At 34.5% G+C, this 72,089-nt stretch overlaps 6 protein-coding genes, 1 long non-coding RNA gene and 1 pseudogene across 9 annotated transcripts in view; 6 read left to right on the top strand and 2 right to left on the bottom strand.

Annotated features, from left to right (window-relative positions):
* The window catches only part of LOC130712204 (uncharacterized), a 20,084-nt gene extending 6,134 nt beyond the window's left edge, over window positions 1-13,950 (top strand). Inside the window, exons 9-12 of the mRNA XM_057562042.1 lie at window positions 110-163; window positions 1,846-2,245; window positions 13,286-13,619; window positions 13,769-13,950. Coding sequence (XP_057418025.1) covers window positions 110-163; window positions 1,846-2,245; window positions 13,286-13,619; window positions 13,769-13,950 — 970 coding nt within the window. The remainder of the gene's footprint in view (window positions 1-109; window positions 164-1,845; window positions 2,246-13,285; window positions 13,620-13,768) is intronic.
* A 73-nt stretch (window positions 13,951-14,023) lies between these two features.
* Window positions 14,024-14,479, top strand: LOC130712203 (uncharacterized). The gene has a single exon (XM_057562041.1). The coding sequence runs from the start codon at window positions 14,024-14,026 to the stop codon at window positions 14,477-14,479; it is 456 nt and encodes a 151-aa protein (XP_057418024.1).
* A 5,908-nt stretch (window positions 14,480-20,387) lies between these two features.
* Window positions 20,388-23,719, top strand: LOC130716210 (cytochrome P450 CYP82D47-like; annotated as a pseudogene).
* An 18,651-nt stretch (window positions 23,720-42,370) lies between these two features.
* LOC130714625 (probable trehalose-phosphate phosphatase D) lies at window positions 42,371-43,410 on the bottom strand. Of its 3 annotated transcripts, none has more exons than XM_057564536.1 (3): window positions 43,074-43,410; window positions 42,847-42,987; window positions 42,371-42,699 (listed from the first exon to the last, which is right to left on the bottom strand). In XM_057564536.1, the coding sequence occupies exons 2-3, from the start codon at window positions 42,982-42,984 to the stop codon at window positions 42,544-42,546; spliced, it is 294 nt and encodes a 97-aa protein (XP_057420519.1). In that variant the 5' UTR covers window positions 42,985-42,987; window positions 43,074-43,410; the 3' UTR covers window positions 42,371-42,543. The 3 variants fall into 3 exon arrangements, with proteins under 3 accessions (XP_057420519.1, XP_057420520.1, XP_057420518.1); XM_057564537.1 differs by having other exon boundaries at window positions 43,114-43,410; XM_057564535.1 differs by having other exon boundaries at window positions 42,374-42,699; window positions 43,089-43,406.
* Window positions 43,411-45,291: 1,881 nt separating this feature from the next.
* LOC130714003 (uncharacterized) lies at window positions 45,292-48,375 on the top strand. Its single transcript, XR_009011102.1, has 3 exons — window positions 45,292-46,843; window positions 47,187-47,234; window positions 48,072-48,375. It is a non-coding gene; the product is annotated as an uncharacterized LOC130714003 (long non-coding RNA).
* Window positions 48,376-53,598: 5,223 nt separating this feature from the next.
* Window positions 53,599-58,809, top strand: LOC130714424 (cytochrome P450 CYP82D47-like). The gene is made up of 2 exons (XM_057564321.1): window positions 53,599-54,665; window positions 57,756-58,809. The coding sequence occupies exons 1-2, from the start codon at window positions 53,691-53,693 to the stop codon at window positions 58,383-58,385; spliced, it is 1,605 nt and encodes a 534-aa protein (XP_057420304.1). The 5' UTR covers window positions 53,599-53,690; the 3' UTR covers window positions 58,386-58,809.
* Window positions 58,810-61,403: 2,594 nt separating this feature from the next.
* LOC130716292 (uncharacterized protein At4g28440-like) lies at window positions 61,404-63,818 on the bottom strand. The gene is made up of 2 exons (XM_057566499.1): window positions 63,436-63,818; window positions 61,404-61,878 (listed from the first exon to the last, which is right to left on the bottom strand). Exons 1-2 carry the CDS (start codon window positions 63,707-63,709, stop codon window positions 61,688-61,690), a joined length of 465 nt encoding a protein of 154 aa, XP_057422482.1. The 5' UTR covers window positions 63,710-63,818; the 3' UTR covers window positions 61,404-61,687.
* A 6,243-nt stretch (window positions 63,819-70,061) lies between these two features.
* The window catches only part of LOC130716293 (protein DEHYDRATION-INDUCED 19-like), a 4,059-nt gene continuing 2,031 nt past the window's right edge, over window positions 70,062-72,089 (top strand). The window contains exons 1-2 of the mRNA XM_057566500.1: window positions 70,062-70,409; window positions 70,571-70,710. Coding sequence (XP_057422483.1) covers window positions 70,325-70,409; window positions 70,571-70,710 — 225 coding nt within the window. The 5' untranslated portion in view covers window positions 70,062-70,324. The remainder of the gene's footprint in view (window positions 70,410-70,570; window positions 70,711-72,089) is intronic.

Genomic DNA, 72,089 nt, shown 5'->3' with positions numbered 1-72,089 from the left:
GGTTTAGATAGTGACAATTTTTAAGCAAATACTATGATAAATAGTAATTTTATGATTTATGTTAACTCAATATTTATGGTAGTTAGTTTATTTTCAAATGAATCTCCAGATGGGGAAGGTCTCCTATGTACCATTTAATGGAAGGCATGGATTCTCATAAATGGTAAGTGATTTTAGGTGTACATTGCTTGAATGGATCTTGTAGCCGTGCTCTTGTATTGCTCAGTTAAATAACAGATTTGTTCAACTAAAATGAAGTATGGATGGCCGTTTTTTGTACTCTAAGTGATGGTGTTGCAACACTCTCTTTTGGTGGAGGATATTGGTTTTTTTGATTGATGCAAACTCGTGAGCTCCCATTAGAATGGCTTTTGCTTCCTGGTTCCTTTTTCACAAGTCTACCTCTGCTGGTTATTTCCTGGAGGTACAGATTCTGTATTAAGAATTTGGTGGAATGTTTGGTCTTGATTTTGGAAGGCTTACGAATTGGGTTTGGGTTGAGTATTAGTTTTCTTTGTAAACACCCTTGAAAATTCTTCTTAACTTTTCAAAATAGGTACTCTTTTTCCTTGCTAGGTTTTCCCAAGGGGGTTTTATCCTAGAAAGGTTTTAATGAGGCATGTTTTGTTAAGTCTATTTTCAAGGGGGTATTAGGTGGGGTAGTTTTCTTCTTTTATAGGGTTTTGGTATTTGTACATGTAAGTATCTGATTATTTAATTTATTATATGTAAAATGTTAAAGATGAACTTATTATGTATTCATTGGTTTCGTTGTTAACTTAAAGAAGCAACTTCATTTAATAAAAAAATAGGTACGTCTAACCTGTTGAAGGGATAGGCCATTTGTGCAATGGAAGTTTACACACAAAACCATTTTAAGCATAAATATAATCAGTACTACGTCAGTAGTTAACTTTCATACTAAAAGTTCAATTATCATAAACTGCAATATAGTAACTATAGCCATATATAAAAGCCAACATTGATATGTATGTCTTGGAGCAAAAAGTATGACATATAAGGTTAAAAACAAAGTCGCTAAAATAAAAGTTTATCCAGTTAAAATTCAACTATTTAGCACTAAGTTTGTTGAACATTTTTCTTCAAACTTCTCTCATTGGATTTGGTATCTTGTTATCTTCATCTTATTAGCAGAAGATAGGTTTTTATTCATTCTTGAAAACCTGAACATGGAATTTTGTCCAGAGTAAGGTTTTCTTCAGAACTTCTGACCCTGGTACCTCTGAAGTCATCAGATGTTACCTCCTTCAGAAGTTACTCGATCAGAAGCACTTAACCCACCGGTTAAACTTCTGTGGTAGGCAACAATACACGTGTCACTTCATTTGTGACATAGTTCCTTGAGTCGCGTGGTATATCTGCTATAATGATGATGTCTACTCTTCTCTACTATGCTATTTTCAGACTATCTATTTTATAACCGTTGATTTTGCCTTTAATTTCTTATAACTGTCAACGGTTACCATTAAACCCACTATATGCACTGTCACACACGATCTCCCACTCACTTACACTTACGGTTTTGAAACTATCCGTGTGCATTGCATTCATTCATACTCCTTCCTCCAACATTTCCCCCTTCTCTCTGAACCCTAAACCTCATTCTCTGAGAATCATGGGCAAATCGAGGAAACCTAAGGTAAATGTTTCTGCTTCTTCCAAACAAACTGTCGAAGATCAAGAGAATCAAAGATTCGAAGAAGCACAGAAGATTCTGAATGCACCAAATGTAGTCACTTGTGCCAAGAAAGTAGAAGAACTGAATGTGTGTTGTGAAGCAAGAGTTGACTTCGACAATCTAGCTGAACATGGGTTCGACATCAGGGATCAGGTCAACTTACAAGGGTGGTCTGGCTACTACTTCAATAGACTTGATGGTCCGATTTACAACAAATTGGTTGTTGAGTTCTGGAAGAACGCTGTCTGCAACGACTACTACGTTGTTTCTCACGTGCTGGACAAGAAGATTGTAATCTCAGAAGAGTCCATTGAAAAGTTGCTGGGTATGGAATTCCAGCAAGGAAAAAGGATTAAGAACGTTGATGCAAATGTTCCTGGGATGAGGAGCGTGGTCAACAAGGCGATTTATGACCACTGGGAAATGGAGAAAACCAAGTACAACATAAAGGACTTGAAGCCTCATATGAAGATTTGGCAGAAGATATTCCTTACCTGCATTCACCCCAGAACTGGTGGAACTGATTATCTTAATGCAACTCAAAAGGTAATCATGTACTACATTTCTAAGGGCGAACTAGGGATGGCAATGGGTCGGGTAGGGTGCGGGTTTTGCCAAACCCAAACCCAAACCCGAAATCAAAAACCCACACTCGCACCCGCACCCGAACCCGAAATGGGTGGTGAACTTAAACCCACACCCGAACCCATTGGGTTTCGGGTTCACCCGACCCGTACCCACACCTGCACACAACCTCAAACAAACAGTTGAACTCGGAAACCCGACCTGAAAAAGACTGTGAAGAGAGCTATATTATGTAATGTAACATTGTAATTGCCATGTTACTGTTAAATTAATATGCAAGATGCTGCATATATTGTACTGCACAAGCAGAATACTTAGGTTTCACTTATACAGATCCGGGTTCGGGTAGGGTTCGGGTGCGGGTTTGGTCAAACCCAAACCCGAACCCGAAAGTGATCGGGTAAAACCCGAACCCGAACCCGAACCCGAACCCATTTAACTCGGGTTTTCACCCAAGAAATCGAGTCGGGTCGGGTCGGATGCCCATGGGTTCGGGCTTCTCTGCCATCCCTAGGGCGAACCTATCTGTCTTCCATTCCTTCTCTTCAATTATCTGAAGGAATGTGTTGAGAAATCAAGGACTACAACTGGTTCTGAGAACAAGAGGTTCATATTTTACATTCCGTATGGAAGGCTGCTGTCAGATATCTTCGTCCAGAATAAGCTTGTCAAGACCCTATCAGACCTTGGACTTCACGAAGATCTGGCCATGTCTATTGGCGATGCTCTCAATGGCACAAAGTTGAAGAAAATGCAAATCATTGAGAAAGTTCAAGTTGCTCCCAGAGAAGACACTTCTGATGAGGTTCGTAAGAGAAACTACCCCATTGATGATTTTCCTATTTGGTCCAAGAAGGACAATCCAGCATGTATTCTGGAGTATGTGCGGATGCTCAGAAGACAAGGAGATCCTATCACTCTTGAGGAGTTTGTCAAGACACTTCCTGAAAGTCCTCCTAAGTTGGCAACAAGGAAATCAAGGAGGGCAACAAGCAGCAAGCCTTCAGATCCTAAGGGCAAAGGGATTCTGACAGAGGAACCTGCAAAGAAGAAAGCTGCATCCAAGACTGTGATCATCAGAGAACCCTCTACTGTAAAACCTTCCAAGAGAACCTTAGTTCAACCACGTCAAGTGTCTGAATCTGAAAGCTCTGAAGACACATGGGAAGATTCCTCAAGCGAGGAAACTGAAGATGATGATATTCATGTGGCTAAGAGAAGAAAAGTTACTCTTGAGGAAGAAGAAGATGAGCAGGATGACCATGAGATCATCCAGAATGTGATTCAGGTTATGAGGGAAGCTTCAGACGCTGAAGAATCCACTGATTCTGATGTTGTTCCCTTAGTGAAGAGAAGGAAGCTTCCTCTGAGGGGTCCCCTTCAGCAGAAAGAGGCAGTTGCAGAGCAAGCATCTGAACCTGCTTCAGAAGTTCAACGTGAAAGGAGATCTAAAAGAACTTCTGATCCAGCAAGGGCTGCAAATCTTACCACAACCACATCCATCAGAAGTCCAAGTAAGGTAATTACTGAAAGCATTAACTCTGATTCTGCTTTAGTAGTTATTCCTGAACAACCCCTGCCTATATCTACCTCCATGCCTACCTCAATCCAAACAACACCCACTCAACCTGAAACACAAGCTGAAACACAAGCTGAACCTCAAGCTCCTAAATTCACCATCCAAACAGCTACCACAGTCATCCCTTCCACTCCAATTTACACCTCTTCCACATCCATCCCAACTGAACCAGTACCTCCTTTCAATTCCTTCATTCAAGGTATTTCTCAAAGTGAGGCCACTTTGAGAACCTTGGTTGAACAATTCAACCCCAAGCCTTCATCCACTTCACACACCTTCCTCATAACCCAGACTGGTGAGATCCATGCTGAGAAAGAAAAGGATGATGATGATGTTCAGATTCTTGTACCGCCTTTCAATGTGAAGCCCCTTCAACAAATTGCTTCCAACTTTGAAGATCAGCTTCCAGATGCTGCTGAGACCTCCTATGTGTCCTTGTCCAACTACTCAGCAGTCAACTCACAGGATCTGAGTTTCACTTCACCTGAGAAGACTGTCACCTCAAGGCAAAGGCCAAATATTATCTCTGAAGCTGAGCACATGGATGAATCAGATCACTCAGGCGTAGAGAAGGACCACGAGATTGATTCCACACCTTCAGAGCACCTGGATGAATCAAATGCTTCAAGCTCCAATGCTGCCAGAACTCCTCAGCTTGTTCTGACCTTGGCCACCTCCTTTCCTCCTCAGAATCTTACTCAACTCATTCGGGAGTTTTCTGAAGAGGCCTCCAGAAGACTGAAATGGCTGTATCAGGTAACTGATAATCAGTTTGATGCCTCTCTTGTTGATGGTCTATGGTCTGCCTTTGAGAGATGGTCAGAAGGCAAAGTTCATGAACTTCAGAAGCAACTTAGCAGGGAGAAACGACTAAGAGTTCATGATGCATCTGAGAGGGCCTATGAGCAAAGGCAGAGAGTGCTGGACAGGGTTTGTGAACCCTTGAGAAGAGCCATGGCTCAACGACCATGTGTTGTCTCTGAATGTACCTCAGAAGATGCTGTGATGCTTTCAGCAGAGGTTGAAGAAGAAAGCTCTGATGGTATAGTCATTCTGGAAGATGCAGTTGATCATGAAGTTGAGAAGCAAGGGCCAACTCAAGTTGATACTGTCATGTCTTCAGAAGCTGCAGCTGCTACTCCTACACAAGCACCAGAAGTTCCTACTTCTGCTCCAGCTCCAGAAGTTGCCATTCTTGCTGCTCGGATTGACAGGATTCAGGATGATCAGCAGAGGTTATTTCAGATGGTTGAGCAACAAGGACATGTTCAGAATGAGCAAAGCAAGCGAATTCAAGAGTCCTCAAGCAAAATGGAAGCAATCATGAAGTATTTAATGGACAACCTTCCTTCATCTTCCAAGCCTTGAATCCCCCACATCTATCATGCATGCATTTATTTGTCATGACTAAATTTAATTCATGTTGACTGTGTTAATTTTTCATTCTCTGATTCAATGCACCATCCATTTAGTAACTCACATGCTTTTATGATTGATAAGTTTTATGCATGTTTTTCTGTTACTTTTTCTTCTTATAATCTCTCCAATACTTCTTCTTCATCACACCACAATTCACCTCATCCTTCGTTCACTTCAAATCTTCCATAACTTCCAATTCAAGAATGACTACTGTCGATTTGATTTCTGGACTCAAGACTTTGGTATTCGACCAAGTCTTTCCATGGAGCGTCAATGTATCTTCTTCTCTCTCGCTCTTGAGCGGATTGAGACTCTTCTGAAATGCTGGCTCACTTCTCATCAAACTCACTGTCTTCAGAACCTTCAAGAAGTTCTGACTGACCTCCTCCGTTTGACCACTCGCCGGAAGGACGTTGAAGATCAGCTCCAGGGCATTTGCATGCTTCTAGAATATGAAGAAGATCACGATGAAGCGGATCAAGCAGCTGTGCAGGAGAATGTTGCCTTGAAGGAAGAACTGGCTACTCAGTTAGCCTCAATTGATCAGGACATTCGTCCCCTCCACCTTCAACTTCTCTCCATGAAGAATTCTCGAGCTTTCCTATTTATCTAGGATTAGTCTTCTTCGTTCCTCTCGATCCTTTGTACTTCTTCTCCGTTCAGTAATAATAACATATCTTATTTGCATCACCTTCTTGTTATCGTTATTGTTGGTTTTGTTTTTCACCCTTTTTGCTTATGACAAAAAGGGGGAGTACATAAAAATGGTTTTGATAATTTTTTTTTTCTTATATATATATAAAACCAGTAGAGGAGAATAAGTATAATTACTTATAGCACATAGATATTGTCAAGCGTCTCAAATAAGGAATACATTTTGTTCATATACTGAACTAATCTTGCTTCTGACGCCTTATTCCAATTATATATGGACAAGAATCTATGTTATTATGTGATATACGCTAAGTTCTGAACCATCACTTCTGATGAGTATACATCTCTTCAAGCGTCGTAAATTCTGATCACATAACCAGACTCCGAATCTAGACTATTCATCATCTCATCAAGTCATAGATTCAGGGGGAGACCCTAGCTCAGAATCAGATGTCATCCCAGATTCAGAAAGAGCAATGCAAACCGTTACACAAGGATAAGTTTAATCTCTGATCCTTTCTTTCCTATGTATTCAGTTTATTGTGTAAAAATTGTTCATCAAAATACTTGTTTTGTCATCATCAAAAAGGGGGAGATTGTAAGATCAAGGTTTGATCAGTGGTTGCATCTCTATGTTTTGATGATTACAATTAAGGTTTGTGATGATGAACAATTGTGGTACCCTAACGTTTGTCTTTTTAAGTTGTGACAAACAGGTTCTGAATCTGACCCAAGCCTATTCGTTCAGAAGAAGAAGAACCAAGGGTTACTAAAAAGAGAGCTCTTTAAGCCACCATGTTCGTTCTGAACAGTGGCAAATACTTCAGAAGCTCTGAAGATGGAAGCTCTCAAGAAGTTCTGAAGAACTCAAGTCTGAAGTTCTGAAGACCAGATGTTTAAGAGGATCGGTAGATCAGCTTCTTAAGAGGATACTAGTGAGAAAATCAGTGTATTGTTAGTCACTTAGCAGGTTGCAAAGTGCAGTTGTAACACTCATTGATTTTAGTGGATTGCCTTCATCAGAAGAAGGAAGAAATCACCTTCACAGGTGGACTGGATTAGCTTGAGCTTTTATCTCAAGTGAACCAGGATAAAATACTTGTGTGCTTTACTTCCTATCATTTAGCACTTAGTTTTTATCTTTGAGTTTTGAAAAAGCTTAAAAAGTATACCCGTGATTCAAAAACTCTATTCAAACCCCCCCCCCTTTCTAGTGTTTTTCGCACCTTCAGGATGGTATCCCCTGAAAATGGTAACTTGTATAATTTATGATATACAATGATTTGGTATGAAGAAAATGATGAAATGTAGTAAGTGAAATACCCTTTCAGATTTTCCCTTCATTTCTTCTGGACTTAAGATTGCCTTCCACATGAGCAGACCATGTTTACCTGAAGCAACCATCTCATTCCAGTATCTAATTGTATCGTAATTCACTGGAACACCTGGTTTGTCAGCATGCTTGCCTTTGTGATGCTGGGGAGTTTCTTCTAAGTTGTTGGTGATCTTAGCAGGATATTCTACCTCATGGTTGTTGCTGTCATAGACTCCAATTTCAAATTTAGCTGCTTGAATATATGAAAATTTGATCCATGCTGTAGTGTGAAGTTTATATATAGTTCTGAGGATAGTTATAGATTTTCCGAACCAATATCTGTTTCTATGCCTATGTGTTTTCATAACCAGGACGTTTCCTGCTGGATCTTCTAATAGGGCATGGTGTTGCAGTTCTTGTCCATATATTTTGGTTAACCACCGTGGAATCAGCAGACTATTCTGCAATTTAAGTAGAAGAATGAAAAGTTGAGGATTTAGATGAAATAAAATATAAGAAAGGTAACAAACAGAAAGTACTGTTGGTAAGAACAAGTGTTTACTCTTTGTTTTCAAAAGAGGATTAAATCAATATAGAAGGGGAGGCAAACAGGTAATCAAGAGGCTCTTCTAAGTTTGAAAGGTAGTAAAGTGAAAAGAAAGCAAAGTAAAAAGCAACATAACAGATAGTGAAATTGCAAAATATAAATTCAATAAGTGTCTTTGATCATTACCCTGTGTAGGTGGAGGGGCTTGTAGAATAGCTTTGAGTCCTTTTGTCCATTGTGTCTTCTTTGGAGATCCATCTTTGACATGGTAAAACAGTCCAACTGAAGTTAGGCAATTAAGATATGCAGATTGATTTGTGAGATTTTATTTCAATATTGCTTTAGTTCTATAAATGGTTAAAAATTGGAAATGAAAATTGTAAAAGTAATGTAAGTGGGATTACACATGGTATAATGTATGGTACTGGTTAATTTGTTGTCAAGGTAGGTTTTTAAAAATTAAAAGAACCGAAATTCAATGAAAATAGAGTATATGATATAAGTCTTTCTATAGGAAATTTGTGTTAAAGTGAATTAGAAGGGTTGAAATTGAATAACAGAAAACAAGTATTGACAAGTGGAAGATTGTTTTTGGTGGATGTGACAAGTTTCTTTTAATTAAGCACAAATACGAATGGTGGTGTAAAACTTATTTACACCGTTGGTGCATAGAAATTAATCTCATAATTTATTTGGTATGATTGTTATATATTAAATTCTGGTAGGATGAGTATTCTATTTATATTTATGAAAAACCAAAATTCAAAATATGGACACTTAGTTTTATTTTATTGTTAACTTAATATCTCATTGTAAAATATTTGGAAAAAAAATAATATAACATGGTATTTTATAGATATTGTTTTGATACATTGTTATTTGTTTTTCTTTATATTTTCGTATGAAATTATAATTAAATTAAATTAGAAAAAAAAAATAGGAAAAAATAAGATGTGAGGTACAATTTAATTTATTATATTTTAATTGGATTAAGACATTTGAATCACATCATATTATGTTATAATAAAATATTTTGGAAAAAAAATGGCACCGTGCATAGCACGGGTTACTACCTAGTGAATATACAGAGAGAGATGTAGGAGTGATTGAAGCAGCTCAAAGGTTTTATTCGCAGAAGTTGCTTTCATTGTTGGAAAATGTTTTGTAGGTCATTAAGGACTAAGATACTAAAAGAAAGAAAATAAATAATATATGTGATATATATATATATATATATATATATTGTGATGTGATAAGAAATGAAATATAAAGAGAAAAATAAGGTGTTTAAGGCATGTCTTTAATGTTATAAGGCATTTTTTAATATTTTTTACTCAGTCATTAGTACACGGGACAATTCTAGACGGCTATAAGTGTCAACATGTAATTTACAGGTCAGTCATTTCAAACCCGTTGGATCTTTGAATTTAAGAATATTCTTTAGATGGACAACTTTGATTAATTAGAGATAAAAGGGTAAACATGTAATATCTCTTCTTTTATTATTTAAAAATAAAACTAAAATTTATTATATCTCCTCATTTTATACTCATTCATCTTTATCTTCTTATGGTTCATCTTCATATTCTTCCCCACTTTCCATTGACTAAATCTAATTTATACTTAATTAACAGCAAGAGGAGGGAGAAGACATATGACAATTCTACTTGTTCATCCTCATGTTTTTATCTCGTTTTTTGTTTCTTGTTTTCTTTAATTTGTGACTCTTGTGTATTGGGTTGAAGTACCTCTTGTACTTCCTTTCAATATATTTTTGGCTTATAAAAAAAACTTGATTAACAACAAATCAATTTGATTTCATTAAAATTTCAGAAACCTAATTTCATTAAAATATTTGAATTCATCTCATCTTCTTGTTAGTTTCAGAAACCATCCATTTCTCTCTTCATGTTTTCTTCTTCTTCTTCCTCTCTCATAAAAACCACCATTCACAGAACCACCCCATGCTTATGTTCATCCTCTCCCAATTGCCTAGACCATGAGCTCCATGGCCGAACCACCGCCATAGAAGCACGAGGATATTGCCACTACTGCGAGCTCCTTCATCTCCCTCCGGTTCCGGCGAGATCTCCACCAATAACCACTACCTTGGTTCGCACTACACCCGACCCCAAACTACTTCCTCCTAGACGAAGAAGGAGTGCTTAGAAACCTTAAAGCACGAAGATAAAATCCTTTGATCAAGGATAAATAATTCCATAGAGGCAACGTCATTCTTGCGCTGCCTTTGAACTGAAACGTCAACTCTAGGAACGTTAACGTATCCGCGCCAGAAAAATTGAGCAGAGGCTCAACCTCCTTTGCTCTCAAGAAATTGGAAAGTTGTTTCTCAAACACTTTAGCTACCAAATCAAAGACCGGAAACTCCATGAAGGTGAAGGTGGGCGAAGGGGAAGCTCCTAGGAAGCCTTAGAACGAGGCTCCACTGCGAATTGAAGGTTTTCTAGTGAGCTACCACCGCCTATAACTGTATTTTCCGCTCAAACCCGAGGGTTTTTGGGAAAGAAAACACCACCTTGAAGATCCTCGTCATGAGGAGAAGATTCGTTGCTCAGCTCTGCTCCGACCAAACTGCCGTCGTGAACCGTTGTTGGAGATGATTTCTGGCGACCACTCCGACGAGCCCTATTATGGAAAAGGAATATACTTTCTAAACAATTTCCACTCCCTCGAACTTAGATCAAGGAAAGTAGGAGCCTTTCCCCCTTACATGTCAATTTTAGGTTATCTATTTCCCAACCCTAACTTTCTTCTCCATTCCTTAGTTCTCATGTTTCTGAGTTCTATTCCCTAGTTTCAGTAAAGGATGGTCACAAGAGGAGAAGAAAACTGCAGCAAGAGAAGATGAAAAGATGTTAGGTTAATATTTTGGTAATGTGTTCTTTAAAGATATTTTCTAAAATATGATTAAAACAAAATACAAAACAAACAGTTTTCATTTTTGATGAAAATGAAAAACGAGTGAAAGCACTGAGATGGAAATGCGATAGTGGTGGTGGTGGCGGTGTAGGTGGCAACGAAGTTGCAACAGTGTTGGTGGTGTGGTAGTTGCGACAGTGACAATGGTAGTGGCGGTGGTAGAAATGGTAGTGTTTTAGGGTGGTGGTAGCAATAGTAATAGTAGAGAATGATGATGGTGGCGGTGGTGATTAAATCAATTTAAAATTGATTTCAATTATTTAAAATATATTTATATTTTTATGGAAAACATTTTAAAAGTCAAAACACATGTTTTCTAATTTTTTAAAAATTTGAATATGAAAATTATTTTCAAATGAAAAATGAAAAATGAAAAACAAAACCTATTTTCTCAAACGATCTTTTAAATTACACTCATATCTTTCCTTTGATTTTTAAACTTACAGTTCTCTCCCTGAGAGATGAGTAAATTATATTTATGTCACCTCTTATTTCAAAACTTACACTTTCCAAAAGAAATGTATAACATTATAGTATATTTTATTTTAAATGAATGTTTTTTATGGTTTAAACTTTAAATCAAAAGAATGAGTCTCCTAACAAAAATTTACACTATCTGTAATCACAGTAGTTTTTTTTTTAATGTCAAAGCAAATACAAACAAGTTACTTTAACAACCTGATTGGGCCATTGCAGAATAACTTCATCCCAGGCCGTGGTACTACAGATAATGCCTTCCTGGCGCAAGAAATCATACACCATATGCACCATTCGAAGGCAAAAAAAAGGTACTCTAGCCTTTAAAATTGACCTGGAGAAAGCATATGATAGCGTCTCGTGGGCCTTTCTTGAGGAAACTCTAATGTTTTATGGTTTCCCATAAAGAACTATTCATCTTATTATGAGTTGTGTCACCTCCGCCCAAATCTCTATCCTCTGGAATGGGTCTAGGCTTCCTAAGTTCAAGCCGGGGAGAGGGCTCAGGCAATGAGATCCCTTATCACCATATATGTTTGTGCTTTGCATGAAGCGTTTTTCTGTTTCTATACAGTGTAGTGTAGATGATGGAGCTTGGAAGCCAGTTCGGATTTCGCGGGAGGGCCACCAATATCCCATTTATTTTTTTGCTGATGACGTGCTTTTGTGTTGCCAGGCAAATACAAACCAGGTTCATCTTCTTGCTGCCCTTATGAAGTCTTTTTGTGATAGCTCCAGTCTCAAGATTAACCTCCAAAAATCTAAGGCCATCACCTCAAAGGGAGTTAGCGCGGAGATTCGGGCGGAGATTTCAAGCATCGCTCCCATCCCTTTCGTGAGAGACTTGGGTAAATACTTGGGCTTCCCACTTAAAGGGGGGCGTATGACTAGACAGAATTTTGATTTTCTTATTGAGAATATTCAGCGGAAGCTTGGCACTTGGAGAAGGAATATGTTGAATTAGCAGGACGAGTATGCTTAGCAATATCTGTGATTGCCTCCATCCTTAGGGGTGGGAATAGGCTGGGCCTAGATAGGATTTGCTTAAATAGGCCTAACCTGTTTAAAAATCTTAAGGCCTGAGCCTGGCCTATGGCCTATCAAAGGCTTTTTTTCGAGCCTGGCCTGGGCCTTCCGAAAGTCTGGCTTGGCCTGGTAGCCTGTTTAAAGGCATGTTTCACAACAAGAGTTTTACGTTTGTTAACAAATTTATCTGTAAAGAAGCTATCAAACTTATGAGCTAACAGGCTAAATTATACTAAAATAATCTTTTCAACAATCAGACTTAAAATATTATTAGCTAATAGGTAGTGATGAAACTAAGCGAGATTATGTTGGTTTCTTAGAGTTGGAGAGCCAATTTAAAATCACACGTCATATTAAGATATTTAAATACGTTATATATTTATTGTTAAATAGACTTATAACTTTGAATCGTTATATAAGTCAATTTGCTTAAATATATAAAAATCTCAATAAGTATATAATATCAAGATATTATTATAAATTTCTAATATATAGACATCATCAAGGGTAAAATATATTTATACTTATCATATTTACAATTTACCAAAAAAATACTAATCATATTTACTTAAATAGGCTAGCCTGTAAGGCTTACAAGGCTTGTTGAATGGCCTGAGCCTGGCCTTTTTAACTGAATAGACTTTTCAAAAAGCCTAAACCTTGCCTATTTACCAATTTGGCCTGGCCTGTGCCTGTGGTAGGCTAGGCCATAGGCCCCTACGAACGGCCTGGCCTATTCCCACCCCTATCCATCCTGACATATCCTATGCAAGTGTTTAACCTCCCTCGGAGCGTGACAAATCGCATTGATAAAATGCTGAGATCCTTCATTTGGGCTAGTAACGGGGTCTCGAGAGGATGGCATCTTGTTGGCTGGGACAAAATTGTTGAAACAAAGGAGCAAGGTGGCTTGGCGGTGAGAGATTCCAGTTTGGCGAATACGACACTTCTGGGCAAAGCTATTTGGAGTATTTTACATAAACCACAAAAATTGTGGGTGGAGACAATGAAACATAAATACACTTGTAACTCTTCTGTTTGCAGGTGAAACCTAAGGGGACTGACTCGCCAGTGTGGCGGGGAATTTTCAAGGCCCGTGACCGCTTGAGGGAGGGTTTCAAGTTCAGGTTGGGAACCGGAGACACGTCTTTGTGTTTTGGTGACTGGTGTGGTGATGGAGCGCTAGCAATAAAGGTGTTGTACGTGGACATTCATGACCTTGAGTTATCCTTGAGAGATGTTATTTCAAATGGGAGCTGGAACCTGGGCAACGTCTACACAACTATCCCAGATGAATATCAGCAGCGTCTCCAACTCATTGAACCTCACATAAAGCCCAATCAGCGTGATGTTTGGATATGGGACGGAAGCAGTACAGGTTGCTACACGGTCAAGGAGGCATACGCTTGGCTCCATCGACGGCAATATCCGCTGGCTGTGTAGGGCAATTGGAAGTGGGTATGGCGTTTGAAGGTTCCGGAGCGGGTGCGTATGTTTGTCTGGTTAATACTCCATAATTCTATCCAGACAAATGCGTACCATTATCGATGCAATATGGCAGAGAACGCAAACTATGCCCGGTGCTCGGCGGTGGAAGAGGATGTCCTTCATTGTTTAAGGGATTGTCCTCATTCACGGGAGATTTAGCTGAGACGTGGAGCACTGTCTTGGCAAGGTTTCTTGGTGAACGATTGTGGAGATTGGGTTAGTCAGCATGCATAAGGCAAGTATGGGATCCAATTTCTGGGGTGCTTATGGGGCATATGGAAGTGGAGGTGCAATATGGTTTTTGAGAAGTCTCCCAGGTCGGCTAATGAGGCCTGGCGTCGCATCTGTCACGAACATGATGACATGGTCAAATTCATGGAGGGTGGTGACGGGATAGAAGATGATCAACGGATGCTCAAGAGTTGGAAACCGCCGCCAGAGGGGTGTGTGAGCCTTTGTGTCGACGGCAGCTTCAAAAGTGAAACAGAATGTATGGGATGGGGTGGCATCTTTCGCGATTCACAGGGCCAGTGGTTGCTTCGATTTCATGGGTACCAAAGCGGTGGAAACACACTGCAGCCTGAGGCTTTTGCTCTAGAACATGGGCTGCAAGTGGCGTGGGAAAAAGGCTACAGAGATGTTATTTGTAGCGTGGATTGCAGAGACCTTCTTCTGGCTTTGCAGGATGGGGATCGCTGTCAATTTATGCCAACTTTGAGGACCATTCAACAGCTCTTGCAAAGGAGTTGAAGGGTCATTTTGGATAATATTCCTAGAGAATGTAATGAACCGGCGGATTGGTTGGCGAAGAGAGGAGCGTCTTCTCCTTTGAATCCTTGGTGCGTGATGGAGGCTCCCCTTGGGACTTAGAGACCCTAATATTGAGGGATCGCTTGAGCTCGTTGTAGTTGTTTCTTTGTTGTTAGTTTTCCGATGGAATAAAAAAAAATCATTTGCTCTTTCTTTATTCTTTTCTTCTCATGTGAAAAATGCTACCCATACGCGGGGCACCATATTTAATCAGACGGCATAGCAAAAATATTAAAATAGAAAAAAGTATTGAAGGTTGTTCATTTTCTTTAGGCGGTGCCTTGCTCATGAGGATAACATAGAAAATTTTCTTGTGTGAAATATTATTGGATGGTTTAGAAATCGATCCCTATTGACTTTGTGGATTGTGATAATGTCGGTACCTCTTTTTTATTGCGCGTGCACATCTAAACTAAAGTTGTTGAAAATTGGTTGATATTAACCTCTCCCTATTAAGCGCGTTGTGTTTTATGAAGTGTCATAATATGTTGCGTACGAATTAGCGTTTTTGCAGCTTGTTTTTCGTTATTTTTCTTGATAGAATTGTTATGATTCTGACGTAGGTCGTTTTTCATGTTGTTGCCATTGTACTTTGTCCATTATTGAAATGAATTATTTCTCAACACTTGTTTCATTTAATAAAGCTTTTAAAAGCCTAATTTAGTTACACATGCTATTAAAATAAACCTAGTTATTACCATAAGTAGTAAAGTAACTCATGATGAGATTTTCAAATCTCTAGCACTGTTCATCAATGCTTTAGTTGTAAAGGACTAAAAGGGCTAACTTGGCTGCTATAAGAGCATCTCCAATGCATGGTTGCTAGTTGGGTTGCTTAAATGCTATTCTGGTGGGCCCAGATTGCCACATAGGATTTAACCAACTCATAAGAAACCCATGCAAAATTCACTCCAATGCATGGTTGCTTATTTTACTTTTAGTTGGGCCCTACTATATCTCATATATTTATATTTTTAAGTCTACCTAAGCATGATTTAAATTTAAATATTTATAACAATATAATTGATTATATTATCTGATTTTTCAGTTAACCTTATATTAAATCATGTTTCTTTAAAAAAAAATTAATCATGCTCAAATTTTCGATGACAACCGTAAAACAAATTTTGTCAAATATAACAAATTTAATATATCAATTGATCTGATTTATTTTTAATCTGGGCCAAAATCCATTTAGCCATTAACCAAAAATAGCCCATTTAGCCGTTTCACCCAATAAAAGTCCATTCCTTTATCCCAAATTAAACCTAAAACCAAATAACTACTAATCCTCACCATTCATTCATTCACTCAGCCGTTTCTGTCTCTCTCATTCACGCTCCTCTATTCCTTTCACTCCAACCTCAACCTTTCTTCACTCAGATCAACAACTTTCTCATGCTCACGCCCCCTTGCCTTTCTCTCTCTCACTCTCAATCAAAGGTTCTCTCTTTCTCAGACCCAAGTCCCAAATTCTTCACTCAGATCAGAGGGGTTTTGATACTCATGTCACTTCCTGGTCTCTCAGACTCACATCTCTTTCCTTCACCTTCGTTTCACCCAGATCGGTGGTTTGGAACACACATCAGAACACGAATTTGGTGTCATGCACAACTTTAATGGCCAAATCGGTGACATGCACAACTTCAATGGTCCAAAATCAGATGTTTCCTCTGCCGTTGGAGGTTTCAGGGCCAAATTGGTGACATGCACAGCTTCAATGACCTCTGTGCAGTGCCGCCATGTCTTCCTTCACTCATATCAGAGATTCAGAAGACCGATCAGAGGTTCCAACTTCCAAATGTGTAATTTCATCTTTCAATTTTTTTGGGTTTTTAAAATTTTTCTGTTGAAGATTTACTTCAGAAGTGTAAAAAAGTTAGATGTTAATTTCGTTTCTGTTTCTCTCTTCTCAGTGATTATTCCCTCTTTTTTTTTTTTTTTTAACTACAATCAGTTGTTGAATGAAAGAGAAAATATGATATTTATAATAAAAAGGAAGAAGGAAGGATTAAGCAACGTTGCTTAACTTTGAGGGCTAAGCAACGCCAGCTCAGTCAGCTCCAACGCTTCGAAAAAATAAGCAACGCATCTTATTTTCTCCAACCAGGTTAAGCAACCTGCGTTGGAGTTGCTCTAAGTATCTTACCCGACCAGCCCAAAAAATTCAAGCACGGTACTGGAGATTCATATTGTTTACAAGTCAATAATACTTTGCGGACTTGCAAGTATTTTTATTATAGAAAGGCTTAATTGCACATTTGCTTCCTCATCTTTCACCGTTGTGCGAAATCTCTCTCCATGTTTAAATTGAGCAGATTCCCTCTCTTATGTTTCAATTTGTGTTGCCGTTAACTTTCCATCTAATTTCTAACGGAATTGTTATTTTCACCTCTTCATTTTACTAACCACACCCTTCAATTAGAAAAAAAAAATAAAGGAAAAAATAAATAAATAAAGTTAAAAACAAAAAAACAAAATTTTTACAAATTAAAAAAACTATATTCATCTTCATCTCCTCCCCATGATCTTCATCTTCTTCTTCATGTAAAAAATAAAAATAAAAAACCCAGAAAAATAAAACTTAAAAGTAAAACCCCACTTTTCCATCAAAATCTCATGGAGCTTTATTTCACACAAACCCAAGCTCTTCTTTTTTTCCACACAAACCCCAGCATTTTTTCACACAAACACGTGGGTTCCAGGATCTTCTGGATCGAAAGAGAGAGAAGTGCAGATTGAAGAAGAGGATGAATGAAGATGGTGAAAGCTCTGCAACCAGGGGCGAGACCTCTGCTCAACCTCCGTCGTGGACCTCCTCCTCATCTGCTACCACTGCGTTTTGCCGCAACACACCACTGTTAAAAAACCCCAAATTAAAAAAAAAAACCCTAACCCACAATCCCAAATTCCAGATCTGACAAGCCATCATGTTGCTCAGATTTTCATCTTCATCCATGAAGCAAGAAAAGGGAAGCAAGGAGAGGAAAAAGATCTCACCAGCCACTAAGATCTCTCACAACATTTCACATGTGTGTGTGTTGAAGTTTTAGGTGAGTTTAATTAGTATCTGGATGCGTGGGCTAGTGCAGATCGAGGTTGTGGGTGTGCGGTGACGGGTTTGTGTTGGGGTGCTACTATCGGGTTGCTGGGTGATGTTTCCTTTTTCTTGTGTTCTTTTCTTCTGGTTTATGTTTGCTGCTTCAGGCTAGTAGTGTGTGTAGTGTTTTTTAACTGGTTTTTGTACTCTTTCTTTTGTAATATGGGTAATGAGTAATGTTAGCTTGGCTTATTAAGAAAAATCAGTGAGTGTGCTCATTCAGTGCGTTTGAATTTTAAGTTGCTAGGCATATTTTTGTCAATATGTATGTGGGTAAGTGTGTATGAGATTAAATTTGAGGTAAAAAAAAATGCTGGGTTTTTTTCTTGGTTTTTTTTTTGTATACCATGAAGAAGATGAAGATCATGAGGGAAGAGATGAAGATGATAGATTTTTTGAGTTCTTTATTAATTTTTTTTTCTAGAAGTGTAGGTGGTGCAGATAATAAAAAGGGGGTGAAAATAGCAACCTCCGTTAGCTTTCAAACGACTAACTAACGGAAGGGGTATATTTTCACAAATTAATACATGAGGGAAGGAATCTGCTCATTTTAAACATGGGGGAGAGACTTCGCACAACGTTGAAAGATGAGGGAGCAAATGTGCAATTAAGCCTTATAGAAATGAAATCCTTACGATATTCTTAGCATTTTATCTTGTTCAGAATTTCCAAAATGTTTCACTTAGCCCTTTTTCTTACGTCAAGGTTTTTCTAATTTTTTTTATCAGCAAAGAAACAAATGCATTGAAAGAAAGTACAACGGGTACTTCAATCCCAATTACAATGAAATCAGAAAAAATCAAGGTTATTAAAACTGAACAGAAGAAAGTCAAACACAGGGGTACAAATGAAGGAAAACCATCTCAAGGCTTGAATAACCCAACAAACACAACAACACCTGGGCCACACACAATATACAACAGAGCCTACACAAGGAGTAGTTACAGACCAACAAAGAAGCAGAGAGAGACAAATGTAACAAGCACACCAGCGCGTCAGCAAGACCCAACACAAAACCAAAACTGCGATAGCCTTAACCCTGGTCTAGCAAGTTCGACAGAGGTTAAGGGCACAAACTCAAGTCTCTAGATATCTCAGCAATCAAATTCCTTCCTTAGGTGTACTTAAAGAGTTCCCAAGCAGATGAGTGGATTCGAACTCCACTCGAGGTTTTTCTATGAAACCCTCACAACACGCAAAAACTTTGTCGGGGCTCCGAAAATGAACCCTAGAAATATTACACTCAAAATTCTCATAATCAAACAAACTTCATCCCATAGATAAGAAAATTGTCAATTTTCCGCTTAAATATTATTCGGGGAATAATTAGGTTTTCTATGACGGCGTGCCATTTTCCACCGTTTCAAAACATAACCAAAATTCTTTGGCGATGACAAGAATTTATCACTTAAATTATAACTTCATTTTAAGTGAGTCATGAATATTATTTTCTCTTGGTGAATTCTGTGGTACCCATATATTTTTTCGGGTATGGTACCTCGTATAGTACTTTAAGTTATAATTTTGTTATTTTCTTTAAAAAATGGATGATTTATTGTTGCAATTTTTTTAAGAATTTAAGTTCGATGACTCAATTAACTAATTACATATTGTATTTAAGTTTGTTTATATTGTTCAATGCACGATTTGAAAAACTAGGGTTTTAAGTTTAACTTTCGATTTTGAGAGATCATCTAAGATCCTTTCTTGTCAGATCTTCTTTCTCCATGCCTCACCTATGTTAAACCTTGCAAATCTTCATCCATCATTTTCTTTTAAGTTCAAATTGTATTATTTTTCTATTAATTTATATCATTCTGGGTACCACGCCTTAATCTGGCTTAAGGTACCACAGCAAGCACCTTTTCTCTTTTATTTAATGTCTGCAGGTCTTACACACATAATTATGCTAATACAAAGAAAAAACATAAAAGCGAAAAATTAAATAAGTTTATTTTTCAGAACAAATTTGAGGTCTTACACGTTGCGTCTCTGTCACGGTAGTGGTATGAAAGACTCCACAACAATTGGCTTAGAGTTGATGAAGATAAAGAGTATGAGGCTCGGAATTGAATAACTAAGGGGAAGGTTGGGAGGGAGATTAAGAGTATTTTATTTTGTGGGAGAAGGGTACAGTGGCCGGAGTGGGAAGAGGAAGAGATAATTGTAGAAGAAGAGGAATAGTTGTGTTTGAAATTGGGATTAGGTTTCTGAATGGAAGAAAATGTAGAGTTTTGAAATTAAAGAATCTAAGGCTTAAATATTAATTTAAGCATTTTCAAAAAAAAAAATTAATTTAAGGTATATTTGTATTACTTAAGGAATCACAATATTCATGTAGGATACTGCATTAACTATAACCTTGATGATGTGTAAATGTGCCACATATACAAGCTTCAATTAAGTGATTTAGCGTTTTTTAACTGGGTTTCACGGACTAAAACTATTTAACATTTAAAAATGTATACCAAAAAAACTTATAGGAATGTAAACCAAAAGTCCTCCAAAATATGTAAGCCTACTGCCTACATGGTTAATTAATGTCAAAGCAAATACAACCAAGCTGAATCATTATCATGTCGTGATATGAAAAATGTTTCCAATACGACACAATTGTGGGGGGGGGGGGGGGGGGGGGGGGGGCTCTTGAACGGGATATCTTTGCCATCATCAATACGTCGCAATGTGCCGGCCTTATTAAATGGGAAATGGAGCTGTGTGCCGGCCTTAGGCGGTGCTAGCTTTTCCCACAATATACAACAAATTTGCACCAATAAGAAAATTAATATTATCAACTTCTACTTTGTTTGCTACACCGATTACCACTACTTAACTAAATCCGAGGATTATCTCACAGCTTGGTGCTAAATCTTTTTTAGATAAACCATACTATTATATAAGTAAGGCACTAAGTACATATCCAAAGCTCAGGTCATACCAAATATTTTCCAACGCCATGGGTTTCAATACTCTCCTCTCACAGTCAATGGAGATATACACAATCTATGCCACGCTGTTCTTTCTCTTTTGCCTTCTTTTTTGGATACTGAAGAGAAGCCATGCTGACATAACCACAAAGGCACCACCGCCACCAGAAGCTGAGGGTGCATGGCCTTTGATCGGCCACCTCCACCTCTTAGGTGGATCTCACGCAGCACATGTCATCTTGGGTAACATGGCCGACAAATACGGACCCATATTCACCTTTCGTTTAGGTGTTCATCGAACTTTGGTGGTTAGCAACTGGAAAATGGCAAAAGAGTGTTTAACCGTAAACGACAAAGTGTTTGCTTCCCGTCCCAACTCTTTAGCCAATGAAATTTTGGGCTTCAACTTCTCATTGTTTGGTACCAGCCCCTACGGCCCCTATTGGCGCTACGTGCGCAAGATAGCCATTAGCCACACTCGAGGTCCTATCCACAAAACGCATAGAAATGCTCAAGCAAGTGATGCACTCGGAGGTGAAGGCAGCAATGAAAAAAAGCTATGATTATTGGATAATGATGAAGGAGAGTGGTGATAAAAAACCGGTCACTGAATTGGAGAAATGGTTTGCAAACATAGCACTAAACGTTTATGTTTAGAACAGTGTTAGGAAAACGGTTATCTGGGACTGGTTGTGAAGAAGATGAGGAAGAGAACGAAAAGATTAGGAAAGCAATTAGAGATTTCTTCCATCTCTTTGGGCAGTTCACTGTTTCTGATGCGGTGCCGTTTTTGAGATGGTTGGATTTGGATGGACTTGAGAGGAAAATGAAGAAGTTAGCCAAAGAATTGGATGACTACGCTCAGGTTTGGCTTGAGCAACACAAACGCAACAGAAATAGTGATTCAAGCGAATTGAAAAAGGGTGAACATGACTTCATGGACTTGCTTCTTTCCACCGTTGATGATGAGTGCCTACAGTACGGTCATGATGCTGATACCATAGTAAAATCTACATGTCTGGTATGTATAGTCTCATATTTCACTTTACTTTTCTTTTATAAATATTATTTGTGTACACTAGAGTGGTCGCGAACACCATACATCAACAATTTTTAGCAGTTTTAACCACCATAAATTGAAGAGTTTATATGAAATCTGTAACTTATGGCAGTTTCTGACTGCCACAAATAACTGGTGCAGGATGTTCGTCAATATTCTAATGTACCCAAAACAAAGTTTTTTGTATTATTTTGGAGATTGTGGAAAAAATTAGGTTATTCTGAATTGAACAAGTAAGAATAAAATTAAAATTAAAATTGTATCTTACAAACAAAATAATAATAGGTTGGAGTTTTATGTTTTTTTTTAACTAAATTAATTTAATGCAGAAAAAAAATTAATTTTAACTTATTTAATTACTAAAAAAGCTGACATTTAATTGGATTTTAGTCCTTTTACTATATTGATTTGTAGTTTTAGTACTCATAAATATTATTTTCGCAAATTTAGTCCCTTGATTTTTAATTGTCATAATTAAGACTTTTGCAATTTTATTCTATTTAAAATACTTCAAAAACGCCCCAAATGATAGCTCAAGTGATAAGAGTTACGTGATATGTGGGTTGGGTGGGAGAGGTCTAGGGATCAATCCCGGTTGGGTACAATTTATCTTTACGATGTAAAAAAATATACTTAAAAAATAAGATAAATCTCCATAAATCAACTAAAATGATATTTATTGTATTTTGCAGCAATTAATTTTAGCTGGCACAGACACTATGACAGGGACATTAACTTGGGCTCTCTCCTTACTTCTCAACAACCGTGAAGTCCTAAATAAGGCTACACATGAGTTAGACACACAAATTAGTAGGGAAAATGTGGTAGTGGAATCAGACTTCGAGAAGTTGGAGTATCTACAAGCCATCATTAAGGAAACATTACGCCTATACCCAGCAGGACCATTAAGTGTGCCTCATGAGTCCATGGAAGATTGTATCGTGGGTGGATACCATGTTCCTGCTCACACGCATCTCTTGACTAATATTTCAAAACTTCAACAAGATCCTTCACTGTATTCTGATCCATTGGAGTTTCGCCCGGAGAGATTCCTCACAACCCATAAGGACATTGATCATAAGGGAAAACATTTTGAGTTCATCCCATTTGGTGCAGGTAGAAGAATATGTCCTGGAATCTCTTTCGCTCTTCAGCTAATGCAAATGACACTTGCTACTCTATTGCATGGATTTGAAATAGTAACTATTGATGGAGGACCTGTGGATATGGTTGAAAAAACCGGGTTAACCAACGTTAAAGCTTCTCCACTCCAAGTCATTCTTACACCACGTCAATCCAACCAAGTTTACAATCAAAATTAAATACTCTAGGTGGTTAATGTTGCATCGAATGTACATATAAATAAACATCGATGCTACTCAACATGTTGTTCTCCACAACCCCTATGGAGATACAATTTTTAAATAAAAAATGTGTTCTAAACTATATTTATATCTATATATATCTATATATCGAAGATGTTTCACATGATAGAATCCATCTTATGTGAGAAATGTGAGACTATATTGAAGATGTTTCACATGATATATCTAAACTATATTTATATCTATATAAATAAATGGATCAGAATAAAACCTTACTTAACTCACTCACATGCCTCATTGTTTTCCTAATGTCGTCTTTGGAATTCTTCCCTCATTCTTCACAGCCTCAGAACTCAAGCTCTTCCGCTGCTACGTTCTGAAACCATTTGCGCGTTCTCGCCCCTCATGTTCCCATGTTCCTTCGCACTGTCTGGAATTTTATCCTAATCCCTGTTCGCCACTTCTCCTTCTTCATCACGTTGTTCTGTTTGAGCTGCGCCGTTACGTTTTGAATCCTTGAAACATGCACGTGTTCTCACGTTCCCCTATTCCTTCGCACCTTTTGGAACTTAATCCTAATCCTCCTTCATTTTGGAAAATCATTCAGCAACGCCGCCGCAATTGTTCAGCACCACACACATTATTTATTAAGCTCTTGCTGCAATCGTCCGGTAAGTCACATGATAATTCAATTCTTTGCAAATTCTTGCCTATAACATCATGTTTTTCACTTCACTCTTGGTCGAGAATGGTCTATGAAATTGTTGACTGGTTCATTAAAATTAATGAATATTTGTTGGTTATTTAAAAGGTGTTTGTTGTGGTACCAAGTCAGATTAAGGTGTTGTAATTAAAATGATGTGTACCAATTAACATACATGTTTTGATTAAATCACACATAATTTAAGTGATCTGTACCAATAAACAAACATGCTCTAAACTTTAAATGTTAATATTATTATATTATTTGCAAAGTAATTTTTAAACATTTCTCAACCATTTTGTTTCTAAGCAAAGGCGTCGGTCACCATCATTTTCATCGTTTGCCGATCATGATCTCCACCCTTTCTATACCAATAAGTCTTGACGACTAAAATCCTATTTGACATGAAAATAATCTATTAAGTCACTTAATGCAGGTATCATACCAAACTAATTTTTTAATACCACAAAATTTACCTTAATATTTGTTAACTTTCGCTGAAATTGTTCCAAAATCCAACCTAGTAGCAAGTGTAAATTAAATTAAGTTAATGCTGGCTGTTTATTTTTATTTTGTTATATGTTGACTAATCTATTGAGTTTTTCTTTTTTAGATATATTTCCATGGACATTAGTGATGACAAAGCAGATTTACCTACACCAGCTCAATGATACGATGAACACATTAGAGGGATGGAAGGTGATGCTGGAGCAAGAAAGTTACAAGAACTAGAGTCCTATATTAGCTCTAATGTACCTAAGATTGTTGATATCCATCCTCCAGAACCTTCAAATACTAAAGGGTGTGGAAAACGGATTAAAGGGGGAAAAGACAAAGCAATGAAACAACAACAAAAGAGAACAAAATTCTGTAGGGCTTGTAAACAATATGCAATTCATGATAGTCGCAATTTCCCTTCGAAGTCCTCATCTTGATTTTTGGTAAGAAACTTTTTCTAATTCATGTAGATGTAGGCAATGTGTACCTTCCATCCGATGCAAGAAGCCATTTCTTACAACATTTTCTGTTCTGGAAATCGCGGAATCAAAGCAGTGGGGCTGCATCAATATGGTTGGCAGCTACATGGTCTATTTGGCTATGTAGAAATCAAGTTGTATTTGGAGGCACTGTTGCAGAATTAGAAGAAGTGCTTGAACTGGGAACCGTGGAAATGGCTATCAGCAAAATTGCAAAGTTTTAACCCATCTATATATGAATGGTTTTCCAATCCAATTATTTGCTTGAAAGGAATCTAGTTGACAGGATCAATGCTATCTGTGACATGAAGGTGAAGGTCGAATTTATTCAATCCATGTGAATCACTTTAGCATCTGAATGTGATTTCAATATGGACGTGATCTGGCGGGTGGGATTATGATTGGGATCTGCTGGGAGCTGAGTTGATATAGTAATGTATTGTAAAAGAAAAGTTTTGGAGTTGTATATTCTCCAAACTTTTCTCTGAATGTCTTTTATCCTTGCCTCTTCTTTCCTTATCTGTTATTTCTTTATGTTCGGTTATGAGTTTTGAGCATGTCTTATTGACTCATAACACATTTTATTGGGTTGGGGCACCCCTTGTGCTCCCAATTAATCCATTTTGCTTATTAAAAAACATATCATGATATTCTTCATCAATTTTTGAATCAGTCTTTTATTCATAAATTCTTATGAATTATGCGATTTTAGCTTACTTCCTAGTCTTTTAGCTTTCTTCAGTTTTAATACTTTTCTGATATCAATAGATGTTTAAGTTAGTGCTTCCTTTCGTGTAGGTAATGTTGTCAAACTTTTAGCACAATGTTGACATTGCTAATGGAAAATGTATGAAGTTTGATTATCCAAAATTGAAGTCAATAATATGTACTTTTTAGTTAGACAGTTTTTAAGGCTTTGGTGTGATTTTGATTGAAGCCTTTTGTAATGGCTTAATCCAGTTTTTGGTCCCTAACCTTTGTCATAAATATGGCTTTAGTCCCTCGCCGGAGCAAAGGTGGGGATTGGTCCCCAGTTTTTTGCAAAATAGTTGGCTTTGGTCCTTCCGGCCAGTTGGATCAACGCCGGAGCTCCGGGAAGCCCATGTGGCATTGCCACGTCATTTAATGAGTCCACTGGATTTCTTTTTCTTTTTCATTTAAATTTTAAAAAAAATAAAACAAATTCATCTCCTTCATCAAACTATTCCAGATCCACCGTTCCCAAATCCATTTTCTCATTCTCCTTGCTCAAACCCAGAAATTTCTATTAAAAGCTTCCAGAATCAACATAGATACTACTACAATCAACACCAGAATCAATCAAGCTCCCAAAATTTGAACAAGAATTCCCATCTATCAAACCATAAGTTTTTTTCAAAAACTATAATAAATATACAAATGAAAAAGCACGGTTTTGACAGAGTTGTTAAAATGTCAAGAAACCCTCCCCGGCGACCTTCCTAGCACACGACGGCGACCTCGACCTCCGGCCAGAACCCTCGCCGGCATCACGGCGGACACGGGCGGGATTCGCATTGAGCTTCCAATTCGCCAAGGTTGCAGATCTCGTTGCCTATCTCCCTCTCATGGAAACCCATTTTTCAATATTCATTGAATCCCTTATTCACCAGCAACTCCCATCAAACCCTCAACCACGAGGTCAAGGAGCAATCGCATCACCTCGGCGACGCTCTGGAAATCCAGATCAAGAAGAACCTAGATCTGATCCCACTCTGACAAAAATCACCGACCTCGATCGATCCCAGATCTAACAGAGCGTGGATTGAAGGAGGTCCAGAGTTTTGGGTTTGGTTTCTGGGTTTTCTGGGTTTCCTGGCTTCTTCATTCAATGGTTTTTTGGTTCAATTGCTTTGATTGCTAGGGAGAGATGTTATGCGTTGAAGTTGAGGATTTCTGTTTTTGGGTTCAGTTGCTTTGATGGGTTGAAGTCATGAGGATCTATGTTTTTCTTGTATGATGATGAAGCATCTAATTTATTACAACATCTATTGTTCTTCCTGTTTTAAATCTTAGTCGATGATGAAATGATGATGATGAAGATCAATTTAATTTAATTATGGCAAGTTTCACATTGGGTTTATGGGTTTCTAAAAAGAAAGAAAAGATGAAGTTGAGAATGATGAAGATGAAGATTGAATAATGGTGATTAATTTGGAATTCTTAAAATTTTTTGAATAAAAATTCCAACTAAGTTCATTAAATGACGTGGCAATGCCACATGGCCTTCCCGGAGCTCCGGCGTTGACCCAACCGGCCGGAAGGACCAAAGCCAAATATTTTGCAAAAAATTGGGGACCAATCCCCACTTTTGCTCCGGCGAGGGACTAAAACCATATTTATGACAAAGGTTAGGGACCAAAAATTGGATTAAGCCTTTTGTAATTAGCTTTTATTACTTTTTGAAGTTTCATTATTGGCTACTTTTATTATTAGTATTTCCAATTTGTGATAAGTGTGAAGTCTCTTGAACAAAGTTTTGTGAGCCTATGATTTTCATTGGATAAGAATGAATAAAATATTGGTTTCATGCACTACTCAAGTAACTCAACCAATGAACATATCCATATGGGAAACCTCTTCAAAAAGATCTGCTCTTTACACCAAGTAGAAACCATAGTCATCAACCTACTACTGCAATCCTTATTGCTAAACTGGAACATTATTTAGCATCTAGTTTTACATCAGACAGGTTAATTTCAAATATTTTTTATATAAAATTTGTCCCTGATCACGTATATATTAATGGCGTATAGCTTATTCAAATTCAACTCTGGAGAGTTCCATCTCATGTGATTTCAGGACTGCAGTTGTGTTATCGGGCGTGCAAAGTCGATCTACTGGTTTTGAACCAGATTTCAGTAATGATTTTTGCTGCTCTTCTAACTTCAGTTGGAATTAATCTTGGCCTATGTTTTATATATTCTTGACCCTGTAATCTTGGCCTATGTTTTACATTCTATTAGCTATCCAAGCTTTACTTCTCATTTTGATAGATATTTCTGCATTATGTGTATTGAGGATATATGTTTCTGCAATTTCATATATATATTCTACATATGCAAATCTGCAGAGGTGGTTTCTGCATTAGAAGGACTTCCTTTGTTATTGGACTTGGTTTTACACTATTGTAAATCCAATGTATATTCATTTGTTAACTTGCTTGTACAGTGGATCCCAGTTTCCTTCATAGATAATGTCATGTGTTAATTACAAGAAAAAAGGTATGGATTCCATCAAATAGAAAGGTGCACGATCTTTTTTCATTAGATATACAAGCGGGCAAAGAAAAAGAAAGGGGCAAAAGATTATATATGAAGTTTGCAGAGGCTTTATTCACTGAATATAACTTGCGACAGAGGCCACAATGTAATAGAAGCTAACTTACAAGAATAAGCTATAATTTTACATGAATAAGCTAACGTTTTTTTTTTCCTCCTACATACATCTAATTCATAACAAATATGATTTCCATAAAATGCTAGCTACAACATCAGGAATATTATCTTTTCCTCTTCCTCTTGTTTGTGACCCAATCTTCTAGTGATGAATTCCCTGCCAAGTTGCTTTTTAAATCTGTTGTTATTGGCTTCCACAGTGAATTGGGCTACTGGTTTTGTACTAGTCATTCAGCCATTCATCATGGCTGGAGAAGTAGAGCAGACCAACCCAAATAATTAAACTCTTGAGGTTGCCACATTTGACTTGCTAGTAGAAGGGGACACCAGTGAGGAGTAAGCTACAAGAACCATAGTTGCAGCAACATGAAGAGGACGAGGGACAGCAGCATGAAACATTTTGCATCAACAATTAAACAAGAATTCAATCAAGAATATCATCATCTGCAATTAAAGTACTTGAAGAATAAATGTGTCCCATTTGATTCAATCTATCTACTACTTCTTATTCTTCAGTTTGCTTTTCACTATTCCTAAAAGACCTCCAATGGCGTTTCGCCACGTGTCCTTCATTTGTTACTTTTCCAAGGTTTTGTTTTATTTTTTAACTGAAATCTGCCACTTCATAATTCAGATCTTCAACTTGGAAGTCATCTTTTAATCTGGTCTGTTGTTCTAGGGTTACAGGTCAAATGTTGTACACAACTTCTTCTCCTTTGAATTTTTACTCATATCCATTTGCCTATAAATGCTCACACAACCCTTGCTGCACCACAATTCACTCCACCACAGTTCACACAATCCTCATTCCAACCTCTGATATGAATGGTGGTTTTAATTCGATCAAGAGCCTTATACCTGGAAAAGATCTGTGGAGAGTGAAAGTCAGGGTTCTTGAGGTGTGGGAGCTTTGTACTGTTGGAGAACCAATGAATCCATTTGGTATCCAGATGGTTCTCCTTGATGTTGAGGTTGCTTGAATCAGAAGATTGTTTATTATTGTTACTGATTATTGATTGTTGATTTCTAAAGGTTGCTTACAATGTTTCATTCTTCTTTTTTAGGACCTCCAAATTGAGGGAACCATATGCATTTAATAAAGTTTTCAGCAGTAGTTACTGGAGTAAGAAACCCATGTTATGCAGGAGCAGGATTATGCATTAGGCTAGGAGCTTTGAACATTTAGAGGGAATGAGCAAAAAGTTAGAACATGAATTAGGCAAGAGACAGAACCCCTTAGACATTTTTCTTATCCCAATACAATGGTGACTGCCACCTAACATGATGGTAATCAAACCAATATTAAATTGTTTTGATTTTAGTTTGCTGCTGCATTTTATATTCCTATTTGAGCTGGAACAAATTCAAAATCAACAGATAATAAATGTTTTCCAAATATAAGAACGGAACTTAGGCCAATAATGTTCCATTAGAAATCGTTGTACCTTTTTGTGATATGTCTGTAAACTAATGAACATGGAAATTTTGTTCATGATTAGTGAGTTCCTTGGCAATTAGCACTTAAGTAAGAGATTGTGTGTGGATAAGTTAAAGTATTTGGTATAAAATATGTGAATTGTGGATAAATTTGTATACAAGACATACAAGACATCTACTTTCATATGACATTTATAAACCAAGTATATAATTTGTATACTTTCAATTGTATACAAGAGTGCATGAAACATGACGGGACACAGGATTACTTTTGTTTTGTTTTGTTTAGTAGGGAGGTTTGCCTACTTGAAATTTGTCTATATGAAGTTGTGATTCAATTCATGATTTTCAAGTACTAGAAGCCTCTTGCCATTCTCACATACCATGAACTACTTTCCTACCTCAACTCTAACTGAGCCACTTGGAAATCCCATGAGCATAATCAAGGGATAACATGCTACTGTTATACTGCCACATTTTAGATCTCCTGTTTTTACAAAGGTGTTTGCTTTCTGTGGGTGGTTTCCTTATCCAGTGATATTTATTTTATGAAGTTTCAGTTTGAGACAGATTGCACAAGTGTTTATGATCTTGTGCATAAATAATGTAGCAAAGTCTCATACTTAGGATACATTATATTACTGCCATAGTTTTTCTGTTGGTTTTGTTTTTACTTTGAGTAAAATACACTCACCCCTCTCAAGTTTTGTTAGAATAACACTCCACCCCATTTTTATCTAAAATCTACACCCCACCCCATTTTATATAGAGGCAAATTTAGTGACGAAAAATATTCTTCATTAAAAATTAGTTATTATTTAAATTGTTAATCAATAATTTCAAAAAATATTTTCAATATAATCCAATAAATATAAAAATGAAAACATCACAGTCCTCCTCATTCTCTCAATCGCGTTCTTCCTCCGTAAATTCACAATGCAAATTCTGCAATAGCACATATGACTGGTTGACAAACCATATCTCAAACATAGTGAAACATGCTTGTGTTTTCATATTTGGTAATAATTCAATTTTAATCAAAATAATCTATTTATACCTCCAATTTTTAAAATTGGATTGTAGACCCAAAAAGCAACATAAATGGGTGAAGAAAATAGAGAAACAAAATTAAGAAATATGAAGTGGATCGGAGGTTATTAGAACCCAACGATGCGGTGGAGCACCGTTTTTAACAAAATCCAACAACATCTTAAACCAACAAAGCGTTCGCACACAACTTAAAGGGGTGAAGTTTACAACAAGTAGATGAACAAGTGGCTATGGGGATGTGCGATTCACGTTCTGGGGTTCAGGTCGCAACAAAACTTTGAGGCATGGTGGTGCCATGGGGTTTCACATTCTGGGATAGTTGTCGTCGTGTTAAAGGGAGCAAAGGTTTGGTGGTGACCGTTTGTTGTGAGAAATATGATTTGGAGATAGATGAGACGTGGACTTAACAGACAGAGTGGATGGTTTTTTTAAATTTAATTCAGTAAAATTATTTTCATAAATTGATGTATGATAGTGTATATGCATTTAATTTATTTAAATTTTAACTAATTAGTAATTATTTTTTATTAGTGACGAATTTGTTTTCGTCACTATATTTTGCCTTTATAAGAAATGGGGTGGAGTGTAGATTTTAAAAAACAATGGGGTGGAGTGTCATTCTTACAAACCTTGAGGGGGGTGAGTGTATTTTACTCTTTTACTTTTTACTTATGTTTTGCTAAGAGAAGTGGCAATCATTTTTTTCGGAAGCACGAAAAGTGGTAATCATTTTTTTCCTAAAGCACAAGAAGTTGTAATCATACTCCATTCCGAGTTGTACTTAGATTAAGATGTATTTTGGTATTTAGCTTTCTCTCTCTTATGTAACAGGGTGTAGACCCTATTTTTGAGCCATTTGAGCATTGTTTTTGGTTCAATAATCAGCCTGCAAGGTAAATACAAAATGCTCAAGTCTATACACTAATGATGCAGAAGGGCTAACCTGGAATTTTGAGGGAAGAGCAAGAGAATTTACTTCCCAACTTCACATATTCAATCCTTTCTTTCTCTACTTAGTTAGAAATTTTCTGAATCATGCATTTAATAACTGTTCATAGTGATGTTGCTATTCCTTTGATGAGCATGAAGAATTTACTTTTCAATAGGAGAGTTATTAATTTGTGGTGTTGAATTAGATTAACTGCAGATTCTGTAGCTTCACTTTATATGCTTACTGCTTCTATTCAGTAGAAGAAGATATGGTAAAAGCGGGATGCACACCTTCAAGGCTGTTGTTAATCTTTGTTCTAATTTCTCTATCTCGGTAAATTGTTTTAGCCGAGTAAATCCTTATTCATACGAAGAAAACCCCTTATATAGTGACATTTCACAACTTAAAAGAAAAAAAGAAAATCATTTTGTTCTTTTGCCCTATGTCTTTTTTTTTCTTGCCATGTTTTTTCTTCAACAGTGAGTTTTAGGACTAGGCTTGAGTTTGACTAAATATATACTGATAACTTTTAGTCTTTTGGTGTTAAGCATTGAATAATAACTGTAAGGAGAAGCATGTCAGTAGATCATTCTGTCTTTGCTTTCTTAGTTTCTTTTTCCATACTGAAAACTTTTTAATCTTTCTGTGACTGCTACTTTTGACAAAGCAGCATTACCAGAGAAGTCCGAGGGATACATCCAGGTATTTCTTGATGGATGATTACAAAAACATCCTTTCTTAAAAGGATTGTAATAGAAAAGGACAAAAAGTTTATATTGAATTTTATCAATCGCTAAGTTTCTGTTTGATGCACTATTGCACTACTATAATAGTTATAGAATTATTTTTCATGAAATTTACTTGAATAAAATGGATTTGGAATTTGATGTCATTGTATTGTTGTGCAAGCTAAGATCTAATACTTTACAAATATAAGAAGTCAATGGGGTAATCAAATAGAAGTTTGCAGAGAAAGCTTGAGCCTTTAAATCATATAACTAATCCCGTTAGAGATCAATTTTTCCTTTTGTCTATAACCCCAAGGATTGAAAAGATTGGTTTGAGTGAGTAGCAAATAATGTCTAAGTCAAACTATATAAGCTAGATAAGTAATGTAGTGATTTTAGAATTCTCTGTTTGTTACCTATATAAATTTTGAAAAGTGAGTCCTACTTATGTAATATGCTCTTACAATAATATGTTTACCACTTATATTGTGGTTGTTGCTTCAAAAGCATTCATTTAGTTGGAGAGACTTAAAAACCATGTTAATCATCTATGCAGGATTGTGAACTCAAAGCATTCGTGAAGCTATTTTGGCACAGACAGTTTTATCTCTTCTAGGAACTGATTGATTAATTCTAGCTCTATAAGGTGACTTTTGTTGCATCTGGACTGTATGTTGTTCCAATTGGATGTTTTAAAGAAATGTATTATTTCCAAACGGAGTTACCTTAACATTAACAAGCAAAGGGATTGGGCAGTTTTGCACCATTTAAGTTTTGTTTTCTATCTTACACAATAACTTTATTTACTCTTTTCTCAATGCTCCCCTTTCAGGCTGTTTATTTTGTTCACCATCGATTTCGGAGGCGGGACAAAAGAACCAATTTGCTTTTGTCTTTGTTCTCCAATTTGGATAAACTTTTGGCACCAAAGACCATGTCACAGCAGCTTATGGGTTGGTATCCTTGCATCACACAACATTGAGTGATCAACCAAGGAATCCCTTGGTTGTTGCTGCATTTAGCCTTGCAGTTCATAGCGGTGGAAATTTGTTGGAAGCAGTAGACATATCTAAGAGGATCAACAAACCTCATGAAGACAGATTTCTTGAATTATTAGATCCTTCGGATCTTGATGCAGAGACTTTGGCATATGAGATTTTGGATCTTGCGGAGTCTGTTAAAGAGTCACTGTTACAGATGACAACTAGGCATGTGGTATCTCAAGTTATGGCTGACTATCCTCAAGCTCCTGATTCAGATATGGTTTTCATCCCTTTAGGAATGTACCTAAAAGCTGTCAGTATTTTTGATTGTTTAAGAGCAAGGGCTGGTAGGAAATTTTTTTCAAAGCAAGGTAGAAAAACTGATTTCGAGTCCTTAGCTCATGGTGACCTGCAAGAAGTACGACACATGTTAGCAATGGTTGTATTTGATACTTTATATCCACTGCACTTGGACCGAGATTAGTCTTGAAAGAGCACTAAATTTGCCGGAGACAATTTGAAGTTTATTAGTAAATGAAATTGTGAGAAAGTTGATGCTGGTGTAGGCATTCTATCAGAGGGAAATCGCTGGATGAAAATTGGAATAGAAATGTGGTGAAGGTCTGATTCCAGCATTTGACATTTCAGTGGTGCTTGCAGATATTTATCAAATGTGGTGTTGAAAGTTAGGAAAAAATGTCAGTTTGTTAGGGACTCTTTGGGTTTCTCTATTAAAAACACAAATGAGAATAAAATGTGAAGCTTATAGAACTATGTTTTCTAGACATATGCTCATTTGGGACAGGAAAAACTTTCACAATTGAGAGTATAGAAGAGGCTCATGTAGTTAATATGCTGGTTTAGGAATTCAGGAAAAACTCTTTCAACTAATGTGAAATGGATTGTACTTTGATGTATTTTCTCCTTTAACTACTTATATATAATTCATCTCTTCAGTGCTTTAGCAATGTATTAGAAAGTTATGTAACAAGAATGAGAAAAAAAATTCAAGGCCCACTGAGTTTCTGCAAGTAGGACTAACTCCTAGAATAGGGGAGAAAGATAGAGAGGGAAGCTCCAATAATACTAAGTGAAACACTTGACTTAATTGTTATTTTAATTTTTGGCCTGCTTACACTAGATGGTTTACTATGATATGCTATATGCTTAATCCTTGGCTTCCTCCATGGTGTTAACTGGGTAACTTTTGGCTCTTGGCTCTTTTATTTGGATGTTTTATCTATGTAGGATGCTTTGAGTGTTTATGTTCTTGATTTTTAAGATATGCTTTGAAACCTATCTTCATAGACATGTGCCTTTAAAACAAGATTTTTTTTGTGAAGAACTTTACTTGAGATTTTTTTTTTGGTACATAGGAAAGATAAATTGTACCTTTCAGGGATTGATCATTGGACCTCCCCAACCCAACCCACATGTTCCCTAATTCTTACCACTTTACTCGAGATCTGATATAAGCTAATTTTGTAGTTAAAAAAAGACATTGTATGAAAAAATAAAGACATCAGATGTGGAGTGAAAGTCAATAGCAGCTACAACATCATGTTAATTCATAATTGTTTAGTTAAAAAATCATATGGGTGAAAGTATAGTCATTTTGCGTTTTCATCCTATATACTTTTTTAAAGATATAAATATTAGTTTTAACCTGTAATTCTTTGTTGTTTTGAAATAGCTTATGAATTTATTTTCATAATGATATTTAGAAAAAATATTATTATGATTTTTTAGCGCTAAATTCATTTTCACAATATCCTGCATGTGTGTTCATTCGTTACAATTTGCCACAGTAGAAACAAAAAAGGTATCTAGCTCTAGACCTGCTGAAGTTTTTGAACTTTTGTAAACCTCACAATCTTTGATGTTTTTGTCATTTTCATATAGGTGTTACTATTCTTAAGTGGGTTGCTAAGTAATGATATACTATTCAGACACAGTTTTGGATATTTTAAAGTTATAAAAATTTACATTCGGATGAAGTCTGAAGTACATATTTTTGTTTACAAATCTTATTCAGATATCTTATGTTAGGAGACCTACTACTGAGGCAACTAACATGCTATTACTACGTCAGGTATTTGTAACAAAAAAAATTCATATTACTTTATTGAGGATTAGAAAGCTATTTAATTCAGGTAGGAGAAGACTTTAGTTGTTGTATGTTACTTGATTATGTACCATCACCTATTGTATTCAAAATATACTAAGCTTTACATACTTTCTTATGCTTGACTCATGTTTCAAATTTCTTTATAAGGCTTATATAAAGACTTTCTCCAAAAAGCTACACCGATGCATACACAATGCTCACCACACTAAACTAACTAACAATCTCTTCTTTGGTTTCCTTATGAAATTACAAAGTTCATATCATTCCTTTGAGATAGCATCTATTGATTTATCAAAGTAGTTTGAATTTTCACTCACAAACTTATTAAGATTGAATTATTGCATACTGTGGATTTTGTCATTGCAGAAGCAATTGTGTAAGCTGCAAGAAGAAATATTTATGAAGAGTGTTGAAGATATAGGAGTTAAGCTGATATATGCAATTGTGACATTAGGAGGGCAAGGACCGGTTCTGACAGTGAAATTTTTATGCATTTTAATGTGTTAATACTTAGTAACATTATTTTAAAATATAAATATTTTGGTACATAACTTTGGATGTGGTTGTGTTCGTTTCTTTACTATTAAAAAAGAAGTTGATTCTATACTTTTGAAGGTTAATTCAGGTTTAGCACATGTTTTTTCAATAAAAGGAATTGTATAGTTTTTTTGGGTGGAATTTAGAAGTATGTAGAGAAGGTGTAGTGATATATATTTCTTATTTTAAATGCAAAATTGGTTTATTCGAAAGGACTACATTCCAATAGTGAAACCAAATTTCCTCTTGATTTTTACAGCTTTTATGTTGTTCCTTTACCACCAAATTGTTGTGTCCCACCATTTTAATAAAAGATATTTCACACATTCCATATGTTCATATGGTTCTATACCAAGCATTCTACTCAAATGATTTATATAATATGTGAATAAAGTATTACAATTTATTTGATTTTTATAAAATCAACACAACCTCAATTGTAGATTAGACAATAGATAGTTAGTTAATTAATATTACGAAAATAGTCATTTGCTATAAATCTGGATGCAGTAAGAGTTCCCGATATAGTTTATTCGTATCTCTTTGTATGAATTATTTGTTTATCTTTTACATGCAATATTGCATCGACGATCACACTCACAAGCTCCATACTAACGGTAAAGGGCAAATCAAACTTAATATTGCATAGTTATCCAATTAATGTCTATAAGTAAGATGAAACATTAAGACATAAATGAAAGATAATTATAATATATAAGTGTTTCACTAATTCAAATTGTATGTTATATATATATATATATATATAAAGTTATATATATATATATATATATATATAAAAAGCACACTTGTGTTTTTGCATGCAATTAATGTATTAAACCATAAAAGTTCACATACCTTTAGATTAAATACATTAAAAAATAAAAAAAATTAATAAACTAAAAACTGAAAAAAATTGTATTATAAAAACCTATTCAACTACTTATATTAAATAACAACATTCATAGACTTAAAATTGACTTGAGCTTTGCATTTGACAAATTTAAAAAATCAAAAAAAATATATTTATTAATAAATAATTTAGATAAAATACTTTTAAAATAAAAAATTTCTATCAATATATATCTATCTATATTGTACTTGGGGCTCTTATTTCCCAAAGTAATTATTTATATATATATATATATATTTGGTTTTTCCAAAAAAAAATATATATCGATATCTATCTATTTATATCTATTTTCTATATATGGACCCGTGCGATGCACGGGGATATTCATTTTTGTTTATTGTAGGAAATTTTTTCAAATTTGTGTTATGTTTATTAAAATATAATTTATAAATTAAAAGGACATACATAATTTTTTATATAAGAAAACACAAATTTGTAAATTTTTTCCATGAAGAATGTGTTCCTTTTATTTTGTAGAAGCACAACTATTTAATTTATTCTTGGGTTTTGTGTTTAATGTTGCACTATTTAATTTAGTTTTTTTATAGAGGAAACAAATTTCTTTGTACCCGTGTGTTGCACAGGGGTATTATTTTGTTGGGAGGGACTAATTTCAAACGCGAGGACTTATTTTTTACGGGAGGGACTAATTTCAGACGGCCACACAACCACAGGGACCAATTAGAGGATTAACCCTATTTTGTTTATCGAGTATAAAAAAAGTTATGCATTAAAAAAATGAAAAATTTTAAATATAAGTAAACTTAAATTGTGAAGTGTTTTTTTGTGTGTGGTATGTCTTTGTATTTATTTTGCAGTAGCGTAATAATTATATTAATTTGTGTTTTAACATTTATTTCAATGTTGAACTATTTAATTGGATAGGGGAAGATTCATGGATCGATTACTGACGGGTACAATTTATCTTTTTGATGTACCAAAAAAAAATTGTTTATTTTAGAGAGATGAAATATTATATATATACCTAAGAAAAGACATGGAGTAAATAATAATTATACTAATATTTTTTTTCAAATAGAATGATTACATTAAGAGTTAAATTTGAAATTTTGATTGACCCGTTGGCTTTCCCGAAATATAAGAAAAAAATAGAAGAACACAATAATTAGTATAATGAGATAAATATATTTAGATTTTTACCCAATAATTCCTATCTTTTTACCCATTGGATTTCTGTAATTGATATTAAACTTTTTAATTAGTGTGTAAATTAAATAAACACCAAAAAAATATCTAAGTATAAGTGACACGGTTAGTAAAAAGTTTATTGTAACATTCATATCAAATTTAATGTTAAAATTTTAAAATTTAATTTCTAAAGAATAATACTAATATTTATTTATATATTGTATAAATTTGATATTAATTTTCTATGTCCTGTGAAATTCCTTAACTGATATTTTATATCCCAAGAAAATTTATCTTGTCTTATGGTGTTTCGTAATTGATATTTTATTTTTATTTGATGTATAAATTATTAACCAAACAATTAATATTAATATTAATAATTTGATATGTAACAAATATTAACTATTTTTTTGAAAAAAAAAACTATAAATTTGATGAAGCCGGAAGGATTAGTCCAACATTTATTTTGACATTCATATTAGATTTAATGTTTAAATCCCTACCTTTTTCACCCAGAAAAAACTACCTTTAATTTTTAAAAGATTAATATTTATATTAATTAAAATATTTTACAAATAAAAGAATTTACCATGTCTTATGGAGTTCAATAATAAATATTAATTTTTATTTAGTGTGTAATTAATTTAACTAAACACTAAATAAAAAAATCGTAGGTGATAGGGATTTGAATTTTTTAAGATTAATATTAATATTTATATCAATAATAATATTAATTAGTATATAATATAAAACAATATTTTATCAATTCCCATGAATTTTCATCATAGATATTCACTTTCTTAAGATTAATATAAATATTAATTTATATATTCTATAAAAAATTAAACATCTATAATATTCTATGGAATATCATAACCGATAATAACCATTTATTTTGGTGAGATTGCATTCTTATAAATTTTAATGTTTTAACATCCACATTTATAATATCTCATATAACACTGTAACTGATATTAACCATTTATTTTGGTGAATAATTTTTGCATTCTTATAAAGTTTAATGTTAAAACATCCACCTCTAGAAATCTAAACTAATTGATCATGTGTTAAGGAATTTCTTCAAACATCAAATTAATTTAACTACTTTATCATTATAATTAACCCCAAACTAATGCAATATAACGAACTAATTAACCACTTAAAAAAATGATATAAATTACTGTTACCCTCTCGGAGCATGAAAAAATATGCATTTCAATTTATCAAAAAAAAAAATCTCCCTTCAATAATAAAGTTTTATCTTTGTCAATTCACCATAAATAACTCAATTAATATTGAATATAGCTGATATATTACAATGGTGGCTAGACAAATTAAGAAAGCTTAAACTTTCTGATGCAATAACATGATGTTCATAGCATACCCTTAAATTAAGTATAGCAAGTAACACTTGGAAACATATCAAGAAAGTTGAAGAAACAAAGAAAATTCATTTATGACACTATTGTTGTCCGGCTTCTCAGAATAATCCTTTTCTTCTTCTTCCTCTTCCTTCTCTTCCCCCCTCTTCGTTCTTTTCAATAGGAGTTGTCCCACCTGGCTTATGCCTTTCCCTTTCCTACTCTTGTCATTATATGCATTCAACAATAAATCAGCTTGTGTATTGAATGGCCACAAATAGAGAAAAAAAATAGTTGGACTTATAAGAGAGTCAGTGGAAAGTTAGTACTTATAATTGTTGTAATGGAAAGGGTTAGTGGAAAGTTTTTATTGTCATTGATATTTAATGTTTAAACTGTCACCTTTTATTTTTCAGGATTAATGTTTTGTATAAATACTAACTAACTAATCATGCCCTCTGGAATTCCCTAACTGATATTAATTACTAATATGTAATCACTAAATTCTTCAATAACCACACTAAGCACATATAAATGAAAAAGAAGATGTCACATTTGACCTTATAAGACCTTATAAGAGAGATCTTCCAAAATGAGGGCATTGAAACTTGTAAATGTATGAGTGGCAATTCTTGGCCTTAAGAAACTAAAAACAATATCATTTTAATAGAAAGTAGAAGAGAGATTTTGTTAATAATTAGGAGAGAATAAATTGAGATAACAGTATGAGGAGAGAATAACATGAATTATAGTATTGGAAAACTTTTTTTGAGCCAGGGGATACTTCATAAGATGTCATTTTTGAAATCATGCACTCATATGAGGAATAAAATAAAGAAGATAACAACATAATGTGAAAAACAAATTGAATTGAGGAATAAAGACTGTATCTTACTGGAGTGGATGAGGAAAAATAAGAATAAAGAAGACAACAACCTAATGTGAAAAAACAAATCGTAGGAAAATTAGAAGTCTGAACTCTGAAGTCAAAATGCAGAAAAAGGGAAAAAGGAAGGGTTCTTACCGCAGTTGGAGATAATGATCTTGCTCTTTGTGGATTTCTTCCATCTCACGTCGTTTTCCACAAAACAAATGGTAGAAAAATTTAGAAGAAGGGTTCTTACCACAGTTGGAGAAAATGATCTTCCCCTTCACTGTTTGCTTCATTCTTGCTTCGTTTTCTTGAGACGGATCTTTTGGGAAACAAAACCCCTGCTTCCTCCCCAAAATCAACTGCAGAAAGTAAAGATCGATAGGAATTAGCCTGAGAGAAGGGAGGAGAAGAAGAAATGGTGGGGAAGAGAGGAGAAATAAATATAAATGGAAAAAAAATCAGAGCAACAAAGCAACCTATAAATGATATAGCTACAACTCTCACTGCCACAACTTTCGGCTTATATAAAGATAAGACAGGAGCTAACACTTAATAAAATTTCCTCTCCATATTCTGATTTGATAAACAAAAATATATTCAACTTCTGTGAACCATGGGGTCATCAAATCTTGTACTCATACATGCAATTTGCAAACTCAGTTGAGCTGCACATACATACATAGCAACAAAATAGTCAGCCATTAACAACATAACAGTCCAAGCAGAATCACTGAAATGGTTAACATTGATTTGTCTATTTCCTTTCCCTAATTATCTAACTTGAAATATCAAAGATTATTCCCTTTAGTATCCACTACTATCATCATATAATGAACTTCTAAAAAAATTGAATTTTCTAACAGAATAATTAAAGGGTAAGTGGAATTGAAAAAATATTTGTTGAAAGCGAGAGCGAGGTAGTCAAAATTTTATAAGATAGGGCTTTCTAACTTAATATTTAAAGATAACTGGCATCCACAACTATCAAATAATCAGAACTCTAAAGGGACTTTACCTAGAATTTAAATTGTATAAATCCTTTAGCATGTATCCTTCTCGCGAAACAGATTTTGTAGGTGGTCATAACCGAATCACAATGAAGCTTATTGACATTAGTTCTGCAGCTTTCTCTTTTAGCCCCAACTACCATCTTCCAGATTTAAGAGATAGTTGCATAAATCTATCAAATGGGAAACTATCTTAGCATTCTGCAGGTCTGCTCAACAATGAGAGAAATGAGAAAGGAAAACTATAAGCACTAAATAATGAGAGAAATGAAATTAAAAACTTCTCATGGATATAACTCAGTACCCAACCTGCACATCTAAAAAATAAAAACATTATTACAGAGATAGAGACAGAAACACACAAATGTGGAAAGAAGCCAAGCTGGTGCAGAAAACGTGTTGGGTACTGATTCTGGGGTTATCTGATTCTGGTGCACAAAAGAGATCAGAATCAGTTTGACTTCTTCCCACAATTAGTATCTTAGTTAAGTGGTTTTTGTGCACCAAATTTGTTGGGTGCACAAATCCAAACAGCTAGGATGTATAGATGCCAGAACATAGCAGAGGCAAAATTTGTTATGTAATCATTCATCCTTTTAGTTGCCTTTTTACCTCTCATCAACTTTTCACTACTTTTCACTTCATCATCATCATGCATATATATCCCATTGAAAATTAAAAGCTATAAAAGAGGAATAAGTAAAACCAAAAATTGGTTATGACAAAAGACAAAGGAAAGACATCGGTACTTAAATATAAGAAAATGGATAAGAAAATTATCAAATATCATCAAGGTGATACCTAACTTTGAAGTTCATCAAGTAAATCACGTATCCTTCATTTAGATTAGGGCCTGCAAACAGGATCAAATGAAAAGGGAAAAAAGGAGCAATTCAGCACTCAGCAGGCAAGAAAGTTAAAAAGGAAATGCATAAACCTAGAACAAAAGAATGCAGTTAATGACAAAGATGCTAACTTGCACATGAGATGTAGGGATCCAGAGAAAGAAGCATAATACCTTGCAATTGGTATGCAGATCGGTGCCGTAGGGCTTGGAAGATGTGAATGTGATGCAGAAAAACCCAAATTCTCGAGACATGAAAGCAGTAGCATCAAGGAGAAAGAGCTGAAGGAGTACATTAGTACATTCACGTAATAAGTAATAAGTAAAACTCCACATGATTTTGCAAGGATTCAATCTTGGCCGTTTAAACATTTGTAGAAGTAAAAGTAACTTTGTAAAATTAGAACTATGATACTCCATAAAAATTTGAAGAGCTGAAGTACATCTACAGAATCATTTCCTATTATTATCATCCTCAAGTCCTTGTCTCGACATACAAACTCAAGGATAATTTGTTAAATTTAAAAAGGAACAAATTAGCCTACAATCTCATAAGTCTATTTAGTTTTCTGTAACATGTTCTTCTTCCATTTTGCTGAACATGTCAAGAATGTCATCACATCAGCAGGGTCACGCAGAGAATATGAAGCCTTGGTCTCCTTGACAATTGAAGAAACAATGATGGAAAATCCTCTTCCAATGTGTCTTATAACCTGTATGCATTGCATCCACATCAAGTCATAATTAACTTTACAATTGCTAGCACCTTATGTTTAAGTTATGTTGCCTAGAGTGGTTTAATTAACATTCATTCCCCAAAACAAATCACTAAATGAGGTTCCTATTTTAACTAACCATACCTTAAAAGCATCTTCATCTGTTTTGTCATCTCCAAGGTAAATTGGTAGAACATCATTAAAGCTCTCAAATCCAAGAGTGTCAAGCAAATACATCAATGCACGGCCTTTATCCCAGTTTACATTTGGGCGTATCTCCATAACCTGATCATGGATGTTGAACTTATGTCAAGTTTAATAATCTCTTTGATTCATAAAACTAAGATAAGAATAAAGTCTAAGCCAGAAACTGAAGAATGAACAACATGTCAAATCCATATCCATAACCACATGAACATCAAACAGGAAGATGCTGTCAAAGGTTTGCACGCCACCGAAAACTGAAGTTCCTAATGGACGGAACAGTTTCCCCTGTTCGCCATCGACGACGGCACAGGTTGTGTCCTCTACATCTTCTGCACCAACCACCTATCTCCCCTACCTCGCACGCCGCCGGAGCCCTCAGGGTCTTCACCTCGTCTCCGATGCCGCTGCGGCAAAAACGACAGCCACAACTTTGGGGTTAAAGAGAGGGCCTTGCGATGTAATGGGGAGAGGAATCTCTGGCCTCAACATTGCAAACAAAGAAATATAAGAGGGAGAGAGGTGAAGATGGAGAGTGGAGACATTCCAACTTCCAAGTGAACGGAAAAGACGGACAGCTCAGAAACAAAACGGAAGCGAGTGGAAAACGAAACGGAAGGCCGAGGGAAAATGTGATTGAGGAATAAACGCCTAGGATCGAATCTTGAGGAAATAATGTATACTTTTACTAAAATGTCCATGCTAAAAATTAGATTGTTGTGCATTAAAGTGTTGAATGACTGATTTGCCCTCAAGGCTGCATAAACTTTACTTTTATATATAGTATAGATAGATAGATATAGTATAGATAGATAGATAGATAGATAGATAGATAGATAGATAGATAGATATATATATATATATTTGGTTTTTCCAAAAAAAAAATATATATCGATATCTATCTATCTATATCTATTTTCTATATATATATATGTAAAGCACACTTGTGTTTTTGCATGTAATTAATGTATTAAACCATAAAAACTCACATACCTTTATGTTAAATACATTAAAAAATAAAAAAATTAATAAACTAAAAACTGAAAAAAATTGTATTACAAAAACCTATTCAACTACATATATTAAATAACAACATTCATAGACTTAAAATTGACTTGAGTTTTGCATTTGACAAATTTAAAAAATAAAAAAAATATTTATTATTAAATAATTTAGATAAAATACTTTTAAAATAAAAGAATTTCTATCAATATATATCTATCTATATTGTACTTGGGGCTCTTATTTCCCAAAATAATTATTTATATATATATATATATTTGGATTTTCCAAAAAACAAATATCTATCTATCTATATATATTAGTAAAGCTCACTTGAGCTAAGTATTAAGTACAAATACACATGAGAACCTACATACATTAGTAAAAAAACTGGTGTTTTAATGAGATAGCTTAGTGAGTGAATGAACGAGTAGTGGAAACTTGTGCTCTAATGATTTCAGTTTTAAACTTAATAAATATCAAATGTATAAGCAAAAGAGTAACATCCATGCCAAAAGTGTAACAGACTACAAAGTTATATCTACAAATGGTTTTAGCACAGTACCTTAAATTAAAATCAAATTTAATGTTAATTTTAAACTAATATCAATTTAGTCCAAGAAAAAAAAACTATTAACAATAAAGCATACTTCGGCCAAAGTTAATCTTGATATGCTATGGTCTTAGTTTGCTGTCCAATTTTCTGCAGGAATATATGTCCATTTTTCTTAAACTCACAAATTCTTAGAATTCCTTAACATAGTAACTCCGAAGAAAAACTAACATTAAATTAAAAATAGTGGCATGATGACAATACCAGTGTCAAAAACTAAATAAAATTGTTAATGTCAGGAGGCTATTCAACTATCTACATTAAATAAATAAAAAATGAAATGTATTATATTGAACCATGCATCTATTATCTATCTATCTATAATCTATCTATCTATCTATCTATCTATCTATCTATCTATCTATCTATCTATCTATAATCTATATATCTATCTATAATCTATAATCTATCTATCTATCTATCTATCTATCTATCTATAATCTATCTATCTATCTATAATCTATCTATAATCTATAATCTATAATCTATCTATAATCTATCTATCTATCTATCTATAATCTATAATCTATATAAAAGCAGAGTTTTGCAGCCTTGAAGGGTAAATTTGTAATTCAAAATAAACCATTGCACATAAATCAGAATTTCTCCATGGACAATTCAGTAAATCTAAATATCATAAGTTGGAGATCAAATCTTGGCCGTCCATAGCGTTCAATCTTGGCCATTGTTTGTTTCCACTTTTTCACTTCAGAACTCCTTGCTATATTTGCACGTTTGGTTTTCCCTTTCACGATTCCCTTCCGTTTTCGTTCTTCCACCCCTTTATGGCTTTCTTCCGTTATCGACTTATCGTTCTCCCACCTCTTCTAAAGGAATCGCCCGTTTTTTCCAAGAGTCGCGCTCATTTAAAAAGCTTTGAGCTCTCCCCCTCCGTGTATTTGGGTTTTTCGTTCTGATTTCCCCGCCGATTCTTCTTCTTAATTTGTTCACACGTGGAAACATTCTTCGATTTGAGTTCTTCGTCCAGCCAGAGCCATTTGTATTGTTGTTCAGATTTTCTTTTATTGGGTAACCCTTCACGACATTTCTCAACCTTATCTGCTACATTGTTATACCCTGTCAACCAATCATTTTTAAATTGTTCATTGATATTTCAATATCTTGGTGATTCCGTTTTTGAGTTATGAGTTGTCATAACAGGTGACTGAAAATATTCAAGGTAATGACTTCACCAAATTGGAAATTTCATAATGTTTGATTTCTTGGATGTGTGTGGATGTTGCTGATTTTTTTATTGTACTATAGAGAGTACTTGCTCCAAAGCTTAGAATCAGGCAGCTTAAAGTTCCTAATTTGTGTGTTTAGTTATATAAAACTTACGAGACAACAATGGCTGGTCTCAAAGGCATAACTTGATTAAACTTTCATTGTATATTAAAGGCAGTTTGTTTATTTTTCTTATTTAGATACCATGATGAACGAATCAATCATTTTGTCTCTTTTCATTTAACCTGCCAATTGACTATGACTTTTATTCAGCATGTTATTTTCACCCACATAATTTGGTATTTGATATATAGCATAAAGTGATGTTGCACCGATTCAACTTGCAGCCAATATGGCATGTTATACAACCATTTTTTCTCTAGAAACGGCTTTGGCTTCAATATCATAGGTTTCCTCCATTTTTCCCAATTGTCGCAATTTACCCTGTCTTCTTTAATAACATCTCTTACAAATAGAGAGCTAACAACTGATTAACCACCTCATTCCACTTGATTTTTCCTTGACTTGATCCCTATGTGTTTTTCCTTCAATCTTATCATGGCTAGATTAATTCAGCTTTATTTAACAAGAGGACCATAAGCTTGATCTTTTCCACCAACTCTTTGTTCGGATTTTTTACATTTCAATAAAGTATCTATGTTCTTCAATTTCTTTAAATTTAACATCTTTATGTCTATTTTGACATCTTACTTTCACGTGAATTGACTAGCATTTATGATGGAGGTATCAAAAAAGAAAATCATATAATGATAATGAGAACTCCAAAATCAAATACTTACCCTAAGTTTGGCCTGCCAATTTTTTTTTCCGCATCTGCTGAATAACTGTGAAGATGTTGGGGAAAGTGATAGAGGAATATGTGAGGACTACAAAGGATGCTAAGAGTGTTTTGAAGGAAACACTGAAGAGGATTTTGGAAGAAAACGCTTGAGCTGATGATGGAAGCAAAGGGTATGTAAATGGAGGTGGCCACAAAGAAGCTTCTTTTGCTGAAGAGGATCCTACCAAGTTGTAGAAAATGAAATGGTGGAACCTCAATAGCAATTTCATTGATGTACCTTCTTTTTCACTCAGGTTCATCCAGTTTCTTCTTTTGCTCACACGATTTACTTCATGTGCAGGGATGGTTATACCTTCACTTGCAGTAGTAATTATTATTTTTTAGTGTTTGTTTATAGTGCAGTTGTAATTTTTAGTGCTAATAGTTTTTGTTTTGATATGATGAAATTCATTTTAAAGCATTTTTTTTCTTTGTCTAGTTCCCCTTCCACTTTGTTCCAGGCACATAACACTTCATGCCCATTTAGTCAACACAACCTATAAGTGAACTTTGAATTAATATAGCCAAGAAATTACATAGAAGCATGCCAGAGTATTTTGTCCCCATTTGAATTATTTCTTTATGTTTATATTGCAGCAAAAGATTGGTGATAAGATGCAAAAAGAGGCAGGGGCTTTCTTTATGGTTAGAACTTTTCTTTTCTTAAAGCAACAAGAAATCTACTATACACTGTCCATTGTCGGATTCTTAATCCTTTTACATCAGCATGCTTATTTAATATTTAGCATTGTACTGTAATTAATATGTAGCTGAACTTCTTAATTCATAGATGAAAAACATCCAAATTTTATATCAACTTGTGTTATTGATTCAATTAGGTTTGCCTTCTCACCATAATTTTTTTTTTCACTCTTTTCTGTTTTTTGAACTTCTTCATGATTTAGTGTGATGGAAAAAAGAGGTATTTTTTTATATTTTCCGGTCCTGAGTGATGGAAGTAGAACAGATTTGAGGCTGAGCTTGATTGCCGGTTATAATTGTTTCTTGGGATTTTGGCTTTCATTGACTTTCTCCTCATAGTTTTCTAGAGCAAGAGTCATCCAATTTTGTAGCTCTGGGGTTTGATAAGAGTAAATGGACTGATGGCATTGAAGGTAGTTTTTTGAATTGATTTTCACCTTTTGTACAACAAATCCATATATGCTATTTTATTTTCAGAGTTCCCTGTTGTGCGTGTGTAAGTTGGCTTCTTGAATTCTCTTCCTTTGTTTCGATGCTTTTAATTGGCTTCCCATTTGTCTGTTCTTCACTTCCTTTTGTTACTTTCAATATGTTCTTTTCCCCAATTTCTCTCCATTAAAAAAATTTCTCTGCAAACTTTCCTTCATGTGTTCTTTAATTTATAAATTTTGAGACATTACCTTAGCAAAAGAGTATTAGAAGTTGATTTGATTAAGTGAACTTAAAAATCTTCAAGACTTCTTTCTTTCTTACTCATTGCTATATTTCCTTTTTTCTTAGATTTTTATCACTCCCCTTTGCAAAGATCGGCCAGGTGGGAAATTCTGATGCTGAATCGTTCCTTCTCCTTGAAGTTTTCTTGAGCAAGAGTTATCCATGTTGATACTGTGCAATTATTGATGGTGGATGCTAAGAATCAACAGCTATGCTATTCATTTTAGCCTATTTCTCTGTGAATGATATTTGCTGATAGTGGATGCAAAGGGACTTCATATAATCATGTTTATATGCCTTATTGTTTATTTTTCATTTTCGGATGCTTGAATAATTCAGTTATTTGAACGAAGTTTTCTTTTTCTTTTTCTACCGTTTTTATCCACTTAGTTCTGTATGCAAATTATACATGCTTCTCTTCATGTTAAATTCAATTTCTAACAATGTTATGTTTGTATTATTTTTTTAAAAAAATTTTAAATAGCTTTTTAAGAAGATTTTCTTGATACGAACTTTGAAGCAAAGTGCATATCTATGCTGTTTTCTAATGAATTCCCAATGCTAGAAGCTGATTTTTCTGTGAATGATGACACATTCAAGACTAATCTGAGAAGTTTGTTGGATTCTATTGCTTCTAACGTGGTCAATCAGATCATCATGGTTTTTTTTTTACCAAACTCACGTAGGAAAAAAAAGGCCAACATGGTTTATGGTACAATAATGTGTAGATGGGATATACATGGCAACAATTGCTCTAAATACACCCAAGTTGTTATAATGGATTCAGACTGTCTCCATCTTCAGTGTTTTAAGGTGTGGTGAAAAAGCTTTCAGTGGGGTTCCATGATTTTGAAACACTGAGTCTCTTTCTTTCTCCCTGTCATTGTACGGACATCTATATGCTTTAAGAGAAGGGATTCGTTTCGGTTGGGTTTTGAATGAACTAGGGTTCAGTTGGGGGATTTTGAGATTTTGATCAGAAGGTCGGTTCAATTTTTATTATTATTTTAAGAACATATGCTTTAATTACTATAATTTTGAAAAGTTTCAACACTCCCTACTCTCTGAAATTGCAGACCGCCAAGACCCATCTAACGTGCGTATCAACGCTGCGCCGCCCATTCATGTCGTTGCAGATTTAAAGCCTGCTGAGGAGCAGGTAAACAAATTTGCTCTTACGAAAATAGACTCTTTTATGAAAAGCAACAACACGTCATTAGAAGACTTCCCTCAAATTGATAGATCCACACTATCAACTTCTCAAATATGCTTATTATGGATGAACTGTGTTATGATAGACAAGCTTTAATTAAACACATTCATCACGGTTATTTTTTTTTCCTTTTCTTATATATATATAATTAAACTTCAAAAAAATATATATATATATAATTAAGTTTTCTTATAATTCTTAAGTTATATTTTAATAAACATAATAAAAACAACACATATTTTTTAAAAAAATCAAGCAATAAACTAAGATGAAAATCTCCCGTGCATCGCACGGGTCAAAAGTACTAGTATATATATATATAACAATACTCAATAAATATAGTTAACAATAAATTTGGTAAAAATTTACATGTGCATCGCACGGGCAAACGGGCTCTATCCTAGTTTAACATAAGCACTAATCATGAAAAAGCAACAAATGATCATGTTGATTAAAAATTAGATTGTGAATCCAACAATTTATAAAGAAAGAAAAATGAAATCTTAGCACTAAAATCAACTACTATTAAAAAAAAAGGTCAGCACAATAGAATAAGCTCAACACCATAGACTGGGGGTCATCAAGGACCAGACAGGCAAAAATGCTGCAAACCATATATATATCTCATCCCCTTCTTTCCTCCTCGTTCTTCACCGGACGCGGTCTTTTCCTCTCAGGAGCTTCAAAATCAAATAAAACGCCAAAAAAGTGTTGAAAAATGCAGAATTTCATCCACCAGAAGAAAGGTTTTCAAAATGTGCAAGGAGGGAAGAGAACCCACCAACCTCAGTTAACTCAACCAATGGAAGACCAAAGAGCCAAAAAAAAATCCCATTTTTTCCTCAAAGAAAACAGAGACAGAAGAAACAAATTGATCTTGACCAAAAAGAAAAGAAACAAATTGATTAGGAAAGATTCATTTTTTTACAGATCATAGCCTGTAGGCTTTTCAATACATTTTGTCTTTTGTATTCAATGTCATTTTCATCTCTTGGAAATTAAGCGTGACAATAATACATTTTGTGGCCACACCCACTAACCTACCACACGTACATTGTCAGAAAAAAGAAAACACATTGTGTGGTTGCCCCCCATTTCATCATCTTTCTTTCTCTTCCACACAGAGCGGAGCCAAGGTGGGACTTGAAGGTACCATGGTCCCCCCGAAAATTTAATACTGTATATGTTGAAACTATGCCTTATTCTACTAGACCAACCACCACCTCAGATAAAAGCTCATGTCTGTTGCACTAATCCCTTTTATTTGCTAAGATGATATTGTATGTTGCAAGTGCAACCAACTGAGAAGGTGATCAGAATTATCATAAAAAATATAAAAAAAATTGTTACTTTTATTATTACTAGTGTTTTTTACCCGCGCGTTACACGGGAAATATGTCTATTATATTGTATTTGATACATTAATTAATACTTTGATTATTAAAAATATATTAAACAACGAATGAAATATAAAAGTCAGAATTGATGAGTAAAGTGGAGATAAAGACTTCTCTTCTAAGCCCGATTGAGATCAAGAAGAACTCGTTTCACATTCTTCGTAAATATGAAGACGATAACACAAATCATAGATATAAGAAATTATCAACAAATTAATCTTAAAAAAAATTAATGTGATAGTAACACAAATCAGGATTGTGTAAGATATATCATAAAGTATAACATTATTATGTTTATTCCAACTAAGTAGGGATGACAATGGATAGGTACTATAGTACCATCTCCATAGCCGCATTTTTAAAAATTACATGTACTCGTCTCCATACTCACGTGGGTAGCAACTCGAAACTCCCCACCTTTAGACAATTCAATGTCATTACAGGAAGCTATCCATCTTTACCAAAATCTAAATCTATGGATGACAATGGGTCTCAAAATAATAGGGTACCCGCAAAAAATACCCACTATGGGTATGGTAAAAAACCACTAAATGGGTATGAGGTTGAGTATAGATAATTACCCGCAAAAAAATAGTAGGTATGGGTGCGGGTATGGCCACTATAGTACCCAACTGGCCCATATCCGCACACATATGTTATTATTATTATTATTATTATTATTATTATTATTATTATTATTATTATTATTATTATTATTTGGGAATATATTAAAAAATTAACTTAAGCTATAGCTTTCAAACTCACTCTTTTTAAAAAAAAGTTTGGGATATATTAATTAATACTCTAAAAATAAATAATAAATAAATTAAGATAAAATCAAGAAATAAACCACCTAAATCCTAATCAAAACTAAAATTTAATAATGTATTTTTTTTACTCTAAAAATAAATCAAAAATAAATTAAGATAAAATCAAGAAATATACAATATAAATCCTAATCAAATCTAAAATTTTAAAATGTATTTTTTTATGAGAATTAATTTGAGAATGACACGTGTTATTTTTTTTCCAATTAGTGAATATTCTGCACCTTAGAAGATTTTCTTTTCCTCAATCCTTTTGCTTTTGATTAAGAAGAGAAAAAGAGGAATCCTTGAAGCATATGACATCTTACAATTAGTTGAAGAACAAAATCAATTCATGAAAAAGATTGAAACAGAAACCCAAAATGAAGTCTTGAAGAATAAAATACTCTCCTTCACCAAATTTGAAAGGACTGTGGTGAAAGAATTGTATTTAGTGTATTTGTGAATCTTGGGGTGGAACCCTTGTGAAACAAAAAATCAAAGGCACATTTCAGTCAAGAGAAACAAAAAATGTGTATTGCCCCATATGTGCGCACCCCAACAAATTATCTATATATGTGAGGAAAAAACAAAATAATTCTCCCACCCAAAATAATTGTGGTTAATTCACCAATAAACTTATACTAACAATTAATTTAAATTGAACTTAAGGAAATATATAGAGCAAAGTAAGATAAGTCACCCAATTGACATGCTAAAACATGAGTATATGCAAAATTAATGAATTTGAGGAAAACATGAATCAACCTTAAGAATGGGCTAAACATACTCATGAAGATTAAATGTGAGCTCTTCATATGCTTTCATCAATTTGACTGACATGTGAATCATTAAAAAAAAAATAGTAAGTTGTGCATCATTCACATGCAGTGCAAATAGTATGCTTATACACAACTCAAACATGAAGAATAAAAACGGGCAAAATTTGAGAAATAAATATAAATTCAGGCTATCCTAAGTTTCGTAAATTTCTATAAATTATACCAAAATCTGGTTTAGAATGGTTTCACACGCATGGATTTCTACAAACTATATTAAAATCTGGTTTAAAAAAATACAAAAGCGGAAGAAGAACAATAGAAAAAATATTACATCAGAATCAAAACATTACGTCTTCAACAAAGATTCGTCAAAGGGTCTATGCAAAAATTTGTAAACTTTTGGATCAAAACACACAAACTTTTGAATCCAGGATTGAATTACGAACAAAGGATAAACTGAAATGACACAAACCATCAATCACAACATGATAAACTCTTCTTCACGTAACATCATCTTACGGCATACCTCTGTCCTGATCGCGACATGTGGCAGAGGTAGAAATAGCAGCTATCAAATCTCTGCGTGTCCATGGTAGCTTGTGGACCCTCAGCACCAAATCAACTCCCTTTTCTTAGAATTAGCATTAAATAAATAATAAGATAAATTAAGATAAAATCAAGAAATAAACAACCTAAATCCTAATCAAATCTAAACTTTAAAAAGGTACTAAATAAAGATAGATAAAAACTATCAATAAAAAATTCGAAAATTCAATAAAAATTAATCAATATATTCTAAAAGTAAATTTAAAATAAATTAAAAGACAAAATCTTATCTTTTAAAATAATATAAATCAATTATTTTAGAATATATAAAATTAAAACATATATTAATTGAAAATTATATCTTCTAAAATAATATCAATTAATTAGGTTAGAATATATAAAATTAAAACATATATCAATGTAAGCCACATTCAGCATGCTACCTCATTACTCGTCGGAGCTCCGGGCTCCGGTGAGGACTGACTCCATACGTTTTTGAAAGTTAGGGATTGATTCCACAAATTTTTTCGATTAGGGACCTGATTCAGACGGTGAAACAAAGATAAAGACTAATTTGAGGATTAAGCCTATTTAAAATCCTACTTACTATCCACCTGTTAAAAACGCACAATGTTGCAGAGGGCAGAGGGATGGAGATTTGGCATGGAAAGGATCCAAATCATCAGAAAATTATTATCCAAGAAGGCAAGAACATGTGGTTACGCTGCTCCTATATTAGATCCAAGAGAGTTATCATTTCACCCTTAGCTGGACCAATCAGAAACCTATTACTGTTATCTTCTAGTACTAGCTACCGTTGGGACCTGTGCCTGGTCCTATATTATATATCCGAGAGTTATCACAGCTTGCTGTACCATTGAAACCTCTGGTTGTTCCTAAAACCCATATGCTAAGCCCATAGCACCAGAATTTCCAACAAGATGGCTTTGGATATTCTCCTCTCATGGTCAACAACCCAGCCATTTACAATCCCAGCCACATTGTTGTTTTTCTTTTTCCTTCTTTTCTGGTCACTCAAGAAAAGAAGTCATACTAACACACCGCCACCGGAAGCTAGCGGTGCATGGCCTCTGATCGGCCACCTCCCCCTCTTAGGTGGCTCCCAACCACCTCACATCACGCTAGGTAACATAGCTGATAAATATGGACCCATCTTCACCTTGCGTTTAGGTGTTCACCGCACTCTTGTTGTGAGCAACTGGGAAATGGCCAAAGAGTGTTTCACTGTAAACGACAAAGCGTTTGCTACTCGTCCCAAAACTTTAGCCAATGAAATTGTGGCTAAAAACTTCTTTGGTTTCGTACCCTACGGTTCATATTGGCGTGACGTGAAAAAGATAGCCACAGTGGAGGTTCTTTCCGCCAAACGCACGGAGATGCTGAAGCATGTGATGGAATCGGAGGTGAAGGCAGCAATGAAAGATAGCTATGATTCTTGGGAAAAGATGAAGGAGAGTGGTACTGAAAAAGTGGTGGTTACTGAGATGGAGAAATGGTTTGCGGACATAACACTGAATGTGGTGTTCAGAACGGTGTTAGGAAAACGCTTAGTTGAAAGAATGGGTAGTGATGGGAATGAGGAAGAGAACAAAAAGATTCGGGGGATAGTTAGGGAATTCTTTCGTCTCATGGGGTTATTCACTGTTTCTGATGCTCTACCATATTTAAGATGGTTGGATTTGGATGGTGAGGAGAATAAAATGAAAAAAACATCTAAAGAATTAGATGACTTTGCTACGGTTTGGCTTGAGCAACACAAACAAAAGAGAAAGAATAATGGTTCAGGGGAATGGAAAAAGGGTGAATATGACTTTATGGATGTGTTTCTATCCATCGTTGATGATGAAGGTTTCCATGGTCATGATGGTGATTCCATAATAAAAGCGACATGTCTGGTATGTATTATCTATCTAGCTCACGTTTCATTCATTGATATTTAATTTTGTCTTTGACATTGGAAAAGAAATCAGGTTTTCATTCACTTGATTCTCTGAGTCAAGCAAGTAACGTAAAAAAAATTTAAATTGTATTTTAAAAACAAAATAAAAATACGTGTGAGATTTTTGTCCTGTTAAATCTATGAAGAAAAAAAAATCTACTACTAACAAGCTTAAATTTAATTGTATTAATGTAGTCCTTTTTCTAGTTGATTTGTGATTTTAGTTATCACATAACTTTTTATCAAATTCAGTCACTTAATTTTTAATGTTTCACAACTAAGTCTCATTCACTTTTATTCTACTCAAAATTATAAAGATTATTTTTTTAAATGAATTATAAAAATTAATTGAAATCACATAAATTGATTCACTTAAATAACTTCAAATTTTCTTCGAGTAAAAAATAATTAGCCAAAATATTAAATTTTAAAAAAATAAATATCTCTTTAATTTTAATTTCCCATCCCATAAATTCTTCAAATTTTACTAAATTCATCCAATCTTTTTACTTTCAAACTTCCAAAATTATTTTATATTTTCAATTGCTCATAAATTCTAAAATATTTTTTGGTTACAAATAAATTGTAAATATTTGATTAAAAATTAAGGATTTTTTATGTATAAAAATTGATATAATAATCAAAGTTACATAGTTTTAAAAGTAAATTGTTTGATTTAGCTTAAAAAATTGTGGATGATGTGCAAGTTAGAGATATCAAAAGTGCAATGAAACCAAAAACTTATTATACATCTTGGTAAGTACAAAATATATTCCAGCAACCAACACATCTTGTTCACATTAATAAGGAATTGTAGATTTATCTAAGATACTGCCAAGTATATATAACCATATTTTAGGTAGATCAATATTGTTTTAGATAAGTTAATTGAAAATTGCACCCATTTTACTTAATTAATTTTAATAAGTAATATTTTTTTGAGAAAATCTTAATAAGTAATATCAATGGTACATAGAATGGAGTTTGAATTTTTTTTATTAACAACAAAAAAATTTAATATAATGGAGTTTGAATAATGTTCCTTTCACACCTTTCTTTGAGGTAGAGATAGTGGAATGATGAAAGAGATAGGAAGAAAAGAAAAAGTAAGAGAGAGAAAATATGAGATGTGATAATAAGAGAAAAGAGATAAAAATAAAAATAAATACGGAAATGAAGTGTTTTAAAAATAAGGTGTGTATATATCATTATTGGTTATTTTGTTGTCACTTTAATAAATCATTGTTTTCCGAAGAAGAAAAAAAAATCATTAGAATTGGATTATGATTCATGAGTTAAATGAGTCATCATAAGTGGACAAATAGTTTTTTAAAATAAGTCAATTGAAATTTACTCTCATTTTTTTATAAATTTTTTATAGATAAAATTACTTCTCCACAAAAAATGAGTTTATTATATAACCCCATTGAATTATTCTTTTTTGAACGAAAATAAAATCTTATCAATAAAAAAGAATACCACAACATCTCTGTAGAAGGATAACTCAAGTGGTAGGAGTTGGGGACATATGGGTTGGGTAGGGAAGGTTCAGGAATTAATTTCTGGCGGATGCAATTTGTTTTTCTTATGTACCAAAAAAAATATATCACAATGATCTCAAGGTGTTGGTCTAATAGAGCATGACATAGTTTCGTATCTAATAAGTCAGAGGTTCAAACCCCACTAACCCACTTGAAATGAGGAAAATGTAAGTACTCCCTCTGGTCCTATTTATAAGCATGAAAGAGAATAAAAATCTTGGTCCTTTTTATAAGAACCAAATGAAAGTTTGAGCTATATTAATTATTTTTTTCCAATGATGCCCTTATTAATTCTAACTTATAAAATGTGTCTCATTAATTATTTTCTCTCTTTTCCACTTTCCAACACGAATAACAAAGGGTAATTTTGGATGTTTATTTTGATTCAAGACAAATTTAATGCATTTTATCTAGTTTTACTACATTTCTTAAACTATGTGAATTTTTTTTTGTTGCTTATAAATAGGACCGGAGGGAGTATTCTATAAATGAGCGGTAACTTCCATACCTTGTGTATTGAGACATCATCCCTCACTCACAAGCAAATACCATTTTCATTCGACCAAAAAAAAAAAGCAAAAATACCAACCCTCCAAAAGAAAACATGAAGAGGGAAAAAGAAATTAAACCAAAGCTTTGATCTAAAATTCACCCTCACAACAATTGAAACCCCGAAATACTCTTTGATGCCGCCTCGTGCTCCTCGTGCTTGCTTCATATTATTTTGGTAGGTTATCGTAATATATACTTTTGTCAGGATATTATGCGAGTATATTAAAACAACATAGAGCACTGACAAGTGATATATTGAAAGTAGATAAACCTTTACCTCAAGAACAATATTAATAATTTCAAAAAAAAAAAAACAATATTATTGTTCTGGTATTCAAGTATATCTATAATTAAATTAATTATCTATGAGAGAGTTGTTCTCATTTCTGTGTATTTCATCAATAAGACTTGTTTTGTTTTATAATTTTTTTTTTATTTCCCTTACATCTCAAATATAATTTTATTTCTCAAATTCCACATGTAATAAAAAATATTCACCAAAAATTTCCATAAGAAGTTTGTTATAGCCATGTGACTTCTCAATTATATATGTTTTTTTCTTTTTCAAATTGAAGTTTTTTTTAACGACAAAAATTGAAGTTAGGAAGTCTAGTATCCAGCAAACCAATTTTTCACCTCATGATTTTGTTCTTTATAAGTTATAATTTTTAATAAGGAGTGAGCTTTCAAATTGACCTCCTTTTTCTTGTATTATTTTTAATTTCATTTTTCATTAATTATATGTTTGTGATCTTTAATTGAAATAAAATAATTTATTTTACATATGTTCAAAAATAATACCTGAAAAGGTTTGATATTATTTTTGTATACATATGATTAAAAAAACCATCCTTTAATATTTTAAATATGAATGAACTGTTTAATCTATTTTTTTTAATAAAAATTGAAAATTAATTAAAAATAACTAAAATGATGTTTAATGTGCTTTACAGCAACTAATTGTGGCCGGCACTGACACTACGACGTCAACATTAACTTGGGCTCTCTCTTTACTTCTCAACAATCGTGAAGCCTTAAAGAAGGCAACACATGAGTTAGACACACAAATGGGAGGAAGAACTAAGATAATGGAATCAGACTTTGAGAAATTGGTGTATCTTCAAGCCATTATTAAGGAAACATTGCGCTTATACCCAGTCGCACCATTAAATGTGACTCACATGTCTATGGAAGATTGTGTTGTGGGTGGATACCATGTGCCCGCTGGCACATCTCTCGTGACTAACATTTCAAAAATTCAACGGGATCCTTCAATATATTCTGATCCAATGGAGTTTCGTCCAGAGAGATACCTCACAACCCATAAAGACCTTGATATGAAGGGAAAAAATTTTGAGCTCATTCCATTTGGTGCAGGCAGAAGAATATGTCCTGGAATCTCTTACGCTCTTCAACTGATTCAAATGACACTTGCTACATTATTGCATGGGTTTGATATAGTGACTGTTGATGGAGGACCAGTTGATATGGTTGAAGTGTCCGGGTTAACCAACAGCAAAGCTTCTCCACTCAAAGTCATTCTTACACCACGCCAATCTACCCAAGTTTACACTCAAAATTGAAAAAAAAAAATTATGTGGATAGTTCTTTCCCTACCTCAATTATCTCTTTCTCGGTGGTTGTGCCTGGTTGTTCTCAGCTGATCTTGGTAGTTTCCCCCATCTATTTGTTCTAGGCGTGGCTGCATCACGTTGGTACTGTTAAGCTTGTGGTTGATGTGTCCCTTTATGTTACTTCTTTGCTGTTGTTTGTTGATGTTTTTTTTCGCCCTGTTGTTTTTAGATGCTTCAATTCCTTTATTTTTCTTTGTTGTGTCTTGGGCTGTTGTATCCTTTAGTGTTGTTTTTGTTTTTCTGTGGGCTACTTGGATTAGCCTTGTACTCGAGCGAATAAAACATTATTGATCGATGATCTACATGTTGTTCTTCACAATGCGTATGAAGAAGTAATTATTAAATAAAAATGTGTTCTAGTTATTTGATAAAGGTAAATAACAATCGTTTTCATTGAATACAATATTGATTGATTGTTAAAAAAAGAATATTGATTGAGAAAATAAAATTTAAATTATTTAATAAATAAATTTATTAAATTAAAACACGAGATCATTTCATATTATATTTAATTTGCACTTAAATAAAAACTTCTTTTTATAGAGTGTGTCACCTCAAATCCTATTGGTCTTTTGAGTTGTGAGTTAATAACTTGTATGAGTCATTTAGGGTCTGTTTGATAGCAGTTTTAGTTTTCAGTTTTTAAAACAGCTTTCATAAACAATTTTTAAAAACAGTTTTTAGAAGAAGAAAATAGTTTGAATGACATGTTTTCGAACATTTAGAAAACTGATATCTGAAAACTAAAAACTGAAACTGAAAACATCTTTTACCTGTTTTGGTTTTTTAGTTTTAAAAACTGAAAATGAGAACTGCTTTCAAAAACAGTTTTCGAAAACAGGTTGTACCAAACAGGTTTCCAGTTTTTAAAAACTGAAAACTGTTTTGAAAACAGTAAACAAACAGGCCCTTAGACAACTCATCGTAAAATTAATAACATTGCTTATTCTTTAAAGTTATTAGATATTGTACCAAAATCTCAAATAACCAACATTTTATTATTTATTTTTTTGAGAGGAAACATTTTATTAATTTGAAAAAGGAATCATATGCATCATTTCCATATTGTCATGAAACTCTTGATAATTATTAGGGGTGTGCTAAATTGTTCTTTAACAGGATTGCTATATCAAATTCATCAATAATCAAGTGGGTTAATGTAGAAGTTCTACATGTCATCTTTTAAACAAGTGATTAAAGGTTCAAATTTAATTGAGGTAGGGAAAGAACTATCCACATAGTTTAAAAGTGACTACAACATTTTTCACTTTTCGCAATAGTTTAAAAGCGTAGTCATAGACATAGAAAATATTTCCTAAACTTTACGCAACAGTTTTCGACATGCTCATCTGCATGTGTTACGTATTTCTTTTAGTAAAAGTTTCTCGTATACTCTATGAAAACATTGTGAGAAAATGCAACTTATTATTGTGAGTAATTGTAACAATTATCATGTGATAGTTGAACCCTATTATAAAAATACGTAACATCTAGTTAATGTTTTGAAAATGTGTTGCCTAAACCATTTATGACAACAAGCATGAAGTTCCTTAATCATTTTTGGGCAACACTTTTTCTCCGTTGTATAAACCAGGGTTGCTAAAAGAAAAAAAATTGTCAGTGATGAAAAAAAAAACTCATTAGCTAAATTGTCTCAGTGATAAAAAAAAACTCATTAGCTAGCCTCCTACCTACTGCTTAGTGCGCAAACAATGGGAAGATAGATTAGTCTAATTGTGTGAAGATTCCATGATTAACACTGAAAACAAATTCACAAATACAATTTAAAAAAAAAACATCCAATGCAATAGCTTCTAATCCACACTTTCTACATTTTACTCCTTAACAAGCATTAGTTAAGAATTATCCCAACTATAATAAACTAGTGTTATACTTGTACGGTGCACGGGGAAATGTTATATATGGATACATATGCTATTTGTTAACAAAATCTATAAAATAAATATAAGAAAAAATTAATAACTACAGAAACAAAGGGCAACGAAAATGGAAAATTAATTGAAACAAATGAAAAATTTTTAAAGACTTGGGTAGCATTTGGTGACGAAACAAGATAAGACAGAACAGAACGGAATGAGACAGACCATGATTGAACCACAATAATGTTTTGTGTGGACCGGGTGAGCATCCTCGTCATAATAGGGGACCCGCCTAGGAAGCAACTTTATCCATAAAGACTCTACGAAGAACTAAGGCGAGGTGTGATGAGAGAACCCACTATTTGGCGAGTGACCATGTCACCGAATGAGCGAATCCTTATTCGGCGAGTCATCTCACATATGACAACCCATCACGATTCCTTCATCTTACATGTGGTTCTACACCATTTATGTATTCCTTGCGCCAGTTGGCGGTTCATGTATCACTTACACTAAGTTGACGATCTACATGCTTTATAGGCTTTGGCAACCCAACCCCTCAATGGTCGGGTTATGTTTGTATGGGCCTTTTAGCACCAAGGCTCAAATCCATGTATCTAGGTTTACACTTCATCCCCTATAAAAATGAGAGGAACCTCTTGTAATCTTCATGTTCATTTATATACTAGAGCTGTTAGGTCTTAAGGGTTTTCTACCTCCATTAGGGTCTGATCTGATCTAGTTTGCACACTATTGTTCATTCAAGAACAATTGGCGCTTGTATGTTGTTTGTCTTCTATTTACATGACGTAAGTGTCGCTTGACAGTTGTTGGAAAAATAAAACGACAAGCGCACCTGGAAATCCTGTAAAAGTCAGAACTCCTAGACTCCATAAACAACGCAAGACACCTTAGAAAAGATTACATTTTCACATTTCACAAGCCATGAGGATTGTGTATAAAGATAACTCTTGCAGGTTCATCTAGTGGCTTGCATCGACAAAGCCATAGCAATACTCACACTTCTTCTCAGTTTCTCAAATATGAAGGAGAAGGTGTATATAATACAAGTTCATGCACATGAAAGTTGAGAGAAACATAAAGATAGTTATATTAACACATTGTACTTTTCTTAACTTCATTGGATACAGTTACTAACATAGATAATAGAAACCTTGATTTTTGACACAGCATTGTTCAAGTGACATCAACTTAACCCTAAAGATGTCAAACATGCTACGGGAAAATACCAGCTAACAGAAGTAAGAATGTATACCAACCCATCCATCATCAACAGTTAAGTTTTACCTTCATAGTGTCCATTGTACTGAAAAGAAATCATAACAGCCACATTTGCACTAGTCTGAGGAATCATTCCTCAACCACGTTAACCAATTCATATTCGACCAGAGACAGGTTGTTATCCTCTTTAACTTCGAATTTTGCAGGTTCAGTAACCTCAATGCGGCCCCATTTGTCAACAGCCAACCTCATCGATCCCTTAAACATGTCAATCTTTGCATTACGAAGAATCACTGTGTTCCCAGGCTTCATCAACTCAACTGCACATAACAGAAGAAAAATGGTCAGATCTTAGGTGATAGAATATAAATTTGTGTCTTCTCTCTACACGCCCTATATACATATATCATAAACAGATATGATATACGCGACGAATAAATTATTAATAAAACGAAAGAAATCAGCACGTGACAAAACATCATTAATCTTCTGCTGGATAACCAGGGAGTAAGATATTTTATTCTGTATCATGCCTTACGTCTCATGACGTTCAGTATTTTTCTATCATAAATCTATACATGCATTACCAATCAACAAAAAGATTCTAGACGTAACTTTATTTAAATGAAATCATAAACTTCATATATGATTGGAGTACCACATTTTGTAACCTAAAAATGTTTGTAAAGATGAAGTAAGATCTTCAAATATCATAAACACAGAAGAATCATAAGGTTTTGTCTACTAAAGAAGGATAGAATGCGAGCGAGTAAAAAGAACAAAACTAAGTAATTTCACAAAATTGTCCTGTCCATATAATGCATCACATTTTCATTACTTCGATCCCATTTTGCTTACTCTCTTGGTTTTTAAAGAAACCTGAAAGTTGTCACCTCCATTCTCCAGTAGTTGCTTTCTAGCTCCAACAACAGGATAAATTGCAGACTCTGGAATCAATAAAACTCTTATCTAAAAATAAACAGCCTTAACTAGTTTATTAACATTCAAAGATCTTCATTAAAACAGCTTTGGGAAAAACACCAAATGTAAATGAAACACTTCATCCACAGCGTGCATACCTGACAACAAATATATCAACATCCATGAGTTTCAAAAAAACAAAAAAAAAAATCTGTGAATAAAAAGCTAGTGATATGCAAAGATACGAACAAAACAAGTTATAAGTAATCGAATCAAGCTCAGTGAGAAATTAGATCCTGGTAACAAGCACAACTGTGACCACAAAGATACCGACCGCAACCCGACAACCGTGCCCTGCGCAGATAGTTACTAAAACAAGCAAGAAATACTTTACGGAACAAAGCATTCCAGTTTTTGAACCTCAAATATGAAATAAGAAGCCCAAATTCATAAAGAGACACTTTAAAGCAATACTTTTCATCCAGAAATACACTAAACAGAATCATATATTTCACAACTCATGCCCCTGAAAGAACACCTTGAGGGGTATAAAAACTCCACCCCAAGCAAATTTGTAGCAACAAACAACAGAATAATATCTAAAGAACCCACTCTATCAAATCTACTTCAAAGCATTTAGCTCAAACACCCATCATGAAAAAAAATTCTTAGGCAGAAAAACCAGCACATCAAAACATGAAGGATATTGATTCTATGTGAATTATATCAATCGATCATGATTCAGATTTCATGTAACCCTGACATTTGTGATCAAATCACCATTCTGATCTACATTCACAAACAAGCATTACACAACCCAAAATCTCACAACACAAAAAACAATGCAGATCCATTGAAGAAAATCTCAAAAACTAAACAAACAATGTAATAAAAAATAAACAAAAAATTCCAAAAAAAAAAAACAAAAGGGTTGTTGGGGGTTGAGATATTCAGACCTTGTTCGTTGCGAGCGGTGAAAATGATGGCGCCGGTTTCATCGCCGATGAGAGACTCAGCGATGAGAGTGGGGCGAAGGTTCTGAGAAGAAGAGGGTCGTCCCTTCTGCAAAACGGTGTCAGAAGACAACACCTTAGCCACCAGGGTGTGACCGTTGGTTCCAGGTTTCAGCTGATCCACCTTGGTGAAAACGGGCTTTCTCTTCGCCGGTTTGTCGCCGCCGGTGCTACCGCCACCGCCACCAGTGCCTTCTTGCTTAGTCGTTGAAGCCATTGATTCCGATCAAACAAACTCTTTCTCTCTTTGTCTTTGTGTGAGGCTTTTGGCTTTCTTATAGAAACTTTTTGGTTTCTTTTTTTCAGAGATGGGAAGTAAAGAGCAATTAAGTCATTGAATTGTATTTACTCATATTCACTTTCCTATTGGAAAATCATGCGACACGTCGTTTCATATGGAATCTACCAAAGGTCACGTGACATGCCACCAAGGGTACAAATGTAAACAAAACAAGCTTTACTTCTTCATCACTCTACTCACTACTCACTACTCACTACTCACTACTCATAATCCATGAGTGACTTGAAAAACAAATCATGAGACTTGAGAGTAAATTAGAAAAAAAAATGAGAGTGTGTTTGGTTTAGAAGAGAAAAAAGAACATAGAACAAGAGTAGAGTAAGATGGCTCGAACGAGTGAATCAGATGGAATCATGGATATGATTAGTTCATGCAGTAAATTAGATTTAAAATATATTGAAACCAATGGGAAGTGGTTTAAGGCTATGCTTGTTTTTCGGTTTCACATCTCATACCTTATTGATAAGTATTTGGACTTTTCCGTTTTCAGAGGTTGCCAAAAGAAGAAGCTTTTTTTATTTTATTGTGGATCGGGTGTCAAAGAGGCTAGCGTCTTCGAAATGGAAGTTGTTGAATAAGGCGAGAAAGGTAAGGCCGGTTAAGTTAGTTCTGAATGTGATTCCAATAAACCCTATGCAAACTTTTTGGCTTCCATAGAGTATTTTTGATCGTGTTGATTCCTTGGTGATGAATTTTATTTGGTCGAGGGGGAGATCGATTGAGTATGCACATGGTGGCTTGGATACGCTGTCGAGAAACTTGGGTAGGCTGGGCATTCGGCGAGCAAGCCTAGCAAATATTGTGTTGCTTGGTAAGCTAGTATGGGACTTTTTGCATGTTGGTCACAATTGTGGGTTCATATTTTGGCGTGTTGTATTTTCATGTGTCTGACTTCACTACCGCTAGTGCGAAAAAGGGTCCTATATTTGGAATGTTGTGTTTAAGGTCTGGAGCTTTCTATCTGCTGGCTTCTCTTGGAGAGTCAGAGATGGTGGCTTATCTTTTTGGTTTGATGATTGGATTGGTCATGGCTACCTTTGCTTGCAGGCTCCCTATATCTATATTTCTTATACCCAGATTTATGTTAAGGACATGTTTTCTTGTAGCGTATGTGCTTCATCGTTGTGGGGGTGGATATCCCTTTGATTTGCAAATTGCGGGGCTCAAGTGGAGACTCAGCTTCACTGTTTACGGGATTGTGGAGGAGCTTTGCAAGTCTGGGACACACTCCATCTTAACACTCTTTAGGCTACTTCAGCTCCCTCGTTTTCTGCTTGGATGGACTTTCTTCCTCGTCATAGAGTTGCTGAGGCGACGAGAGTAGGGCAAAGGTTCAAGAAAGACGAGGGTCGTCACTTCTGCAAAATGGTGTCGGAGGACAACACCTTAGTCGCTAAGGTGTGACTTTTGGTTCCCGGTTTTAGTTGATCCACCTTCATGAAAACCAAATTTCTCTTCGTCGCTTTCTCACCACCAAGACTGCCTTCTTTCTTAGTCATCGAAGACATTGATTCTGATAAAAAAAAAAACTCTTTCTTTTTCTTTCTCTAAGGCTTTTCCAATTTGTTTAGATTTCTTATAGAAAAGTTTTCCTTTTTTTTCGGGTGGTTTTTTTCAGAGATGGTAAGTAAAGAGCAATAAAGTCATTAAATTGCATTTGCTCATCACTTTCCTATTGGAAATTATTCGACACATCTGTTCATATTGGAAAGCCCAAAAGTCACCTGATAGGCCACCAAGGGTACAAACGTAAATAAGTTTTACTCGTTCATCATTCTACTCATAACCCATGAGCAACTTAAGAAAAATCACGTGACTTGATTTCAAAAGTAAAGAGAAAATCTCACACTCTATTTAGTACTAAGAGAAATAGAAAATGAGTAAAGAAATAATAAGAAATGTTCACGAATTAGCGAAACAGTGACGAAGATCAAGCCAAAGTACCTTAATTGGAAGTTAGAGTCTTTAGATCGTAGCTGTCGTATTTCAATATATCTGAACATGCCTTATTTACAAGAGATCCCTTCCTTTTATAGTGGGAAAATGGATGACCCTGACCTAGTTTTTGTAGGATCTTGGGCCTTAAAACGACCCAAAAATTTATGACCTATGTGGCCACTCTAATTATTTTTCAGTGCCCAGGTTACTTGCATAGATGGGCCAAGCTGCTGAGAGGCGGCCTAAATCCCCTTTCCCAAGTGAAGGATCTCCCATCCCTATGCGATCTAGTGACCAAGACCGTCCTTCAGCATAGGTCTTCCTTTATTAAAGTGTTTGAGGCTTTGTGCGTCGTCCTTGATCTGGTTGGGCCTTGCATCTAAGGAGGTACAACTAGTACAAAAGACATTGTAACTGAAGTATGGAGGCTAAGTGTATCTTAATGGCTTCTTGACACTCAATTTGTCACCACCATTCTGCTCCTACTTCCTTCGAGGTGATTCGCTTGTCCACAATGCCACAAGACATCGTGCATGAAGTAATGAATTCTAAGTGTGACTTAATGTATTTTGGACACTGTTGAGAGATTTTTTTCTACATTAATACTACTTTAAAAATCCTCAAGATTCAATTTAATCTTGCTTAGTGTTTATCGCATCCATAGGGAATTGGTAATACTATGTTGTTCAATAGTTTATGTACTCAAGTAATGGGGTTCACAGTATTTTGAATTTAATTTTGTAACAAATGGAAAATAAAAACAAAGAAAACACAGATAGAAAAAAAAAAGATAGAGAAATTACTAGTATTAAATCTCATTGCGAACCACCCGATGTTATACGGTGTCCCCTAACGTGGCTCTCCTCTTTTACTGCTACGTGTCTCTTGTTGGGTTTTGGTCGGGCTTTTAGGAGTGCTTTGGGGTTGTTTTTGCTTTTGGACTTTTCTTTACTTCTCCTTTTGGGCTCTTGTTTTTGCCATGGGTGTTCTTGGTTTTGTCGTGGTTGTTTGTGTGGGTGTTTGGGGCTTAATCCTCTTTTGCCGTGTTTATTTGTCTTGTGTTGTATTCTCTTTGTTGGAGAGTCTCAAGCTTTCTACTTTATTAATATATATTATTGAGCTTTCTAAAAAAAATTCATTGATAAGAATTTAAGTATCCTACAAATTCAAATACATATCACGTATATGCTTATGATTAGTCTACAACAGTTCAACTCTACATTATCAATCTCTCGCATGAGTGGATAACAATAATTCTCTAATTCTAAACATTGATCTCTCACATGATTAAGAAATAAACATTGTTCAGTGACTAACAAATCCAACTTTATCTCAAGCAATTAAGTTTATAGGTGGTTAACTATATTTCAAATTCAAGACGATGTAACTTTCGCTCTTACATCGAATCAAGCAATATGTTATATCCGCAAACTAAAACATAACATGAAGATCATGAGAAGATAACTAAATCATAAGCAAAGGAACATGATAATGTATAAACTGAATCAAGCATAATACATAGAGAATAATCAACTACATCTAACTCCAACAAGAGAGATTAGTTGTCCATTTCCATGGATAACTTAACAAACATAGAAAAGAAATGAGAAGAATTAAGGATTTAATGATGTCTCGCCATTTTCATATCATGTAAATAATAAAAGTTGTATCATAAAATTCAGTTGTGTCATCATTTACAACTTTTGGAGTTTTATATTTCCATACTTTCCTAGAATTAATTAATTATATATATGGTTTCTAAATAAACGAATTCCTAATCAATCAATTGACCTTTATATATAATTTTATTTTATAGTTTACGTATGTGTCACCTTTTAGTCATTTACATACTTCCATAAAATTAATTAATTATATAGATAGTTTCCTAGATAAACGAATTTACAATCAATTAACATTTAATATATTATTTTATTGTTTTAATTTACATATACGTCATCATTTACATAATTTTCTAAAATTAATTAATTATATAAATACTTTCATAAAATTAATTATTTATTAAAAAATAATTCTTGTTATTATTCACTTTTACAATTATGATAAATAAGAGCTAAGAAAATCTGTTAAGACGACGAATGTGGTAGATATGGATGTTTCTATCGACATTTGATCAACCCTTAATAATTGTATTGACTTATATGTAAGGTTCAAATGAGTTCTCTCTCAAGGAGCTAGAAGAAATATTTTAATGATAACAAAATGACAAAACTACTATTGAAGATCAACATGAAGAATGGGAAGGACCAACACAAAGCAAGAAGTGTCAAACTCCGAAGAAAAGTCAACTAAAGTAGACAAAACTATGTGTCTATCTATATCAAGCTTCACCACCACCCAAACAAACATAGTTTGATCTTAGTAGTTCAAGAAGGCATTGCACAATTGGATTGTCTAGAGCTTCATTGTCTTCCAACTACAATGATTCAAGAATCCCACCGTCTGATTTGAACACCTATGCAAAAGGACTTTGTCACAAGGTGAACTACCACTATGAAGAATAAGTTAAGGAAAAGAAAGACGAATCGTCCAAAGAAACAAGTAAAATAATGAGCTAATCTTAATCACATGTGACTTGCCAAACTTGACAAGAGTACATTTGTCTGAATTAAAAGTACAAAGCTATAAAGTCATCATAAAGCTATAAAGCATGCCTATATGCCAAAAGGAGAAAAGTAGTATCTTACACTTAGTATCAACAATCAAGACGTTCTCAAGGGTCAACACAAGTTTGAACACTCTTGACGGTAAAGAAGCAACAAAAGTACAACACACAGATGATGAAGACATGCTTAAAGTTTATCTCTGCATTACTAAGTCTTCATCCACCTGACACAGATCAGAACAACAACTCTCATAATACTTGTGGTTAGAACATCTCTTTTGTACTCTCTAACATCTACAACAAAGGACTCAGTAAGAAAATATCACAGGAGTGGGTGTGCGAGTGTGCGTGTGACAGTGTGAGTGTGAAGCATGAAAGGAGAGAAAATCAAGCGAGATGCAAGAGAAAGATGTTAAGAACAAAGAACTTGAGATTATGAACATATGTCTGAAGCAAAATAAAGAAGAGAAGATACATCGGGCATAAGTTGAGGGGGAGCATACTCAAATGATCATGAAGTGCATTACCTACGTGAGTTCTCACATGCAGATATAGTGATATAGTTCACCAATACATTAAGCATGTAGCAAGTTGTGGCTCTTTGAAGGTGAAGTTCTACTCAAGCAAGAACGAATTGAAATGGATACAATATCTATGCATGTGGTAGAAAAAGTAAGAGTGAAAAGAAAAGAAAAAGACTCAAAAGAAAAGATACAAGTTCTATGACTTTGAGAGAAAATAAAGAGCGATTGTGATCATGTGTCTACAATGTCTATCATGCAAGTTGATCAAGTTATCCATACCAGGATCAAGAACACCATGAACCAATTAGGATAGAGATGAATGCTTTTGTTGAATATGTAAGTATCTTTTAGGTATGTATGAATCGTACCTCTTGTAAACCAAATGTAAATATGGAAAATCCTGATGAGACTTGTACAATAATACATGACAGGAGAAGTCTTGAGAATACTTGTTAATGTCGGAAGAGGCATGGAATAATAATACTTGTGAAGTGTCTGAAGAGGCATGGAAAAATAATACTTGTGTAGTGCTTGAAGAGACAGGGAAAACAATACTTGTATCTTGTGCTTGAAGAGACATGATAAAAGAATACTTGTAAGATGAAATCCTTTATACTTGAGAAAGGAAAGCTTGGTAGTTACCAAGGACTTGACGTAGCCATCTGATTTTGGTGGAACCAGGATAAAAGACGCGTGTGCACTGTCCGCTGCTCTCTAAACTACTTCTACCATCTGCAAACCACTTCCCTAGACAACACACTCATCTAAAGCTATTACTAGAAACCATGATTGATCTACTCAGTTGCAATCGAATTTCATAGACACAATCCAACCCCTTTTATTATGTCCCTATGATTTTCCTCATTATATACATGATCCGTTTGAGACACAGTTATAATTTCTATCCAATTTCTAACAAATGTTAGAATTCAAACTTGTATTCTCTTGCTTACATGCATTGAGGTTGCTTACTAGTTCAGTAACACCACCTTGTTGGTATCCACTAATTAAATAACATATTATAAATAAATAGATTAAGAAAGACATATGAGGCGGCAAAATTGTTGTGTACCACATAATAATGAAATGAAATGAATAGTGAAAGGAAAAAGGAACATCAACCAAACAACCCAAACGTGTGTGTGGTATTATTATCCTAACCCAAGACCGACATTTCCTCACATTTGTTTTAAGCCCAACTTCGATGCTAACCACAAAACACAACTCTCTCTCTCTCTCTCTCTCTCTCTCTCTCTCTCTCTCCATTTGAGTCGGCATTTCTGAAGCTCAGAAAAAGTCAAAATCCTTTTGGGGAAAACAAAGGCTCAGAACTTGAGATCACCTTGAATCTCAAAACATTTTCATTCATCACAAGAAAAATTTGGTTGAAGGTGGTGGTGACTTCATTTGATTTGATTCAATCGAGTTATTTATTTGATCCCTTCAATGGATTCTGACTTCTGGACCTCGCGTCTTGCCGCCGCCAAACGCCAATATACTCTCCAGCATCACCATCCAAGCTCCCATTTAGGTTGGTGTTCTTGGAGGTTCCCAGTTTTTAATTTTCTGAGAAAAAACAATTCTGGGTCTTGTTCAAAATCTGATTTTTTTTTTCTGGGGTGTGTTAAAATCTGATTTTTTATTTCTGGGGTGTGTCAAAATCTGATTTTTTTTGTTTCTGGGGTGTTTCAGATCGGTTGGGAGTCGATGATTTTGATGTGGAAGAAGAGGTGCGACCAGATTTCCCTTGCCCGTATTGTTATGAAGACTTTGACATCGCTTCCTTGTGTTCTCATCTTGAAGATGAACATTCCTGTGAATCAAGAGTCACGGTAGGAGGCTCTTTTTGCATCTGATATTGTTTCTTGTGTTGTTATTTAGATCTATGTTCTGTTCTTCTTTGATACGTTTGTTTGGTACAATTGTTTTTTTAATCTTCTGATAGGTCCTGCTAAAGAAATTTGTAGCCTTGATAGCAAAGTTGTTAGAAGATTAGTATTAGTTTCTTCAAATGATTGAAATGAAAGCTTATGGATACTTTAGCTAGTTGTACAGAGGAAATCCATGAAGGATTGAATTTTCTCTTTAAGATACACAATGATCATATAAAATGAGATATTGGGGAGGTGCCTATCCTAGAAATTAGAAAAGCTTACCGAAAATCAGTTTAGGTGGTATGATTATGGAGGTACTGGTGAAAAGAGTTGATAACATGGTCTTTAGTCCTATGAAGAGGGGTAGAAGGAGGCTGAAAAGAACATTGAAATGAATTGTTAAAAATGATCCAATTATCATTAATATCGCTCAAAGTCTGGTTTTTGATCGAGTTCAATGGCGTAGTTTAATTCAAATTCATATAGCCGACCTCACTTAGTGGAATAAGACTTTTGTTGTTGTTGTGGTTGCTGTTCTTGTTGTTTTCAGTCTTAGATAAATTCCAAGACCTGCCCTGCTGCATAAGTGCATATAGCGACATTTTTCTGCATCACTGATTAATATTTAGGATCTTGGGCATGTTACCTACCTCCCATAGGTTCTTGTCATGTTCTTCCTTTTGATTGACCTGAAGATAAGGCTTTAGAATTGTGATTTTCTGGTTCACACTAGCATGCGAACTTGTGACCTTCTGTTTTCTACCACTCCTCCTTACTCCTTATGAAAGATACTTTAGGATTCGGTTACAACATATCAAGAAACGACAATGTGAGTTCACTCAAGAATGTGCATGACTAATTAAGTTGAACTTTGTGGGGGAATAGAGTTTGCGTGTCAAGCGGAATTATGTGGTTTTGTTGGGAGTTTGTAATCTATTGTAATTATAATATAGTGAGTGGACAACCATAGACAATTCATAGATAGAAAAAAAAGGTTCAACGGTGTATAACCGAGAAGGCCCTATGCTAAACCTTTTCTTTCTGCATAGATACACTTAGAGCGTATAGCTCTAATGAGAATTGTTTCTCTTGTTCGAATTATTTGAAAATGCCCTGATGTATTGTATATCTTTGTGCCAAAAGAACACCTCATCGAGATGGTAGACGGTTCTATATCATTTCATAAAAAAAAAGGAATCTGTTAGCTATCATTAACAATATTCTGATCATTGAGATTGATTGGCTTCTCAATTGAAATACAGTTGGTTTTGTTTAGTTTGATGAATTTATATGAATAAACTAAATTAAGGAAATACCTAAGAGGCTGAAGATTAGTG

The sequence above is a fragment of the Lotus japonicus genome, chromosome 4 (assembly GCF_012489685.1).
Source record: "Lotus japonicus ecotype B-129 chromosome 4, LjGifu_v1.2".
Lineage (NCBI taxonomy): Eukaryota > Viridiplantae > Streptophyta > Magnoliopsida > Fabales > Fabaceae > Lotus > Lotus japonicus.
The sequence above is the reverse complement of the archived record's forward strand: the minus strand, read 5'-3'. Positions and strand labels throughout refer to the sequence as shown.

What these genes read in the sequence shown, in the direction of transcription:
- LOC130712203 (XM_057562041.1), top strand. Translation starts at nt 14,024, where the DNA reads ATGGTTTTTGAGAAGTCTCCCAGGTCGGCTAATGAGGCCTGGCGTCGC.
- LOC130714625 (XM_057564536.1), bottom strand. Translation starts at nt 42,984, where the DNA reads ATGGAGATACGCCCAAATGTAAACTGGGATAAAGGCCGTGCATTGATG. An exon ending in CAGATGAAGATGCTTTTAAG is followed by an intron (nt 42,700 to 42,846) that starts GTATGGTTAGTT and finishes CAATGCATACAG; the next exon opens with GTTATAAGACACATTGGAAG.
- LOC130714424 (XM_057564321.1), top strand. Translation starts at nt 53,691, where the DNA reads ATGGCTTTGGATATTCTCCTCTCATGGTCAACAACCCAGCCATTTACA. An exon ending in TAATAAAAGCGACATGTCTG is followed by an intron (nt 54,666 to 57,755) that starts GTATGTATTATC and finishes TGTGCTTTACAG; the next exon opens with CAACTAATTGTGGCCGGCAC.
- LOC130716292 (XM_057566499.1), bottom strand. Translation starts at nt 63,709, where the DNA reads ATGGCTTCAACGACTAAGCAAGAAGGCACTGGTGGCGGTGGCGGTAGC. An exon ending in CACCGCTCGCAACGAACAAG is followed by an intron (nt 61,879 to 63,435) that starts GTCTGAATATCT and finishes TGTTATGTGCAG; the next exon opens with TTGAGTTGATGAAGCCTGGG.